The 59,924-nt window shown below is 40.5% G+C and overlaps 3 protein-coding genes and 1 pseudogene across 3 annotated transcripts; all 4 read left to right on the top strand.

Annotated features, from left to right (window-relative positions):
- Positions 1 to 6,317: 6,317 nt before the first annotated feature.
- Positions 6,318 to 12,113, top strand: LOC104426368 (ERBB-3 BINDING PROTEIN 1). The gene is made up of 9 exons (XM_010039389.3): positions 6,318 to 6,478; positions 6,629 to 6,761; positions 6,997 to 7,081; positions 7,211 to 7,360; positions 7,510 to 7,663; positions 10,791 to 11,006; positions 11,102 to 11,238; positions 11,351 to 11,442; positions 11,651 to 12,113. Exons 2-9 carry the CDS (start codon positions 6,671 to 6,673, stop codon positions 11,902 to 11,904), a joined length of 1,179 nt encoding a protein of 392 aa, XP_010037691.1. The 5' UTR covers positions 6,318 to 6,478; positions 6,629 to 6,670; the 3' UTR covers positions 11,905 to 12,113.
- A 5,256-nt stretch (positions 12,114 to 17,369) lies between these two features.
- Positions 17,370 to 19,443, top strand: LOC104427844 (annotated as a pseudogene).
- A 671-nt stretch (positions 19,444 to 20,114) lies between these two features.
- LOC104429238 (pyruvate decarboxylase 1) lies at positions 20,115 to 23,463 on the top strand. The gene is made up of 5 exons (XM_010042122.3): positions 20,115 to 20,830; positions 21,031 to 21,848; positions 21,917 to 22,034; positions 22,775 to 22,963; positions 23,068 to 23,463. The coding sequence occupies exons 1-5, from the start codon at positions 20,192 to 20,194 to the stop codon at positions 23,236 to 23,238; spliced, it is 1,935 nt and encodes a 644-aa protein (XP_010040424.2). The 5' UTR covers positions 20,115 to 20,191; the 3' UTR covers positions 23,239 to 23,463.
- A 20,817-nt stretch (positions 23,464 to 44,280) lies between these two features.
- Positions 44,281 to 47,549, top strand: LOC104426367 (pyruvate decarboxylase 1). The gene is made up of 5 exons (XM_039304444.1): positions 44,281 to 44,977; positions 45,178 to 45,995; positions 46,093 to 46,210; positions 46,946 to 47,134; positions 47,239 to 47,549. Exons 1-5 carry the CDS (start codon positions 44,339 to 44,341, stop codon positions 47,407 to 47,409), a joined length of 1,935 nt encoding a protein of 644 aa, XP_039160378.1. The 5' UTR covers positions 44,281 to 44,338; the 3' UTR covers positions 47,410 to 47,549.
- The last annotated feature ends 12,375 nt before the right edge of the window (positions 47,550 to 59,924 follow it).

The raw sequence follows: 59,924 nt of genomic DNA, 5'->3' as shown, positions 1-59,924 counted from the left end.
TTCTGTACACAATTCGATATAAGGGTGTGCAACTGGACCGGGTATACTCGAGAATTGGACTAGCCCACCCGAAAAATAGGGTTGCGAATTGATTCCCATTGAAACCAGTTCCCAAAATTCAGAATCGATTTGAACTGGTTCCAAGTGATTATCCTCTCGGGAATCGGTTCCTGAATTGGTTTTGGAAGTAGAGGACCAAAACTCTATTTTTTTTTTCTCTTGATTTCTATTCTTATTCATGTAATCGCACAACATTTTTCCTTTTGGCTCTCTTAGACACGCACAGCGCTCCTCCTTCATCGTTCCTTTTCCTCGCTTGCTTCCCTCCCTCACCGGCTCCCTCTTGCATTGTTCGACTGACAGATGGTGTTCGGCTCCATTTGGTTTAGCTTTCCCAATGAGCTTTGGGCTTCCAAAACTTTCTAGGGAAATTTTTTGTGCGTTTAGCAAATATTTTTAAAAGCTCATTGGCCAAATATCAGCTTTCAGTATTTTAGAAATGCAAATTCACTGTTCATCTTCTTCCCCATTCATCTTCTCTTCCCCGGTTGAGAGTCGGGCTTCTTTGGTAGCCGCCATCGCTGCCTGGGGGTTGCGCGTTCCTGGTGACCATCACTTGGGGTGGCGCGATTCGTGACCCAAGCGGCATTGTCGGACCTCAGGTCCCCAAATCTTGGCCTCTGCGACCTTAGATGATGGTGTCGCTTGAGGTCGCGCCTCTAGGCAGTGTCGTATGAGATCGCGACCTCAAGCGGCTAGATCTGGCCGTTCGGCAATTGGCCCGCGGTTAGCCGGCTATCGAATTTGATTTTATATTTTAAAAAAAAGAAAGTAAAAGCTCATTACAAATGTGAGTTTTGCCAAACAGTATTTATACTAAAGTTACATTTCAATGTTATTTGAGATTATAATTTACTAAACGATGTAACATTTTGGAAAATCCCTTTACTTCAAAGGTATTTGAAAGGCATTTCTCCAAAGCCGAACCAAATGGGCCCTTCATCATCGCCAAATTCCTATGTATCATGTGGATTGGCCACCTAATTTCTTTTTTGGAGGAGGAGTTATGCTTGTAGTAGAGATTTGTTAACCGTTTTAAATAAATGAACAACTTCATGTAGTAGTTGTGGGAATGAGACTAATATTGGACCCATGGTTGTTACTAATGTTTATACAATGTTATGATATTTACTTTGCCTTATGATTTTATTTATGATAATTAGGGCTTGTTTGGTAACCATTCAAATAGTGCCAGATTTTGATTTTTGATTATCGGGAGTAGTTTTGGAACAGAATCGTATTTAGTAAAAATTTTGTTCCCGAAAGTAAATTTGAAACGAATCAAGAATAAAAAAATGATTATTGTTCCCGGGAACAAATCTAAGCACCAAGCATTTGCTTCTTCTTCTTCCCTTTTCTTCTTCTTTATCTACTGCTACTGTCGCGGTTGTCATCCGCTGCCCATCACTACCGGTTGCCGACAACCAGTCCAGCGAGCTCGCTGGAGGCTCACCAGGCCTGGGCGAGGTTCAGCGAGCTCGTCGGTGGTCAGGCAGGCCTTGCCCAGCCCTGGCGAGGCCTGCCTACTTGCCTAGCCACCAACGAGACTCGCCGGGGCTGGGCGAGCCTCGCCAGATTGGTTGATGAGGGCCGGCAATGCTCCGGTGAGGTCGCTGGCCCTCGTTTGACCGGTTGCCAGATTGGCGACCAGCCACTTGAAGAAGAAGAATAGGAGAGAGAAAGGAAAAAAAAAAGAAAAGAAAAGTAAAATAGTAAAAAAAATTATGTAAAAGTTAAAAGAAAATTGTTTGGAGTAGAAATTTTGAGCACGGTATCAAATGCAATTCTATTCCGTAATCGAAATTTTGAACAGATTACCAAATGGCTTAAAACGCTTAGAAATTGTTTTTGGGAATAGAATAAAAAAAAATCATTTCTGATCAGAAATTGTTCTTGGGAATAGAATCGTTACCAAACGCGCCCTTAACCTTTTGGATCCTTAATTTTTCATTTAGTCAAAAACTTCATGTATTTATTCAATGCATGTGCTTAATGTTTTAATACAAATTATGAGAATTATGTTATTTTTTCGCGTATTAATGTAAAATTCGAAGTCGTATAGAATATCGGGCGGTTGCAAAACATATTTCAGTAGAAACATGGTAGACCCCGGAATCAAAGCGGAAAAATAAGGTGGATTGGGTATAGGGTCTAATACAAACAGTGTTGGGTACATGGTCCAAAAATAGGGAACCGGTTATAACATGATCAGGTATAGAGTCTAGATTTAGACCCTACTTACCCTAGACCTAATTACCCCTAATTCAGGGAATAATTCATGTATATTGTTGCCAGGGGCAACTATCTCAAGTTGGTAAGAACTAAAAATTCCCCTTATTTTTCTTGTCATTTTCTATGGTCATTGAGGCCATTTAGGGCGCATTTGGTAACACTTTTATTTTGAGGAACAATTTTTACTAAGAAATGATTTTTTTCTATATTTGTTTTTGGGAACAATTTCTGAGCAAAAAATGCGTTTGGTAACTTCCCAAAATTTTTATTCCTAGGATAAAAATACGTTTGGTAAAATTTTTAGATTTATTTTATTTCTTTTCATTTTAAAATTCTTTTATTATTTTTTCCTTTTTTTCTTTTCCTCTTTGGCTGGTCGACGTCCAATGAGCTCGTCGGAAGCTAGCTTGGCCTCGATGAGCCTCGACCTTGGCCTGGCCATGGCAAGGCTCGGCCTCACCTTAGTTAGGTGAGGTCGACCTCGCCTAGCCCGAGCGAGACCGAGCCTCGCGTGGTTTTACCCAACCACGACAAGGCTCGGGCCGACGATCCTCGCCGTGGCTCGACATCTTTAGGGGCCGACGACACTTTGGCAAGGTCGTTGGCCCTCGTCTGGCCGGTCACCGACGCTGGCCATGGCCAAGGCCAGTGACTGATCAAAAGGAAGAGAGAGAAAAATTGATTTTAGAAATTGTTCCCGGAAACAAGAAGTTACTTTTTTCTACTTCTTATTTTTGTTTCAAATCTAATCCCGAAAACAAAAGAATAGATTTTTTGTTCTTGGGAACAAAAGTTTTACCAAACATATTTCTATTCTTTTTTTGTTCCCTGGAACAAAATAATCGAATTTTTTTTTTCCGGGGAATAGAAATTGTTTTTAACAAACAGGCCCTTATTAGGCCCTTTGCCTATTCTATATAAATGGCCTATTCTGTTTATACATATATGGAAGAGGGGCACATTCAAGCCTTCAATTTTTTTATTTTTATCTTTTATTATGCACTTTCTTATCTTCATCACAGGATAGAGTAGCCCAGTAGCTTGCAAGACTCACTAATTTTTTTTTTTTTTGGACCTAATTCAATTCTGTTGGATATTTCATTCACATTTTTCCACCAAGAATGTTTTACAAAACTCTTGTACTCTTGAATGGACCCAATTCAATTCAATCCTCCTTTTATGCCATTTATAAGGTTTAATAGGCAACGATGGTAGTTACTTAAAAAAAATCAAATGTCATTAATTTTCTTTGGGAGTTCACAAAATTATATAAGTAACCTTAAATAAGTAGTAAATGTAAATAAACGTCCTAAATGCTTGTTGGATTAAAATAACTATGTACATTTACTAAATAACTAAAGACCATAAGAGAAATAAAATCTTTTTAGTACCCAAAAAATATCAGTTTGGATGTTGGGTTTCCCAACTATATAATTTCAAAACGATCCTACCTTATAGGGTTCTTGACAGTTGACTTCAATCCATTCTACTACCTGAAACTTGATATCCATTTACATCCCTTTAGGATTTACATGGAGATAATTGTCTAAAAAGACTTTAGCCTATTTTATAATAGCTAATTTAATCACAATCTCTTCAATTTGGTCAATTTAATCTTAATTTTTTTGTTGTAATTTCAGCAAAATGTGTTATATTGCAAGCATGGACATTGGGGTAATGGTGCATGGAATTGAGGTCCCCTACATAAAGGCAGGCAACATCTACTCATGCATCTCACTAACCTTGCATGCCAAGGCATTTTAAAAGCACTTTGACAGGCCAAAAATTATAAATAATATGATTTATTTTAAATGTAAATTTTGAAACAAGAATACACCATGAGGTACTAAATGAAAAGTCAATGTAACAATCACTTATGCATGGTTTGCGATTATCCGTCTTACACATCTAAATCGTGATATTTAAGAGACTGTACACAAATAATACTACATTGGTAAGGTTTTATAAGTTATTAAGAGGGAGGAGAAATGAGAAAGGAATCCTTTTTAACATGAGCAGGGATGCCAAATAGCACTCAATCTAGTGTATATTTAAAGTATGATATGGGAGCCAATGTAGCTCAAGTAGTGTTGTTAGTCAAGACTAGGCACGAACATTTTAACTTAGTTTATTTTTCTGTTGACTTGAAGATTTGTAAAGTGGACCTACCTCAAGAGTTTAGAGAACCTGTCTCTTTTCATGGGTATTGACTCGTCTTTTCCTACGTGTGATGTTAAACACCTCACTTGGACCTCAAGCCAAATCTCAACCAAGCATGGTGGAGGGAGAGACGTGAAAATATACCCATCCAATGCAAGATGGTCTGTTCCATAGAAGGGAAATCTCTTCAAATGTAGCTAGAATTGAGTAGTTGTAATGCACCACGCTATTGATCTACAAATATATCCACTTAGGCTTGTAAGAGTTTTTTCTTCGTGTGCTATATTAATTGATATTATAATTTACCGTTTAATGGGATTGGTCTAATAAAGTGAGATAAAAAGTTTCTTGATTAGTCTAATATGGGGTTGGCAAGTGCGAATTGAGTTGAGCCCGTTTCATAATGAGAAGGTTTGATTAAAAACTCTATAAATAATACTCAAGTCTATTGTCTAACCCTTACACATAATTATTCTCATATAAGGAGCGTTTACTAAACGATAAGGGTTAGAGAACGTCTCAATGAGCTAGTGTATAGATGGCAATAGAGGAGAAGTACTCATGCTTTAGATTGTTGCTTTTCTGTATCAAGAGCAATGGATTTCAAGATAGGTGCATTAATCTTTTTACTTGATTACATGTGTTCTTGTTTCTAACTATGGAGATCAAGGGAATATGCTTTTGCATCTTGCAAGGCCAACTTGAGAAAAGTTGTTCTACAATCTCACACGGAATTGTCAAATCATTAGGAGTAAAACTTCTGTTGAAGACAATTTCCTGATTCACAGGTGATCTGTTGCTATGAGGGAGAGTTGGTATTGCACACAAGTACTATCAATAAGCAAAAAAAAGTTGAGAGCACATGCATGGAATATCGAACATTGCAACAAACATGAAAGCAAAAAAATTGTTAGGTTGATGAAAAATGTGTGTAAACAGTACCCAAGTTGTTGTAACTTTTAAGGCCTTCTCTAATTCTACAAGCTCTCCCATGAATGATTTCCAAAAGGTATTTGTAGTAAGAGCACTATTCAGTTATCAAACAAGATCTTACCACGTGGAAATTCACGTTTAATCAAAATTGACCATTGGTTAATTATATCTTGTCATACCACAGCGTCATGAGGACTTGAGCCAAAAAAGGTTAAGGATATATTGTAACGCCCCGCAACGTTAACCTACTAAATTCTGCTGTGCTGTAATGTGATCCAAACTTGAAACATTCCAAAATAGGAAAAAACCCGAGAGGTCAAAATAGAAATTTAGTAAAACAGCTCGCTTCTCACTCATATGCTAAAGCATATTTTTCTCTCTCTATTTACACATGATGGATTAGGACCATCCTATTAATAAATTTCCTTCTCTACATGCCTTGCAACAAAATAGCCTAAAAGTCAAACGTATCTGAATCTTAATGAACCCAAATTGTGATCCTCCAGTTTGCCTATACAATAAGGATAACCGTTCACATCTCCAAATCGAAATATGACAAGGCACGACACCAACTTAGAAACAAAAACTAGGTACAAGTTCATCATCCGAACAAATGACACGTGCATTTGGAATTATTCTTCTAAAATATTTTTTTTTTTCCAAATTGCCAAATATCCGATGGCAAACACGCACGACATACGGCGAACCCACCGACCGTGAGCCAAATAAAAAAATATCTTCAAATTTTTGAGACTTCATGAACTCGATTGGTCTTAGTACAAGGAACCAAATTTCAAACACCATGACTACTCTTGCTCACGAAAAGGGGAAAAGGGAAAAAAAAACAAAGGCAAACAACAATTGGGTCGGGACGAGCGGCCGGAAGGCGGAGCATTGAAAACAGAACAAAACCCTAAAAACATCACTCCTCTACTGCTCGCGCACCCCCATCCCTCCCTTTCTCGCTCTATATAAGCCCAGCTGATCTCTCCGCCTCCTCTCTCCACTAGCCCCCGCCGAAAACCCTAATCCCCTCTCTCGGCTCCTTCCTTCCTTCCTTCCTTCTGCTTCGCTTCTGCGGAATCTCAATCGGGTGAGCTCGCCGCCCTCCGGTCGCCTCGATCGTCTTCCGTTTCTTTCCTCCGGATTCGGCTTTGTCTGAGACCTCGATTCTCGCGCGCGCTTGCTTGCTTGCTTTCGGTTTTGCTCATCTGCGGAGCTCGCGTTTGCGGTTTCTTTTCAGGAGGCGTTGAGGGGGTTCCCGGGGCCGTCGAGCTGAGCAGCGATGTCGGACGACGAGAGAGAGGAGAAGGAGTTGGATCTCACCTCCCCCGATGTCGTCACCAAGTACAAGAGCGCTGCTGAGATCGTCAACAGTTAGTTCCTCTCTTTCTCACTCTCTCTTTGTCGTTTCGGATTGTGTGTATGTATGCAAAGTGGGTTGAGGACGGCGATGAGATGGCCTGTGTACCCGGGAGGGATTTTTTTTTTTTTTTGATGTGGCTGATGAGAGGAGCCGGTGACGAGGGTCGACGATCGTGTTTGATTTGCTTTCTGTTTTTGATGACTTACCCTTATGGGAATTTCCTATGTTGCGCTCGATGCTTGCAGAGGCCTTGCAGTTAGTCATCTCGGAATGTAAACCAAAGGCTAAGGTCGTGGACGTTTGTGAAAAAGGCGACTCCTTTATCAGAGAGTAAGTCTATCTGCTTGAGGGTTTCGCCGAATTCGCTTGTCATGTATGCCCTTGGTTTCATTTCACTTGCTCTGCCTCCTTTCCGAAAATGTACAAATGGGTTCTCAATGAGCGCTTTCTTCTATACAGGCAAACAGGGAACATGTACAAGAATGTCAAGAAAAAGATCGAGAGGGGTGTTGCGTTTCCAACTTGTATTTCTGTTAACAACACCGTCTGCCATTTTTCTCCCTTGGCAAGTGACGAGACGGTTTTGGAAGAAGGTGATATATTGAAAATGTAAGCTCTATCTAATCTTCTTCAAGCTTTGGTGTTCTTATAATTTTACATTTTTTTTCTAATATATATTGATGAACCCTCGAATTGTTGAATCGAAAAATGGGCTTGAGTTGTTTAACTAATTCGTGTTGGTTTTGATGTTGACTCAGTGATATGGGATGCCATATAGATGGGTTCATTGCTGTAGTGGCACACACACATGTCCTTCAAGAAGGACCAGTAACGGGTAGAGCAGCAGATGTAATTGCTGCAGCAAATACCGCTGCAGAAGTTGCTTTGAGGCTTGTGAGACCGGGAAAAAATGTAAGTCAGCTGCTTTTCATGACATGAGTAATTATCAAGTTGGGTGATTTTTCTATGTGTGCGCGTAGTTATTCCTTGCACTTTGTTATTCAGTTTTGCTTGGTGAATGCTGAATGTAACTGCATCCTGGTTTAGGTCAAAATTACAGTAGGCAATACATGCCTGGCATTTATGCAACTATGTAGTATATTATCTATGTATTTTATTTTACAAGTCTTATATATGGTGGAGTTCATGCGGTGAAAATGGAGGGAAGTGGTCTATGTGATGCTTATACGGCTGTTTTCCCCTCATATATTTTGCCTTCTCTGCTAAGGGCAGGCATGGCGGTTTTTATGATGATTGATTGAGAGTAGGATCTTGGCTCTGTATTATTTGTTTGTCTTGAAAATATAAGTACTAAAAGATTGTCATTGACAAGTATCATTTTTCAATGACCTGGCAGCTTTACAACTCTTGGCTTGGATCTTCACATGTTGATATATTGAAATGTTTCAATATATTAGCATAGGTTTGTTTCCAGGCCAGGTTGAATTAAATTCGATCTTTTTGTTTGCACTTTTAGGATTATTCATACGGTTTTGAAACCTCCTCAATGTCTACCCGGGCTTGTTGTACTTTTTGTAAAAAAAAAAAAGTAGGCTTACGATGCCTCCTGGATGTTTGAATTCTTTGAAATGCAAAATATTTTATGTGATAATTCTTTGCACATTTGGTTTTCTCATATCTCTTCTTTTATTAGAATGAATTATGATTGGATGTCAACTTTTATCTTTCTTTTTCATCAAATGTGTTGCCCCCTAAAGGATGAATCTTTTTAATAAGCTATGGACTAACATCCAGATGAAGCTATTGTCATAGTTACTCTGATAGGGGAATTTCTGTGCACCTCAAGTATGTATTTTCTTGTTCTGGCTTAGCTAGAATGTACTTTTCATTCTTAGTGGAAGTCTATCTGTTGTGAGACTGTTGAATAATCTGTTGACAGCTTACAGGTGTATGAGGAAATTTGTGTGTATAGATAGATAATGTGGACTAAGTAACTTTGTTGATTGAATTTTTATGGCGACTTTGCCGAGGTGATCAATGATTGTTGATTTCCTCTTTTCCCTGTTGCCAATATTATGTTTGGCCATATCTGGGATATTTGAGATTGATCGGAATGATGTAGATTGATCCATAACCCTCTAGGCCAACATTTTTTCATTGATTAATTAGTATGGGTTGCATTCGGATTTTGCTTTTTTTTTTTTTTATCTTTTCTTTTCCAGTTGGGATGACAGTTAGTGGCTGCCATTCTGTTCTCCTTTTTGGTGTGATCATACCTTTAATGGGACACAGGTGTGGCTGAAATGATCTCTACTTGATGATGAGTACAAGGAATCGGAGATCATGAGTACAAGGAATCGGAGATCATGTCCCTAAATTCCCTGCCAGGGTTTTTTTATTTTTTTTGGTAGATAGTTGCCTTTAAAAGAGTTGCTTGCTTTATTCTCTCTCATGTTGTTACGGTGTCCCAACATCGCAATGTATATTTGGCAGCTTTAAATTCTAAATGTTGATGGATGCTGACAATTGGAGCATAGCATTTTTAGCTCTCCCTGTATAGTGGATGCCATTTTTTCTCTCCTAGTTTTTGGTATATGTTCTTTTCATTTTCTGCTAGCCCGTCAAAGTGTCTACTTTTTCGGGAGAAGCATGGAAAATCCTGGGTATGCATTGTGTTGGCGGTGCCACTGCGTGATGAATAATTTCGAAAGCTATGGACCAAATATCCACATGAGGCTTTTGTCATAGTTACTCTGATGGGCAATCTGCAGCAACCCCTGAATGCCTCTCTCCCTCGCAACCAAAATGGGAAGAATGCAAGACAATAGTGTATTTCATGTCATCCTTTAGTTGCTAGTTATTCTCTCTAGTCTGCTCTGCTGCAGCAACTTTCTTTTGTAGGGATACTTATTTCTTAGTTGTTAGTCGTGAACACTGTTCACTAGTCTGCATGTGTCTATTTTATGAAAAGCAGAGTTTTTAGTTATCCAAATTTGTTGGGCACCTGCTCTTTATAATCCATTCTTTGACCAGCCCTTTGCATACTTATATTTTAGGTTTTGGAGTAGTGAGACGCATCTTGTTGTTTCTTTTGCAAGATAATCCCTTTTAATCCTTTTAGCTTGCTTCTTGTGCTGGAATTTTAAATCCCTTGAAAGAGATAAATTTAATGTCAACAGTTTGATGATGATGTAATTTCTAATTCTGGGTTATGGTAGCATAATTGCAGGGCATAATATATTAGTATGGGTGATAATCATGTAGCTATATCTTCTAGAGAAGTAATTAGAAAGAAAGTCATAATGGACATGGGATCTATGTTACCAGTAAAGTTTGTTCTTTCGTGTCTCATTCAGTTCGAGTTGAGGAAATCATCTGTAATGGTCTCCTCCATGCTAGTCTCTCTTAAGCCTGGATTTCATACTGTGAAGCATGTATGTACTAACTTGACACATATTGTAAGAAGCTGTTTGCCTTTAGAATTAGCAAAGAGGCAGATGCATGAGATACATTTTCATTAAGACAGGTTCCATAGATGATAGATAGTGTTGGGTGGACAATTTGATTTTAATAATTACTGCTCAAGAGCCATGATAGTTTGTTTGGAGTTGCTTCTGTAACGATGGATGTTTTTTGCATTTTCTCTAGAATGTTAATAGAGACCGAGATGGGGAAATTTTGTTCAGGGACCTAATTATAAGCTTAGATTTTAATTTATTCAAGTGGAGAGAGGTGTTATGCTGGACCATGGCTTTTATTTGCTCCATGCTTGTGCTGCAGAATATTCTACAATCAGCATCTACTTTTAGATTTGATAAGAAGTACTGCTCTTTCATATTCAACTATTATTAAACTAGAGCACCCAAAATAGTAGGCTTTATGGAGTTTGAACACCAGGAGCTTCATTTGTCATATTATTCTTGAGGAAGTTGCAACAGCATTTATCAAGGAAGCAATCCAAGATTTTTTAATTGAAGCAAAATTTTGTTCCCGTTGTTTTTCTGTATCTATATTTCAGTCTACATTTAGATTCATGTTGGAATTTTTTAGTGAATTCTTTTTTTCTTTCTTATGGCAGAACAAAGATGTAACAGAAGCAATCAATAAAGTTGCAGCTGCATATGACTGCAAAATTGTCGAAGGTGTGCTTAGCCACCAACTGAAGCAGTTTGTGATAGATGGCAACAAGGTTATCATCAGCGTTTCAAATCCAGACACAAAAGTTGATGAGTTTGAATTTGAGGAGAACGAAGTTTATGCAATAGATATTGTCACAAGTACGGGCGAGGGGAAGGTAATTTTGCCATCTGCGATATATGGAAACATGAAAGGTTGCTGTATATAATCTTCTGCTGAGTAGCTTCACCTGATTATATGTCATTTATGCAGCCTAAACTGTTGGATGAGAAGCAGACAACTGTATATAAGAGAGCTGTGGACAAGAATTATCACTTAAAGATGAAGGCCTCTAGGTTTATTTTCAGTGAAATAAACCAGAAATTTCCCATCCTACCATTCAGTGCAAGGTTGTTTATGCTCTAGAACGCATTTTTTGATGTGCCATGAAAGTTTTGTTGGTATTATTATAAATCAGTGCTGGAAGTTTTGCCATAATCAGTGTTCTTCTTAATTCCTCAGGGCACTGGAAGAGAAAAGGGCCCGGCTGGGATTAGTTGAATGTGTAAATCACGAGCTCTTGCAGCCTTATCCTGTACTTCATGAGAAGCCTGGTATGATATACATAATTCCGGAGGCATTCCTGTATTTTACTAGAGATTATTTCCTACTAGCAGATGCCAGGTTGATATAACCTCAAGAGGGAAACGCTAAGCTTGTCTAATAATTTCAGTTCATTGAGAGATTGGCGTAAATCTTAATGGAATGTGTTCCTACCCATTTTACATTGCCCATTCAGTCACTAAATTGTCTGTTTTGCAGGTGATTATGCTGCCCATATCAAGTTCACTGTCTTATTAATGCCAAATGGGTCAGATAGGATTACATCGCATTCGTTGCAGGAGCTTCAGCCGACAAAGACGATAGATGATCCTGAGATCAAGGCTTGGTTGGCTCTGGGGACCAAAACCAAGAAGAAAGGTGGAGGGAAGAAGAAGAAAGGGAAGAAAGGTACTGAATCAGCGGAGACCGAGCCAATGGATGCAACAACAAACGGTGCCGAATCTCAAGAATGATCCCTTTTTTTGGTTATTCCTTTTCTCCAATTTTGATACCCTAAACCATGTTAGCATGATTGTGTATTTGTGACTTATAATAGCATGCGGTCGAGCTGTTTATGGATTGTCGAATTCAACATGTTCATCTTGATACTCTTTTCGACTGTCATCCATCTTTATAAAGGAAGTGACGACGCCTAATGCTATCTAGTCAGTCTTTTCTCAAATCTCATTCTGCCGTTACAAGATGATGCGGCGAAGCTGTACTGTTTCAGTGAGGTTCGAATACTTTGAATGTTGTCTACAATGATGATAATATAACTTTCCCAATCAATGGCATTATGGCATTGTTCAGTATGGAAGAAATCTCAAGCTACTCAGCAACGATTAGAACGTTGCCTACCGGGGGATTATAATTAGCTATTCGTATATATATATTTTTTTAATGAAACAATGACGGGGAATAAGATTGAGAAGGTGTGGCGTAATTTGGCCAAGCAAACTGGATGTGAAAATACAACTAGGTAAATTTTTTTTTTATCGAAAAAAGTACAACTAGGTTCCACCGAATTGGGTGAGGTACGTGCACGACTTCGCTGAGGTGAGATGACATGCTTGTAGTTTGGAAAGGACAATTATGAATTTCGTCATTGGCAGAGAATCGAGGCATTGTTTTGATCGTTGTCCCTTTTCGTCATAATCTAAAGATCAGAGCGTCAGTGACCGGTTACTTGGAGGTCCGTATTACATTATGCAAACTTGATAGACTGGCTAAATTCACGCTTTTGCCTTATGCTGGTGATTCGGTCTAATGGCTATTTACACGGTTTTTTAAAAACTTTTATATAGTCTCAAGTTGGAAATCTTTTGATGTCCCTATCAATTATGTTAAGGGTGCACAATAGCTCGACCAGTTGTAACAACTAATACAGAGGATTCTTTCCTATTTTGTTTGTACAACTAATTATGATAAGCAAAGATAATATAATAAAAAATATAATTAAGGCAATCGATTGCCCTTAAAAAATGTGGTACTGCCGTTTGTGAGGTTGCAAATCAACTTGAGGAATTCTTATCATGCAGAGTGGCTATTAATAGTCAGAATCAAGCTATTTTGGGAATTTGATTATTTTACAAGTAGCACATTATTTTCTTTATTTATCATGTTTATTTTTCCTTTTATTGTCCACACAAATATATTATAAATAAAGCCTATATGCCTACAAGCTTTTTATGAGAAAGTAATAGATGGATGCAATTTCTCAATCTTTAAACTTTCCATATTTTTCTATTTTGTGTTGCGGTATCAAAGTTTATGTTATCTTGTTCAGATTGCCTCCCTTTTTTTTTTTTCCTTCCTCCCCGACTTTGCTGTTGTGGAATCACACCGATTTGCAAGACAAGTTTAGTACTCCGGTGTAGAAATCGGCAATCCAGAAATTCCAAACGGAACTACTTTTCTTTACGTTAGGACTTGTTCCACTTGCTATCCGTGCTCGTGACGCAAGTAGGACATTGCCGATGCGACAGCACAGCGTCACGTGGGTATCTCAGCAATCCAGACGATTTCGGCCCAAGGGCCAAAGAGACCTAAATGAACTTTTGCACGCTAGTGGGATTGGCTTTGGTGGCTTCACGTTTCTTTCTTCGGCCCCCGATTCCGGTCCAATTTAGGTAGACAACACCCACTAGCAAATTTTGGCTTCATTTAATTTCGCCAAAATAATGATGCGACCGGATAAGATCCATCCGACCCAACCAACGCGATCAGCACGTTGGAGGCTTTACATGAATTCGAATTCATAAATGGATCTCTGGATAATTCGAAACTACTAGTTCTTGCAACCGAGGATCGAGTTGAGGAATCTCGCTTCACGAGCTTGGCTCGTGAGAGATAATCCCATGAATTATTAACACTGTTAGCATATATGTATCGAACTAGAATTGAATTCAGCCGGTGCCTATACTTGTAATCCACCGTGTTGAACAACTTCTTTGATTAGGAATGAAGGAAAACTTCCTTCGAGAGGGTAAGCTACTACCAAATTAAAATCTTTCTCAATCATGGTAGCTTGATGTAATTATGCATACCAATCATTGATCCACATCTGCCAATCAACCTAAATGAATTCCACACACTCTTGCAGGTTTCTTGGCAGGAATTGGATTTTAGGAGTTTCACTATCGTTTCTTTAGCCAACCATTTTTGTCATTTACTAAGGGTTTGTTTGGTAACCATTCAAACAGTACTTGATTATGATTCTTTTGTTTTGGGAGTAGTTTTGGAACAGAATTGCGTTTGGTAAAATTTTTGTTCCGAGAATAAATTTCTATTTTTTTGTTCCCAGAAGTAGATTCGGAACAAAATCAAGAATAAAAAAAAAAGTTGATTCTTGTTCCGAGAGCAAATTTAAGAATCAAAACCAACTCTTATTCTTCCATTTTCTCTTCTTCTTCATCAACCGCCATCCCACGATTGCTATCCGCCGTTGCTGATCGCTAGCAATCGGTTTGGTGAGCTCGTCGGATGCAAACCTAGCCATTGGCGGGCCGAGCCTCGGCGGGGCCGGGTGAGCCTCACCGGTGGCCGGGCGGGCCTTGCCCAACCTCGGTGAGGCTTGCCCACCATGCCGGTGGCCGGTAGGCCTTGCCTAGCCCCGGCGAGGCCGACCCGGCCACCGACGAGGCTTGGCCAACGAGGGCTGGCCTTGCCGAGGGCGGCGATGCTCCGGTGAGGTCATCGGCCCTCGTTTGGTCGGTCGACGATCTGGCGACCGGCCACAAGAAGAAGAAGAAAAATAGGAGAAAAAGGAAAAAAAGAAAAGAAAAAAAGAAAAAAGAAAAGAAAAGAAAGTAAAAAGTAAAAAAAAATATTTAAAGATTAAAAGAAATTGATTTGGAATAGAATCAATGAGCATAATATTAAATGCAATTTTATTCCAGAATTAGAAATTTTGGACAGTTACCAAACGGCTTAAAATGTTTAGAAATTGTTCCCGGAATCTATTCTCGGAATAGAATTATTACCAAACACGCCATAAGCAAGCAATCGATTGGACCACTTAGCTAGGAAGTTGCTAAATATGATTTAGTGAAGACAATGATGAGACCTGAAAAAGAAGATAGATTGATCCAATTACGAGACTTCCGTGCCGTCCATACACGAAATTCAAGATAGGACAAAATTTGTTGTGGACCAAAGATGACTAGGGGAATTTAACATAGGAGAATCTAGCGTTTCGAGAGTGACTCGTGAAGAAATAAGGTCCTTAACTATTACCGCCCTATAAATTTAATCAGAATTAAATTCGGCAATGTCTATATTTATGATTTACCGGTCATAGGAATGCCATTCAATCAGAAGTGGCGGAAAAGCTACTCTCATTATATTGTAATTAAGGTGTACGTTCCTTAATCAAAATATCTAGTCATTAATGTAGGACGTTACTATTCCAACCTAATAGGTTTCCGTCCATCTCGTTCTTTCTATCTCCTCCGTAGCCAGAGCCCAATGACATGCAGTTCCTGCTTTTTTCAATGTCACTGTGCTTAAATTAGCATTTTTATTTGGTCCTTTAACTAAATCTAACTACGACGCTAAAAACTAGATTAGCATCATGAGTCGGACGGGGGGTGTTAATGAGCAGGGGGAAAGGCCAAAATTGCGATCCCCACTTCTAGAGATAAACATAGAGGGCTGCCCAAATTGGACTGAACCGACTGATTTTGAGCTATTTCAAGGGGGCGCTGGTCCGTTCCCGTTTCCATGGTGGGACCTTGAGCAGAGTGATTATATATGTGTGTTTAATTTCTTAAAGAGTAATACTGTTAACCTAAATCGGGAGTAAAAATCTTCATTTTTTTCCTTCTCCTCAAAGCCTCGCATTTTCAGCTGATGAATCTTCTGCAAAACCCACCTTTTTTTTTCTCAGATTTTATCTCCATCGTGGTCTAAGGAAGCATTCATTGCGCAAGCCTTTGAACTCTAAGAATGGAGCGCCATCTTCCTCGCGACGCTTGCTTGCTTCAGCACGCTAATCCACCGAGTCGTCAAGCTATCGGCCCATAGATCCCCGAAAAAGCAATGCTCTCGCGGCTCAGCAACCTCTTGTTGCCAAGTTCGACAATAGCGATGACGACAAATGTTCGTTGTCATCGGAAGAAAACATGGCCAGTCAGGCGAGGACGAACTACCCTCCCCGCCAGACGACCACAAGGAAGAGATTTCACAACGAGCATAGTTATTAGTTTCGCTTTTCTTTCTTTGGCCCACGATTTCGGTCCAATTACTGGTAGACAACCCACCGGTCGGTTGTACAAGCTAATTTGCTTGATTTGATCTCGCGAAATTAATGATGCGAACGGACAAAAACCCATTGACACGGCCAGTATAGTTAGTACATTGAAGGTTTTACATGGATTTGAATCTGTAAATGGACCTCAGGATACCTTGGAACTATTAGCTTAAGGAATTCTAGATCAAATTAAATTTATTGTGAAAGCCGAGGATCAAATTGAGAAATTTCGCTTTACATGCACGACCCATGAGAGATGATTGCATGAAGTATTGACGTCTAGCATATGCATTGAGTTAGGACTGAGTTTTGGTGATATTTATACCTATCACTCGCCGAGGAGATTGAGGAAAACTTCCTTCAAGAGGGTAAGTTGATACAAATTAAATCTTTCTCAATCGTGGTACCCTTGAGTCAATATGCATACCAATCACTCACAGAAATTTGTCTGACAACTTAAATGAATTCCATGTGCTCTGGCGGATTTCTCTAGAGGGATTGGACTCCAACGGTTTCACTTATCTTTCTTCCGTCAACAATTCTATCCAATTATTAAGCAAGCAACTCGCTTTGCCAATCGTGCTAGCAATTTGCTTCATTTGATTTAAGTGATGAAAATGATGAGACCTGAAAAGGAAAGATCGATCCAATCGGCATAGTTATTGGTTTCACTTTTCTTTCTTTGGCCCGCGATTTTGGTCCAATTATTGGTAGACAACCCACCGGTCGGGTGTACAAGCTAATTTGCTTGATTTGATCTCGTGAAAATAATGATGCGGACGGACAAATGATGAGACCTAAAAAAGATAGATGGATCCAATCAACATATTTAGTAAGATGAATATTTCACATAAATTAAATTTGTAAACGTATGGTAGGATTGTCGATTCGTGAAATTCAAGATTGAACGAAATTCGTCGTGGACAAAGGATGAAAACGGGAATCTAGCGTTTTGGCGACAACCTCCAGGCAAAGGGTGTGGAGAGAGAGGGAGAGAGATATGACCTCAAGATAGAGAGACATGATGTTTTGATCGGGGTGTGCATGAATCCGATTTTATGGGAACTAGTTCCTATACATATATATATATATATACATGAGTTCCTAGTTCCTTTTAAAGAGAACCGGGCATCCCTTTTACAAACTTGCGCAACGATCTTTCCATTGGTTGCAATAGCTGCCACTGAGATGGCAATGGCGTCGTTGAGCGCGCCTTGTTTACTCTCTATCGCCCACTCATTCCCCTACTACCGGAGGAAGACCCCCCACCGGATTGCCAAGTCAGCCAAAATTCGTAGTGCAATAAACCATGACGCCACTGTTGGCTCGCTGGAGACGAGCGTGCTCCCATGCAACGTGGCCGGGCCCCCCAATGGCGTCGCCTCCATCATCCAGTCCTCCTCCCGCTGCACGGCGGCCCTTGCCCCCTCGGAGTCTACCCTTGGCCGCCACCTGGCTCGACGGCTCCTTCAGATCGGCGTGGGCGACATATTCTCCGTCCCGGGGGACTTCAACCTGACACTCCTCGATCACCTCCTTGCCGAGCCAGGCCTCAACCTCGTCGGCTGCTGCAATGAGCTGAATGCCGGGTATGCTGCCGATGGCTACGCGCGGTCCCGGGGTGTGGGCGCATGCGTGGTGACGTTCACCGTCGGCGGTCTCAGCGTTGTGAACGCGATAGCCGGCGCGTACAGTGAGAACCTGCCGCTCATCTGCATCGTCGGTGGGCCTAATTCCAACGACTACGGCAGCAACCGGGTCCTCCATCACACCATCGGCTTGCCCAATTTCACCCAAGAACTGCGATGTTTTCAGACTGTCACTTGCCATCAGGTTCGTTCGTTGGAATCAAGCACTCGGGCACTCGCATTGCCCATTCTCTTGTTTTCTTTCCTTACAAATCGTTGCACTCAATTTCAGATTATAGTGGGTCCATTATCGTCAGGAGTGCAGATTATAATATTTCCAGTTATATTTCTTTCAATCTATAGGCGGTGGTGAATAACCTTGAAGATGCACAAGAGCAAATCGACACTGCAATCTTTACGGCTCTGAAAGAGAGCAAGCCCGTGTACGTCAGCATCAGCTGTAACTTAGCTGCGATCCCTCACCCTACTTTCAGCCGCAAGCCCATCCCCTTTTCAATCTCTCCCAGGTCGAGCGATCAAATGGTTTTGGAGGCTGCAGTGCAGGCGGCCGCGGAGTTCCTGAACAAGGCGGTGAAGCCCGTCATGGTCGCTGGGCCCAATCTCCGCACCGCGACGGCTTGGGACACCTTTGTCGAATTGGCCAATGTCTGCGGTTATGCCCTCGCAGAGATGCCCTCGGCCAAAGGTCCTCGTCCCCGAGCAACACCCCCACTTCATCGGGACGTACTGGGGTACAGTGAGTACCGCATTCTGCGCTGAGATCGTGGAGTCTGCCGATGCGTACTTGTTCGCAGGGCCCATCTTTAATGACGTTAGCTCCGTTGGTTACTCCCTCCTTATCAAGAAGGAGAAGGCGATCATAGTGCAGCCCGATCGGGTCGTGATCGGGAACGGCCCCACGTTCGGGTTTGTCCGGATGAATGATTTCCTCAAGGCACTTGCCAAGCGACTTAATCGCAACACAACGGCTTATGAGAACTACCACCGAATATACGTTCCTGACGGGCGTCCTCTCAAGCATGACCCTAAGGAGCCACTAAGGGTCAATGTTCTGTTCCAACATATTCAGAACATGCTGTCGAGCAAAACTACTGCGATCGTCGAGGCAGGAGATATTTGGTTCAATTGCCAGAAACTTAAATTGCCCAGCGGTTGTGGGTAAGCAAAGCAAGGATTCTTTTCTCTATGATTCTCCCAAGTCTTCATTGTGTTACACTACTATGCAGTTACGAGCACCAAATGCAGTATGCATCGATTGGTTGGTCCGTATGAAACCCATCACACATTCAATTTATGAGCACGAGCCGAACCCTAGTTGTTTGTGGAATTCGCGGTCTGGGGTTTCTGGAGTTACATGTATGGCTCTGGGGCTTGAGGTGATGACAGAACGAGGGAGAAGCTGGGGTGTGGAGAGAGCAAAGTCTACGTGAGGACTTAAAAAAGGATGCCGCTGTGAGCAATACTGGAATGGCTTGGACGAAGAAGAAGATAGCAGGAGGAAAGAAAAAGAAGGAAAAAAAGAAGAAAAGAAATGTTTATGACACAAACACCTCTATTTTGGGTGCGGAAAATCAAGTGGTTGCAAGTCAGTGAAGATTTGACCGGCCAGCAAACTCAGCCCTTATATAAAACAAAGTGGCCATTTTGGTTCTTAATTCAGACAAAATTCACTTGAGGCCATTTCCCTAATAAAAGAAAAGAAAAAACTAGAACTAGCCTAGAATCAACTGACTGAGGAGTGCGATATTGGCTTAGAAACCTAAAACTCATAGGTGATATGTTGGGATCTTGATATAAGCCACGAATTAAACCCACTAAGGAACTTGATTACCCTAAAATAGCTGTTAGGACAATTAGGTAAACCTGTAGTGAAGTTGAAGGCTACTTCAGGTTCATCGATTAGGTGCGCCCAATGCTTTTATTGCTATTAGCCATTAGGCAGTGCGTGAGGGGGATCAGATCCTTTACCCTATCGGTGTGTTTGTTTGGTGTCCATTCCATCCAAATCACATACATACATAATGTATGTATATTAATTAGAACGGTGAATTTTTCTGCTAATGTACGAAGGCTGGTTTTACTGATTTGGAAATCAAGTAGGGTAGAGGATCCTTGTCCATGTAACGACTACTTAGATCCAAGGTCTGTAGATCCATTGGGTGCAGCACTCTATCGACACACGTGAAAATTTCTCAGGGCACTATGCTAATTGTTTATGTATAGGTCGGCTGGAGTTTAGATTACCTCCCCACCCGCGAGTATAGTTAACAGGAGATCTTGTTCATTTTTAAGGGAAGCAGGCATTCCCTTCTTCTAACTTGGGGGACGATCTTTCCACTGGCAGCAGTAGTTGCTACTGAGATGGCAACGTCGTTGTTAAGCGCGCCTTTTTCCCATTGGATCACGGACTCAAGCCGACCCTATCGGAAAACCAACCACCTGATCACGAAGTCAGCGAAGATTCATAGTGCAATAAACCGGGACGCCCGTGTTGGCTCGCTGGAGACGAGCACGCTCCCGTCCAAGGTGGCCCGGCCCCAAAATGGCGTCGCCTCCATCGTCCAGCCCTCCTACTCCATCGCGGCCCTTGGCCCCTCAGAGGCCACCCTCGGCTGCCATCTGGCTCGCCGGCTCGTTGAGATTGGCGTGGGTGACGTGTTCTCTGTCCCGGGGGACTTCAACCTATCGCTTCTCGATCACTTTGTCACCGAGCCGGGCCTCAACCTCATCGGCTGCTGCAATGAGCTGAACGCCGGGTACGCTGCTGACGGCTATGCCCGGTCCCGAGGTGTGGGCGCCTGTGTGGTGACGTTCACCGTGGGCGGGCTCAGCGTCATAAATGCGATAGCGGGCGCATACAGCGAGAACCTGCCGCTTATCTGCATCGTCGGTGGGCCTAACTCCAACGACTACGGTAGAAACCAGGTCCTCCATCACACCATCGGCTTGCCCGATTTCACCCAAGAACTGCGGTGTTTTCAGACTGTCACTTGCCATCAGGTTCGTTCGTTGGAATCAAGCACTCGGCCACTCGCATTGCCCATGCTCTTTTTTTCTTACAAATCACTGCACTCAATTGCAGATTTTAGTGCGTCCATTATCGTTTTGAAGGGTCAGTGCAGATTGCATTGTTCACAGGGTTGAATACGTTCTTCGTCAACGTGAATAATATGTTAGGTTCTTTTCCTTTGAATCTATAGGCGGTGGTGAATAACCTTGAAGATGCACAAGAGCAAATCGACACTGCAATCTTTACGGCACTGAAAGAGAGCAAGCCTGTGTACATCAGCATCAGCTGTAACTTAACTTCGATCCCTCACCCTACTTTCAGCCGCAAGCCCATCACCTTTTCGCTCTCTCCCAGGTTGAGCGATCAAATGGTTTTGGAGGCTGCGGTGGAGGCAGCTGCCGAGTTCCTGAACAAGGCGGTGAAGCCCGTCATGGTTGCCGGGCCCAATCTCCGCATCGCAAAGGCATGCGATACCTTTGCCGAATTGGCCGATGCCTCTGGTTATGCCCACGCAGTGATGGCCTCTGCCAAAGGTCTTGTCTCCACCGAGCACCACGCCCACTTCATCGGGACGTACTGGGGTACAGTGAGCACCGCATTCTGCGCTGAGATCGTGGAGTCTGCCGATGCGTACTTGTTCGCAGGGCCCATCTTCAATGACCTTAGCTCCGTTGGTTACTCCCTCCTTATCAAGAAGGAGAAGGCGATCATAGTGCAGCCCGATCGGGTCGTGATCGGGAACGGCCCCACCTTTGGGTTTGTCGAGATGAATGATTTCCTCAAGGCACTTGCCAAGCGACTTAACCGCAACACAACGGCTTATGAGAACTACCACCGAATATACGTTCCTGACGGGCGTCCTCTCAAGCGTGACCCTAAGGAGCCACTAAGGGTCAATGTTCTGTTCCAACATATTCAGAACATGCTGTCGAGCAAAACTACTGCGATCGTCGAGGCAGGAGATATTTGGTTCAATTGCCAGAAACTTAAATTGCCCAGCGGTTGTGGGTAAGCAAAGCAAGGATTCTTTTCTCTATGATTCTCCCAAGTCTACATTGTGTTACACTACTATGCAGTTACGAGCACCAAATGCAGTATGCATCGATTGGTTGGTCCGTCGGAGCGACTCTTGGATACGCAGCGGGTGCACCTAATAAGCGAGTAATTGCTTGCATTGGCGATGGGAGCTTCCAGGTATAATATCTCATAGGGGTTAGCGATTTCAGGTTTCAAGCGAAACTTGGAACCTACTTTGTTGCAGGTTATAAGATTGGCTCCAAAGTCTATCCAAGTTCTACTTATATTATTAATTAAATGATTGTAGTAAATCATCACTTCTAATAATCACCATTTGTTACAATCGACTTATTACAACTCATATTTAAATATACGAAAATTATGAAATATTAATAAAGTAAAAGTTTTAGTCATGAATATCCTCGAAAAGGAAACTCGATTAGTAGTTTCAAATTACACACTTTCATGGAATGCCATAGGATCGCGCTAAGACATAGAACAAGAAAAACACAAAGAAATATTCTAGGACCCATCGGAATAGGTTTCGCGATTTTTGGAACCTAGAACCTGATTGGTGGAAACCAGTCTAATTTTTAGGTTCCGATTCTACCATAAAATCATGCTCACCCCTAATACACCTTTCCTTAGTCGGTGTGGTGTAGGTTCATATTCAGCCAAGGCTTGAGATATCATCTCTCCAGAAGTTATTGATTGAAAGCTTTATCTAATTCAAATTTTGAAGACATTCTTCATATGATCATCATCCACTAATGAATCAATATTCCTTTTCTGTGTTTTTATAACCATCGATCCACGGCAATCACGTAGTTAATAGAAAAATGGGGTCAGGGACCATTCGTACAACCCTCAGTATCATTATTCAATACGCTGATGTTCGTTATTTAAATGTCAAATAGATGACTGCTCAGGATGTCTCGACAATGCTGCGATGCGGACAGAACAGCATCATCTTCCTGATAAACAACGGCGGATACACAACTGAGGCCGGGATTCACAACGGACCCTACAACGTAATCAAGAACTGGAGCTACACCGGTTTGGTGGATGCCATCCACAACGGGGAGGGCAAGTGCTGGACAGCGAAGGTGATGAGCCTGTTATTACACCACTCGACTCCATTTCCCATACCACATCGGCCTGTCAGGAGATCATGGAAAGAACAAAGAACCTCATTGCTCTTGTCTTGCAGGTCTGTTGCGAGGAGGAACTCGCTAAGGCGATCGAGACTGCGACCGGGCCCCAGAAAGATTGCTTGTGCTTCATCGAGGTGATTGTGAACAGGGAGGACGGGAGCAAAGAGTTGCTCCCATTTAGCTCCAGATTAGCAGCTGCCAATAGCCGTGCGCCCGTTCCTCGCTGAACCATTGGATCTCCTTCTATGCTTGCACTGGAAAATTGCCCTGTTATTTATTATCATGGATTTTCACATTTTCCAGTTGGTAATGTTATCTTCGTGATCCAAGTTGGTTCTTCAGATTATCTTTTATCCTCTCTTGGCATTAATTCCCAAAAAAATCAGTAGTGCTGTTTCAGCCTCTGAAATTTTGGGATGCATTGATAGAAAGTTCATCAGTATTTGGCGTCATTTCCTCGTTGTACTCCCTCCTCCTTCCTCCCCCTTGCCCCCCCGGGCCGCCCCCGGGGGGCTACTCACACTTCCATCAAACTTGGGATCTATTCCACATAAAATAACAAATGTAATGTCCACATGTGTCGGAGATTTTCAGCCCGTTTGATTCTGGTAATGAAATATCACCATATTGAAGTGAGTTCTTAATCAGTATAGAATTTAAAAAAGAAAAGAAAAGAAAAGGAAAGTACTCTTGATACTAGGAGAAGGAAATGGTGTGGGACCCGCATAAATTAATATGTACGATATGAGGCATGCTTTCCATACTTTTCATCACAACTAAAAGTATAAGATCGAGAGAATATGAGACTAGCCAAATTTGGATTACCCCTAGGAAATCATTAAACAAATCCAGAATGATAGCTTTATCGAAAATCTAGAGAACCTCATATGGCAATGCCACATGAATTTATTCAAACTTTATGGAGGCTCAATTCTTTATCCTTTTGGATTAAACTCCAAGTATTCATTCATACATTCTTTAATCTGGAAGGAATATGATTTTCCTAATAAACTCTGATGGTTATTATGGTATTTAATTAATAAATACTTAATAGTTATTGAGTTTTCGATTAGAAAGTTTATCGCCAACTTAACTAGGACATTTGCATTAGGTCATAACATTAAAAATGAAAGTGATAGGAACTCTTGACTATGCTCAATTGGTTCTATCCTCCCATTCATTGGAAGCTTTTCTTCCAACAAGAATTGAGAACTATCTAGCCCGAACCAAAAATATATACTGTTGTGTTTCTTCGACGTCCATGAGCTTTTGTACAAAATAATGGCATTATTGCCAATGCACCAGAAGGTATAAGAACCACATCCTACAAATCTCAATCACACCTTACGGAAGCCTGTATTTACAAATCCTTCCCCGATTGTGTTGGATCTGTTGAATACAATTACAGAGAACTCTAGAGAGCTTTATGCCAGGATTACAAGATCATCCTTGAATAAGTATGGAATCATTATAGTATCGCACTAGAAGCCAAAGAAGCACTTGAGGAATTCAAGCAAGCACAAGACCAAGTAAGGACAACTTCATCACAAAAATAGGAAATGACAGACATAGACGATCTTGCACAATCATCTCAAGACCCCTACGAGGCATCCTATGCCCGATGGGGCCCTCTCTCTCAAGACCCCTACAATCAAGGACCTTTATCCTTATCCCTTGGACTAGACACATCTTGCTATGCTCAACTAGTAAATTGGCCCTAACCAAACATGCCTACCAACACTCTAGGATCCTCTAGGACTCATGAAGAAGCATCCTCCTCAAGTAGAATAAGCATGTGGAATGCCCAGATAGCACAAAGAGAAGTCACCCCCTTTGACATCAAACTTGTAGAACTTAAACAAAGATGCAAAAAACAGCTCGCAATACATAACTCTGATGACTTAGACTATGATTACATTTCCCGCGACAGAAGATAAGCCTGTGGCTAGGTCACTATAGAAATAGGCTAGGAAAATCACTGTTCATAGTCATTGTTCATTTTGCCCAAAATAATTCCCAATAGAATTTTCCAGAGCCTCTATTTGTTTCAAACCTGTGAGCATGGTCTATATTTATTTGTGATCTCTTAATGCCTGTAATAGGTATAAATGATGTAATGTGTTGGACAGAGTCCCTTGAAGTAAAGTGTGTGTTTGTGAAAAATTCTCAATGCCTCTCTAAACATCTCTTCTTCTCCGGCTAGGTAGAATTCTCTAAGAAATACAGCCCAACTAATTAGAAAAGTTACCATTCTGGCACCCTTGAGTGTCTCTATGTTCTAAACTAAAAGTCTAGGTAGTTTGCTGATAAAAATCTATCCTTGAAAGGCTTGAATAAGAGGTTCGCCCATTGTGGGAAGGCATACCTGCAGCAACTGACTCTATTCCCTGGTTTTAAGTATAAGTCCCCCCATTACTAGAGATGGAGAACAATGTGAATGGTCAGATAAAATTACGACATAAACCACATTCTTTCTATGCTAAAAGATTGCCTGTGGCATGTACAAAGTATAATATGTCAAAATAAGCAACGTTGTATTAGCTATTTTCAATAATGAAGAATTTCACTAAGAGCAAAATAAGAAAAGCATGGATATGCTGAGAGAAGTCGTATTGTACTTTTCTAGTTGCAAGAAGTCTCCAAGACTTCAATAACCTTCCAATCGAGTTGTGTTAACAGCGGCTGCACCATGATCGGTGGAATATGATGTGACGATGCCCATGTCCTAGCATGCCCGCTTTAAACATCTTTTAGGCGAAATTCCCCAAGTAACCAAGCCCTTGAAGGCCGTATTTTTATAATTTTTAGATTGGGCCCCTATAATCAAAAAGGCCACATGGGCCCAATAATTGGATTCAGCCTGAAGGGTTGAATTCCATAAAGAAATTGGGCCAGTGCCCATGCTTGGCATGGCTCCATGTTCAGGGCCTGGCATGGCTGGCATTAGTATTCTCGCACATAAGATTGGCGAAGATGAATTTAATCTATAAACTCCTTTAAAGGATCAATGTAGTAAACTCAAAAAAAGAGATATGAATATATATATAATATATATATATATATATATATATATATATATAGGAAGATAACTATTGGATGTGATGAAAGATGTCAATTAGAAATCAAGAGGAAAACATTCAAAAAAATCAAACTCAATAAATGAGTCATGGTCAAATTTGGCTATGGACTTGGCCCTATTGGGTCTACTTGGTCAAAATGGGCAAAACACTTTGATTCCGGCTTGGGTCAACTATATCTACCACATGATTTTAAGCTCTATTTATTTCACAGAAAAATGAATAATTTGAAAAATATTTTTTTAAATAATCACTCATATTGTTTACTAAAATGAATATACTTAAATTTTTTTCATTATCCACGAAAATGTTTAGACACAAATTATTGTTGATAAGGAGTCTTAGATTTAGTCTTAGATTTAGTCTTAGGAAAAGAACTAGAAAAATCCATGAGCCATGGATACCCCGAACTCTTCTAGGTTTCTCTCAAAATGGTGGATTCATTTGTTAGATGAGTGTGAAATCTATTCTCTAGTCGTACAAGCAAAGTTATAACAGTGAAGAATTCTTAACATACAAAGTGGCTATCAATAGTCAGAATCAAGCTATGTAGAGAATTAGATTATTGTATATATATAGCACAATATTTTCTTTATTTGTTCAGTACATTTTTCCTTTTATTATCCATACAATTGTATTATAAAAAAAGCCTACGTGCATGCAAGCATTTTATGAGAAAGTAAAATATAGATACAATTTCTTAATCTTTTAGCTTTCCATTCTTTTCTATTTTGGGTCATGGTGTCCAAGTTTGCATTTTCTTGGCCTAGCTTGGCAACCTTGTTTTGATTGCCTCCCTTTTTTCTTCTTCAACTTTGCTGTTGTAGAATCACACTGATTTGCTAAACAAAGTTAGCACTTTGGTGTAGGAATTGGCAACCAAGAAATTTCAAACAGAACTACTTGCTTCTTTTCCTTATCAATATCAAGTCGAACACTTAGATTTCCACATTTGAAAAAAGTCAGGATCCAGATACACCAATTGTGGAAGAAGTGTCCAACTCGCCTTTGAGTTTGGGTTCAGAGCATGCTAACTTGACCTGAAAAAACCTAACTCTAATTCATCTGCCTTACCCAGCTTAGACCACTTTCGAGCAATTTGTTATGCCCTGGCTTATTGAGTGGCCGTCTGTCTTGCTCTAGCCCATCTAGTGGTTGTTTGTCTAGGCCTAATCTAACCATGGGTAACCCATTCTAGCCTAGCCCATCTAGTGATTGTTTGTTTAGGCCTAGTCCAAGGTAGCCTATTTAGGCTTAACCCACTCAGTGGTTGTCTGGCTAGCCTGACCCAGCCCAACTTTTGGCAGGCCATCCAAGCTGACTAGCTAGGCCCAACCTAGCCAAGCCTAGAATGTTCAAGACTCAGTGGATTAAGCCCATATGAAGCTCACACAATCAAATGGAGACCCATTTCCTATTTTTGGATTCAACCCAAGCCCTAGGTCAGGTTGAGCTTTTTCGAGCCACATGCCCAAGCCAAGCACGTTGGGTTTGGGAGCAAATCCCTACCTAATTTTTCCAGATGACTATGTTCCTTACTTAGCTATCATTAGTAGTCGCCCGAAGCCTAGTGACCCTCTATACACTTCAATGGTTGATGGATCCAAGCTACGCCTTGTCACATATTAGCTCTTTACATCGAAGAATTATGTGATCTGGTCTTAAGAGTTTTGATGAGCCCTTATAACCAACGATAAAGATGGTTCCCTTGACGGAACTGTCTTGTTTTTTTACCAACGAGTGACTTGCAAGATACTGGGGAAGTGTAACCCACATGTCAAAACCTAGATCAAAAACTATATCACTCCTGGAGGCCAATGTTGGACTTTCTCCAACAAAAGACACAAATTTTAGATGGGAAAATATCAAAGAAATATATGGGAAACTCAATCAGTTAAAGATATTTTTCCTCACCCAAAGCATGTCCAAACTTAAGCAAGGCAATGTCGTGATCGTCATTTGCTTCAATTGGCTCTCAATTTGGTGAAAATCCGAACAATTGAATATATGAATCAAATATAATTTGAGCAATTTCATAGATTAGAACTCAGACAAAAAATGGGTGATCGATGGTGACAAGGTGCGGTGATTTACAAGGGATCATCCGGTGACTAGTAGTGGGAGGAGCCATCTCGTTTTTTACCAACAAGTGACTTGCAAGATGCTGAGGAAGTGTAACCAACTTGTCAAAACCTGGATTGAAAACTATATCACCCGTGGAGGTCACTGTTGGACTTTCTCCAACAAAAGACGTAAATGTTATATGGGAAAATATCAAAGAAATGTATGGGAAACTCAATTAGGCAAAGATATTTTCCCTCACCCAAACCATGTCCCAACTTAAGTAAGGCAACCTCATGATTGTCGTTTGCTTCAATTGGCTCTCTACTCAGTGAAAATCTGAACAATTGAATATACGAATCAAATATAATTTGAGCAATTTCCTAGATTAGAACTTGAACAAAAAATGGGCGATTGGCAGTGAAGGGGTGCGGTGACCAGCAAGGGATTGTCCAGTGACTGGTAGGAGGAGGAATCATCCCGTTTTTTTTTTTACCAATGAGTGACCTACAAGATACTAGAGAAGTGTAACCAACTTGTTGAAACCTAGATCAAAAACTATATCATCCCGGAAGGTCACTATTGGACTTTCTCCAACAAAAGACAGCAAATGTTCTGTGGGAAAAAAATCAAAGAAATGTATGGGAAACTCAATTGGGCAAATATATTTTCCTTCACCCAAACCATGTCCAAACTTAAGCAAGGCAATCTCGTGATCATCATTTGCTTCAATTGGCTCTTGACTTAGTGAAAATTTGAACAATTGAATATACGAATCGAATATAATTTGGGCAATTTCCTATATTAGAATTCAGACAAAAAATGAGTGATCGACGGTGAGGAGGCGCGGTGATCGACAAGCGATCGTTCGATGACTAGTAGTGGGAAATTCACAATGACCAACAGGACTTGGTCGATAGTTGGAGTGTTTATAGACTGGACAAGATTGGCAAATGAGCCACAAGCGAGACAAAGGTTGCTGGGTATGTCAAGATCTCATCGAGATAGCTCGTTGATTGTTCGAGACTTGTTAGAATTGCTGGTATTGGGAGAATCTCTAGAAAAACCTGCAAGGTCCTTAAGAGTTTGTGAGAGTTAGATCAATGGCTTTGTCGTTTATATTGTGAACAAATACGTTCTCAAAACACCTATAAAAAAAAAAATAGATACAATCTTCCAAACATTAAGAGCGCCTAATAACCATAAAAAAATAAAATAAAATCAAAATAAAATAATAAAATAACTATAGCTTCTTTTTTAATAGTCGCACTATTCCTATAGGACAAAATAGTTATTTTATAATAATAAATAATAAATTTTGATTAGTATCAAATCTCGTTCACATACACACTTACATCTTTTCGATGTGGGATAAGACATCTTTTAATTTATTTTACAAATAAAGTACCAACAATCCCTCATTTTGTTTGTAAAATAAAATTTTCTAAATTATTTTTTTAAATATACAACCAAAATTTTCATAAGATTAATATGCATATATAAAAGTCTCTTTAGAGTTAAACCTTAACTTAATGCAAGCTTAAAATTCTATAAAAGTTTCACGTAGTTATGCTTTAGACTTGCAGCTTTTTTTAATAAAATCAGATAGATTGCACATATACTAATCTCTTGCTTCAACAAGAAATTCTATAATTTATTTAGTATTATTATGGCCTTGTGCTTGTACCTATTTCATGAGCTTTACAGAAAGTAACCCTAATTTTCATAAATAAAAAAAATCACTTCTAAGCTCATATAAGCGAAGTATCTATCTTGTGTTTTCATTACTGGTAATATATTACTAATTTGTATTATACTTTATTTAGGATTTAATTCAATTGACAAATATAACAGACAACATTGACTTGTTATGTTTGGACTAATGTTAGTATCAAACAATCATTTTTGATATTTTTTTTTTACCCATTAAACCTTATAACTAGTGATTCACTGGTATCAAGTCAAATTACTATTACTAGTGATTGTAATCAAAGGGTTTTAGCCTGATTTCTTTTGAGGTCATCTTTATCATGTCTCTTAGTAAAGCCTTTATAAAGGGATCAGCCAGATTCTTACTTGACCTAACGTAGATAATTTTTATGGTACCATCCCGAATCAATTATTTTATGCACTCATCTGTTAGATTGATATGTCTAGACGTACTATTATACACTCTTGTTAAAGTAGCCTAACTATCACATTGATAAAAATACGAAGCATATGACTAGGCAATAATTTGATATCCAATAATAAAATTCTAATCCATTTAGTGTCTTTCCCAATTGTTACTAAAGTAATGAATTCAGATTTCATTGTTGAGTGGGTTATGCGCGCTTGTTTTTTGCTTGCTCAAGATATAGCGTATCCACTTAATATGGAAACCAAAAATTGCAATATTAGCTTTCCAATGTTTTATACTTGGATTATTAATGTATCAACTCAACTTACATACAGAAAAAGCAATATTAGGTCTCGTACAATGCATTGCATATATTAAAGACTTATAACACTTGCATATTCAAGTTGTAATATTGCTTTACCAACATTATAATGTAACTTATATTGGAATTGAATGGAGTACTTATTTCTTTGCAACCAAGATATTTAAATTTATTTAACATTTTTTCAACATATTTACTTAGGCTAAAATATAACCTCCATTATGTTTTTTTCTTTTTTTACTTTAATGTCCAAGATAGTATCTTCTTCACCCAAATATTTTATTTTAAATAAGTGTGGATTGGGAAAGAGGGGAAAAAAATCAGCAGAGTCCATAATCTTCATTCGAGTGAGAGAGCTCAACTAGGACTTAGAATTATATGAGAACTTCTGTAAGATATAACCCTCAGATCAAGCTTCATTGCGACCACGTGTCACTGCATTCAATGCAAATGCACGACATATATGATTATGCCATTTGGTGTGTAAAAAGCATTATACCATTAAAAGAAAAACAACTTGCACATGCATTCCTTCTGTTCCAAGGCCTTGGTTCCTACAATCATCATCATCTTCTACGCTGCTCATCCCAAGTAACTGTTCGAATTTCTCATACAAAACTTCCCAGTTTAAATCAAAGCAGGCAACCCCCCTTGTTTCTTCATGATATTAAATTTCTGGAAGCTCTCGTATCATCCTTCTCAGGACACCCGCCGTCAGTGCCCTTTTGGTACAAATGAGACTGGGGCCCCGTTTGGTTCTGCATTCCCAAGGGGCTTTCAGTTCCGAAAGCCCATTGGGAAAATTTTTAGGTGTTTGGTTCAGCATTTGAAGGTGTCATTGACCAAATGCTAGCATTTGGAATGCTGTGAAATGCTGATACAAGGTTTAATGAGTTTTTTTTCTTTCCAATATTGCCCTCATTATAATTGTGTTTTCCTCTTTTGCCCTCATAAGATACTATTCATCGTCTTCTTTGGCCTTGGTACTCCACCGCGAAGCTCGGCCAATGGGTGCGCTGGGTGGCGCTCAGCCACGAGCGGCCGGATCTGGCCGTTGGGAAGCCTCGCTTGAGGTCACGCCACCTCGGGTGAGGTGGCTTGAGGTCGGGGGACCTCGTGCGTCGCTTGGATCGCCCGGGTCGCTCGACCTTGGGCGGCAGAGCCTAGGTCGCGCGACCTAGGCGACACCCGAGGTTGCCCGACCTCAAGCCACCTTGCTTGAGGTCGTGGCGGTGTCGCCCGGGCTAGTCGACCTCGGGCGGTGTTGCTTGGGTCACGCAACCCAAGCTCACTTAAGGTCGTGCGACCCCCCCCCCAACCACCGTCGCCACCGCTGCCACCAGCCGCCTCACCACCACCATCAGCACCACTATAGAGCCACCTCCCCCCATGAATTTCCCCTCTCCACCCAGCTGATCTCCTCCCTTTTTTCTTTTCTTCTCTCTTTTTTTTTTTTTTCTTTTCAACCTAAAGCTACTTTGCAAAATATACACATTTTTGAGTGTCCAAATACACTAGCATTCACAAAATGTCCATTCAATAAAAGATACTTGGGAAAATGCAAAATGTCCATTCAATAAAAAATACTTGGGAAAATGCAAAGCCATTTCCCCGAATTTGAATCAAACGGCCCTAGAACAACTTTGAGTGGAGCACCTTCAAGTGGCTACCTTTCGCTAACACCGCTGGGATCGAGTGAACCAGAACACCTCATGGTTGATATTTTGCAACTTCCTGAATGTAAAAGTGGCATGAAAAAGTGATCACATGCACTGTAGCTCTCAAGTGTAGTCAGGAGTACATCATCCGTGAAGAGCAGTATAAAATGCCATAATTTCCACGTCCTGCAGAAGCCGTACCTGGAGTCCTCCTGAAAGTGGCGTACAAAATACGACGTCCTTACGATCCTGGAACAAGGAGAGCTACGTTGCGAAGAAGGATGACGTCCTTATGTTTGTCGTACAAAGAGATATTGATCGCATATTAATTTTGTATTTTGAATTTACATCCAAATATTTTGAATTTAAACTTACATTTGATGTGAAAATAGTCGGACTTACAAATGATTATAATTCCAATTCTCCCAATTATATTAAATTATTTGTAATTGGCTTTTTTCGTTGATATAGATATCGATACTCAAAGTAAATCATATTCCTTGTTTATTTTTATTTTTTTTATATTTTCACTTGATTTAATTTTTAAGATTCTATCATTTCCTCATTAATATTGCAACAATCACAAACTGAGAATCAACGGATTAATAATGATCACTATGCCACTTGAGCCCAACTCTTTCCAGGCTGCCTACGACTATTTACTTCTTTCGGCCTTCCCCTAAATTCTGCAACATCTTCCCACAGCGAAGCCGATGCATAGATGTTAGATAACAGAAGATAGTTTAAGGCTCTAATTTGCTTAACCTCAGGGCAATTTTACTTGCTGTTTCAACGTTCCCTTGTTTACTTCAGTTGTTCAATAGTGCCTTCCACAGAAGAGATCTCAAAATTGATGGAACTTAATTTATGATATTATCTGCCTCATCCAACAGTTCAGCTCAACCCAGGAGATCAACCATGCAGGCATAGTGACTTACCGTTTTCTCTGCATTATATTCATTGAGGGACTGAAAAACAAGCCAACCTTCTTTCACAAGCCCAGCATGACAACATGCATTCAACACTTCCGGCAAAGTGGGTCGCATCTGGTTGTAACCCTGCTTCCTTCATCTTATTACGCACAAAGGCCTCTCTACCCTGGCCATGTCGCACATATCCAGATGCCATAGAGAGAATAAAACCTCATCATATTGTTCTGTAAGAACACTTCCTGATCCAACCCTGCTCTTATGATGACTGAGTGAAGTGACCTGCCGTGGTTCAACGCTCTGGTGTCGCCAAGATGTTGCAAGAGGGAGACACATGAACGTTGAGCTTCCCGACTTTTTTTTTTTTTTTTTTTCATTCCGTATAGTATTATGAAATAATCTAAAGAAAGTCTCAATCTTCGTTACTGGGACAAACTTGCAAATGGAAGGATGAATCCATCACTTTGAAACCGTTCTCATCTGTGGTCAAATTGAACAAACCAACCATGATGGGAGTGAAGACAATCCTGCAGTTGCTGGGATCAACCCCAAAGTCCAAAACTACCCCCTGAAACGTAGGAACTATTCCCTGTCTTGCCATTCAAGGTTAGACTGGGCTGAAACGGCTCGCTTCATTTTGACGAGTTTACTGATGAGGAAATTATCTGATGAATTGTAGATATTACTGCCATATAAATTTAACTAGAAATAAATTCAGCGATACCTATGTTTGTAACTTGCCCATCATTGGAACGCCATTCAATCAGGAACGCAGGAAAAGCTACTCTCATTATATTGTTATTAGGGTGTACACACTATCTTGTTATTAATGTAAAGACGTTACTGTGCCAACCAAATCGGTCTCCGTCCATCTTGTGCTTTTTATTTCTTCCGTAGCCAGAGCCCAATGACAATGCAGTTCCTGCTTTTTTCACTGTCACTGTGCTTAAGTAGCATATCCATTTGGTCTATTAACTAAAACCTGATTAACTAGATTCGCATCATGAGTCAGACCGGGATGTTAATGAGTAGGTGAAAAGTTCAAAATTGCGATCCTCACTTCATGTAGTGATCGACTTGGTTTAGATTCAAATAAAAGTAAACATGGAGTACACGTGTCAGCTCCGTTGTATTCATGATCTTTAACCTCGCTCGTATCAGTCATATTGCCCATCAACCTTTGAGAAATTACTGCATAGTTGGAGTATACGTACTAAATTGAATAAGCGATGGATTTCATGTGGGTCAAACCTTGTATTTCACTTCATTTGGCAGACCAAATTAATCTTTCCCTAACAATTTAACGTCGAGATTAGGTTCAGCGTAAGGTTGTTCGTTAGATTGTCATCTAGTAGAGCAATTGGGGGCTAGGAATCGGTTTAGTCTAGTAGGATCTGACTTTGATCGACATTTACATTTATTTTTTATATTAAAAAAATTTAATCCTTATCAGTATCATGCCGAAAAATCAGGTTTTCACATCTGGAAATAGTTTAGAGCTGGATGCACCAATTCCAAAAGCCATTTTTCTCCAATCTAACTTGTTATTTTCAGTTTATGGAAAAACATTTTTTGTTATCTAAATACTGAAAAGGTAGAAAATATTTTTCAATTTTTTTTTATTAATAGGACTCTAACGACAACGTTAGGAGTGTCATCTCCAATGGCATGTGCATTAATCAAATTCAAACTTAGTTTTTTTCCTGATAGTCATTCGCTAAGAATGAAAAACCTACTTATGCCTCGGGTTTCTCATTCTCAATGTTTAAATTCGAGGGGCATTTCTACGGTACTCTAAATGTATCCTACAACGTTACAACAAATCATCTTAATTGAGTACAAAAATATCAGAGGAAATTTCTTATCAAACTAGAATCGCGAACAACGTGGTCACTAAAGAGGGTGCGACACTTAGAGCTAGGAGAGCGGGGGTAGAAATAAACTTACAAGAGCCATTAAAGACAGGCTAACGGATTCGTATTGATAGAAAAACCATGTGGCTAGACTTTAGCTATGAACGGCTATCCCATTTCTGCTATTCTTGTGGCAAGCTAGGACATTATGCAATGTATTGTAAGGACTTTCCTTTTGAAGAGGCAAAAATAGAAGGTAAAGACAAGATGGCCTATGGCCAATGGCTGCGTGTGGAGGTCAGAGAACATAGTCCTTATTGGCTGACTTTTTATAATCCGCACGAAAAACAAGAGCAAACCGAAGAAACTCTACCTAAAACCCCTCCCTCTTCAAATCTGAGTGTTCCTTTACTGCCTCCAACAACTAATGTTGAAGCAGGGCCCCTAACGAAATCAATAATTCCCATCAGTCCAATAGTTGTAGCCCCTCATCAACAACGCCATCAGGATGAATTGCTGCAAGGGACCTCTCTCACCACTATGCCGATACCTGCAACAGCCAAAATGAAAGGGATTCAAACCCAATCTATGGAGCTACCGCAACCAAAAAATCTGAAAAGTACCAGATTTACACCTAAAGTGGGTGTTGCCAAAAAGCTTAAAAGGTATAATCCTTATATGATGAGGAGTTTGGCACAAGAGAACCTCGATGAAGCACACCTAATGGATACACCAGTCTATGCAACAGAGGAAGTAGGACAGTGGGCTATGGTGGCTAGCCCTCAACAGCCACCCACCTACAAATGAAGTTGACTAGCTGGAACTGTCAGGGTTTGAGCAATCCCCTAACAGTTCAAGCTCTTAAGGCCATCACGACCAAGGAAAAGCCTGACATTGTATTCTTGATGGAAACAAAGAACCACGAGCTAGTGCTTCAATGTATTCAGCGTTGTTTACATTTCCCCAGCTCTTATGTAAGTAACCTAGTTGGGCTGGCTAGAGGAATGTTAGTTTTTTGGAATGACTAGATCTCCTTAAGTATGGTTCGGTCTACGCAGGACTTTTTTGATATGATTTGCAGGGATGTGATGGATGGCAGAATTATGCGCATTACTTGTATTCATGCCCTTGCCGCCTATCAAATTCGTTAACTTTTATGGGATGAGCTACGACAGATAAGCAATTCTAATACTTTACCTTGGGTCTTTGTCGGTGATTTTAATGAAATTATCTATCCATGGGAAAAGGTAGGAAAGAGGTTAGCAGACCCTTATAGACTACTTTTGTTTCGAGTCGTCCTAAATGACTGCTCTCTTATGGAAATATATAGCAAGGGCTACACGTTTACTTGGATGAACAATTGTGTAGGGGATGACTTAGTGAAAGAACAATTGGATCGGATGATGTGTACTTTGGATTGGCACCTAATGTTTCATGAAGCTGAAGTTTTTGCATTGCCGGCTTTGGGATCTGACCATAGTCCCTTACTATTAAACACTTCAGCAACATATATAAAACGATGCAAGCCTTTCATTTTCGAAGCCTTTTGGAACCAATATCATGAATGCCATGAGATCATTTCCACATCATGGAATTCAATACAAGTACAAGATTATGCTCTGATGCCTAAATTAAAGGCTGTTTTTGAAGCTTTGGCTAAATGGAGTCGATCAAAGTTTTCAAAGGGCCATCTTAAGGTGACCGCCTTGCAACAACAACTTCAGAATCTCATAAACCAACCACATTGCAACTTTGATAAAGTAGTGGCATCTAGATTACTAGAGGAAATCAGACGGATATGGCAACAAGAAGAACAATATTGGGCTATGCGTTCCAAGATTAATTGGTTGAGATGGGGGGATAAGAACACAAAAATTTTCCATGCAACTACCATTCAACGGAGGCAAAGGAATAGAATTAGCATGTTACAAGATGACCACCAAAACTGGGTGCGTGACCCTCAAACTCTACAAGAAATGACATCCACCTTTTTTTCAAGATTATATACAACCATGGGTTATTGTGACTATGGACCTATCCTGGATCAATGCCCACAAGTTGTTACAACATAAATGAATGACCAGTTAACAGCTTTGGTCACTATTGAGGAGGTTCGCAAGGCAACCTTCCAGCTAGGGACTACAAAGGCTCCAGGCCTCGATGGCTTGAATGGCCATTTTTATTAGACTCACTGGGATGTCATTCAAGATGATCTTCTTCTTTCAGTGCAAAATTTCTTTAGGTTAGGGGTGATGCCTAGTGCTCTAAATCGGACCACTATTGCTTTGATCCCCGAGATACCTCACCCGAAAAGACTAGATCAGTACTGCCCAATTAGCCTATGCAATTATGCATATAAAATCATTTCTAAGGTAATTGCAAATCGTCTGAAAGCTTGGCTACCTAATCTGATTTCTATGGAACAGTTTGCCTTTGTGAGTGGTCGCTAAATTCAATATAACATTTTAATCGTTCAAGAAGTAATTCACCATATTAAGATCAGGAAGTGGAAGCGAAAATTCAATGCAATCCTCAAGACGGATATGCAAAAGGCGTATGATAGAGTTGAATGGGATTTCCTTCAAGATTATCTACTCAAGTTGGGATTCCATCCAAGATGGGTACGGTGGGTGATGCAATGCATAACAACATCTTTCAGTGTAAAATTTAACGGCGAGCAACTAGGTTATTTCCATCCGACACGGGGCCTTCGGCAGGGTGATCCTCTCTCTCCATATATATTCATCTTACTAGCGAATGTCTTATCAATTCTTATTAACCAAGCCGTCAATATAGGACACATCAAGGGTATCAAGTTAAATAGGTGGTGTCCTACCCTCTCCCATCTATTTTTCGCTGATGATGCAATTTTCTTCCTAGATAGTAACATTCACGAATGCCAGAACCTTGCTAATATCTTGAATCAGTATTGTGTGGCTATGGGACAGGTTGTAAATTGTAACAAATTTGGAATGTTTTTCAGTAAACATTGTCCTTCAAGACTACAGGAAAATTTGGTGCGGGAGTTTAGAATACCAGTGCTGCAACAGTATGGTAAATATTTGGGTATACCATCTAACTGGGGGCGTTTAAAACGAGAGATGTTTTCTTGGATTTTGGGGAGAGTAAATGCAAAATTGGAGGGATGGAAAGAAAAATTAATCTCAAAGGGTGGTAGGGAAATTCTATTAAAGTCTGTTGTACAGGCATGCCTACAGTATGCCATGTCTATCTTTAAACTTCCCCTGTCTCTTTGCAAATCAATTGAACAAAGCATTGCTAGATTTTGGTGGCAGAACGATAATAGCAAATTAGGAATTCATTGGCAGAAATGGGATGTACTTAAGAGCATCAAGGACAATGGTGGCCTAGGCTTTCGTGATCTTATAGAATTTAACAGGGCTATGCTTGGGAAGCAAGCCTAACATTTATTCCAATAGCCTCTATCTTTATGGGGTAAAATCTTTAAAGGGCTGTATTTTCATTCAAAGGACTTCCGGTTAGCGGATAGAGGAACTTGGCCATCCTGGGGTTGGTAGAGCCTTCTGATTGGTAGGGATTCAATTTTACCTAATATTAGATAGTCAGTTGGTGATGGGAAAATGGTCAGCATCTGTGAAGATAGGTAATTACCTATAGGGATTCTAGGTGGACTAGCTACAAGAGAAGAACCTATGATGGTGGTTGATCTTATTGATCCAATCCACCACACTTGGAACATCCCCCTTCTCCACCAGTTTTTCAATGATCGGGTCATAGCAGAAATCCTTACCATTCCAGTAAGACCTCTCTATGCCAACAATCAATTAATCTGAACAAACACAACACATGGTCGTTACACTATGAAAAGCAATTACCATGCTCTCACCAACACAGCTAGCAACCAAAGTAGCAACAAGGCCTTAACTTCTTATTAGAACCCTAGGATATTATGGTGAAGAGTTTGGACTATGAAAACAGCCCCAAAAATTTATACCTTCCTATGGTCTGTTTGACATAATGCACTAGCAACAAAAGCAAATCTATCTCAACGACACATTATCACAGATCCAATTTGCAACCTCTGTCATCAACACACTCCAGAAACCCTAGAGCATCTATTCCTATTCTGTTCATGGACTCAAGGTGTCTGGTCTCACCCTCAACTCAATATCAAGCCATCGCCTCACACAGTGCAAAGATCAGATGCATGGCTCACAGAAAGGGTTACAACACCGAAACTCTTACCTAATCTGGAGACCATCGCAAACGTCTTATGGCAGATCTGGAGGACGTGAAACAACTTCATTTTCCACCGTCAGTAGCCGAATCCAACCTTTACAGTGGAGGCTGCTTTAGCATAGACCCGTATATCTCAACTCTCTGCTCCAAACCAAACGCGAATAGGGAGGTTTGTTTTGAATCCTGCACAGCCATGGAGGCCACCAAATCCAGGAACCTTGAAAATTAATATCGACGGTGCTTATTAGCCCGGTAGAACAGAAGGATCTATGGCCTGCGTATGTTGAGATCACCATGGTCAACTTGCAGATGTTTTCTTTAGATGATTCCCAGCCGCTTCGACTCTGCAAGCAGAGATCTAGGCGCTCACCTTCACTCTTCACCATCTACTGCAGCAAGGCTTCAACCACGCACATCTATTGATCGAATCGGACTGCCTTACCTTGGTCAAAACTATGCGAGATGGTAGATCACCACCGTGGGAAGATCGAGCTTTGTTTGCAAAAATAGCTGATTTGTTTTCCCGTTTCCCTAATCTACGACTTCGACACTGCAAGCATGAGGCAAATATGGTAACGGACTAGGCTGTTAAGGCCCACAGTAGTGCAGCCTTGACCTATAATTGGACTGTTTCCCCTCCTTTTCTTCTGCTAGACCTTGTATACGCTAATGATATAGCCTCGGGTTGTAAGATTTCTATCATCTGAATACAACATTCCTTTTTAACCAAAAAATATAACAAATAAAAAAAACCACCTCGCCGGTCGTACAAGTGATTTGTTTCATTTGATTTAGTGAAAATAATGATGAGACCAGTCGATCGATCAACGTGGTTAATAAAATGAAAATTTCACATAAATCAAATTTGTAAATGGGTCTTAGGATAATTTTGCATTACCCATTCACGACATTCAAGATTGAACGAAATTTGTTGTGGCCCAATGATGAATAGGGAAATTTGGCATTTCAAGGGCGACTTGTAAGTAGAGGTGAGCATGGTTCCAAGATAAAATTGAAAGCCTGAGAATCACTCTTATTCTAGGTCCTCGAATATGCAGTATGTTCTAGATTCTAAAAAGTGGGGAACATGTTCCAACGGATATGTTTCAAATTCTAGTTAAAACCGAGAACTTGGAATTTGGAACTGATCTTTATATTTTTCTTGGTTTATGTCTTTGCACAATCCTATGGCATTTTAAAAATCCAATGATGAGTATATAATCTAAAACCATGAGTTTGAGCTTCCATATCTGGCGATATAGGTGACTAAGAATTTTATTTTGTTAATAAATTATAATCAATGGATTGTAGCATATTATGATTATTGGGTCAATTCCATAAAAAAACACGAACTTTAGGTGTTGTCCCAAATCTGGCCCGAACTTTATTTTGTCTAAAAAAAAAAAGCACGAACTTTAGGGGTTGGCCCAAATCTGGCCCAAACTTTATTTGAGGCAAAATAAATTAATTCTATTACAAATAGGCTTCACATCTCTATTTAACTACAAGATGCACACGCTTTTAATATCTCGCTTTAAGGTAATGTAATCTTCTACTTTCAACCCAGCTTCTGACATTGCAAACAGTTTGCCAATTGTTAATTAATCTAATGGCCCTAGCTATGTGCCTCGTCCCCTGGAACTGAAGTCGCTGAATTATTTTTCTCATGAGAATCATCTGTAAAGTTCACCCCATTGGAAGGCAAACTTAAATTTAACATTTCATCCAAACACTCGAATGCAGCATCGTTTTGCTGTGTTGTATATTATTGCTAACGTGGAAATGCCATGTCGGATAACTGTGGAATGAGGGTTAACGGATGGCCAGATTTGGGACACAAGTGAAAATTTGTGCATTTTTTTAGACAAAATAATTTTCGGGCTAGATTTGGGACAATACTTAAAGTTCGTGCTTTTTTTTTTTTTGAGACAAAATAAAGTTCGGGCTAGATTTGGGATAACACCTAAAGTTCGTGCTTTTTTTTATAGATAAAATAAAGTTCAGGCCAAATTTGGGACAACACCTAAAGTTCGTGTTTTTTTATGGAATTAGCCGTATGATTATTAAAGATGATGATTTACTGTAATCAGTCAATTAATAGTACATATGTAAATTGGGTAGACCTGGAACTTATGACATTGTAAGTTCCATATTCCTAAGAATGCATGATAGATTTCAGATTTCAAGGGGAACCTAAAATCATGGTCATCCCTGTGAGGAAATCACCTCATGAATAGTAGATATCGCTGCCATATAAATTTAACTAGAACTAAATTTGGCAATGTCTATATTTGTAGCTTACCCATCACAGGAACGCCATTCAATCAGGAATGCTGGAAAAACTACTCTCATTATATTGTTATTAAGGTGTAGACTGTACAGTGCTTAATCAAAATATCTAGTTACTAATGTAAGACGTGACTATTCTCTATTCCAATCAAATAGGTCTCCGTCCATCTTGTTATTTTTTATTTCCTCTGTAACCAAAGCCCAACGACAATGCAGTTCCTGCCCTTTTTCTTAGAGTAGCATTTCCATTTGGTCGATGAGCTTTAACCTAAATACGAGGTTCAAAACTAGATTAGCATCGCGAGTCGAACAGAGATATTAATGAGTAGGTGCAAAGGCGTGAAAATTGCGAAACCCACTTCATGCAGTGATCGACTTGGTCTGGATCCAAACTAAACCAAACATGGAGTACTCGGTTGATGTGTCGGCCCTATCGTAGTGATATTCCTTATCAACTTTGAGAAATTACTACATGGGTGGATGGGTTTTATGCGGGTCAAATCTTATATCTCACTACGTTAGACGGACCATATTTAATCTTTATCGAAAAATTTATCATCAAGTTTAGATTCAAGCGTAAGGTCATTAGATAATTTGTCATCTAGTAGTTGGTGTTTAAAGGAGCAATCAGGGGCTAGGAATCAGTTTAGTCTAGCAAGATTTGTGTTTGATCGAAATTAAATTTATATTTTATATAAAAATGAGAAAATTCCAAATAATAACCTGAAATGAGGTCATTTTCTCAAATGAATGTCCGAAGCAGATTTTGTTTCAAATAATAACCTAAAGTGGTTATTTTGTCTCAAATAAGGATTTGAGCTCGCCGACTGACAAAATCTTCATTGGCTGGCAAGCACTTGATTTTTTCAGAGACTGAAGTGTCGGGGCATTTCTATCCATAACAAAATTTGGATAAAGATTAAAAGGAAAAAGGATTAAAAGAAATCTGAGATGGGCACCATCTCCAGCACACTCTCAAATTGCTTCGTTTTTAGGTCCTTCCTTCAATGCCACGTAGGTCCAATTAATCAAATTCACAAAATAAGTTGTTGATATTGGTAGGCTTCTCTTGCTTCTTTCTCTCTCTCTCTTTTTTTTTTTTTTTTTTTTTTTTTTTTTATGTATTCATCTTACATGGGATTACTTCTTGAATTTCTAGAGAAGCATGCCCGAATTTTAAAAAGTTCATGCATAATCCTCTAAAACCATTCAAATTCAGCTCGGGCAAAAGTGAATAGAGAAACCCAGCTCTGTTTTTGGCATCATCCCATCCATTATTTCCTCTGCACCTTGACTAAAATCAACGTAAGGACGCACGCATTCTCATGGACATAAATGAAGAAGGATGTAGAGCAGAGAGAAAAACGCAAGCTCAAGTTCCTAGACCTCTTGCTTTTGCTCCCCACAACTACCCACGGGTATCTACCAACCCAGTCATCTCCACATGAACACGGGTAATCGCCGGCGTCATTTCCGGCGGACCCAAACTGTGAATTCCCTAGTTTGCAGCCATCCCCATGACTGCAGATCAGGAACTGAAATTTGCGCTTCATCTTCACTTCGATTGAGCCGAAACATCGATTGAGAAATAAAGAACGGTCGAGAAAAAAAGAACAGGCGAGAGAGAGAGAGAGAGAGAGAGAGAGAGAGAGAGAGTCGAAGATCCGATCAAAGCTGAAGCGAGGCAGCGATTTCGTAGCGTTAATTCGTTTGTTGGCATGGTTTTTTGGGTAAGTCCCAATTGTCTCTGTTTCTTCGATTTATGAGCGCGAGCCGAACCCTAGTTGTTTGTGGAATTCGCGGTTTGGGGTTTCTGGAGTTACATGTATGGCTCTGGGGCTTGAGGTGATGACAGAACGAGGGAGAAGCTGGGGTATGAAGAGAGCAAAGTCCACGTGAGTAGTTAAAAAAGGATGCCGCTGTGAGCAATACTGGAATGGCTTGGACGAAGAAGAAGATGAGCAGGAGGAAAGAAAAAGAACGAAAAAAAGAAGAAAATAAATGTTTATGACACAAACACCTCTATTTTGGGTGCGGAAAATCAAGTGGTTGCAAGTCAGTGAAGATTTGACCGGCCAGCAAACTCAGCCCTTATTTAAAACAAAGCGACTTGAGGCCATTTCCCTAATAAAAGAAAAGAAAAAAAACTAGAACTAGCCTAGAATCAACTGAGGAGTACGATATTGGCTTAGAAACCTAAAACTCATAGGTGATTTGTTGGGATCTTGATATTAGCCACGAATTAAACCCACTAAGGAACTTGATTACCCTAAAATAGCTGCTAGGACAATTAGGTAAACCTATAGTGAAGTTGAAGGCTACTTCAGGTTAATTGATTAAGTGCACCTAATGCTTTTATTGCTATTAGCCATTAGGCAGTGCGTGAGAGGGATGAGATCCTTTACCCTATCGGTGTATTTGTTTGGTGTCCATTCCATCCAAACCACATACATACATAATGTATATATATTAATTAGAACGGTGAATTCTACTGCTAATGTACAATGGTTGGTTTTACTGATTCGGAAATCAAGTAGGGTAGAGGATCCTTGTCCATGTAAGGGCTACTTAGATCCAAGGTCTGTAGATCCACTGGGTGCAGCACTCTATCGACGCACGTAAAAATTTCTCAGGGCACTATGCTAATTGTTTATGTATAGGTCGGCTGGAGTTTAGATTACCTCCCCACTCACGAGTATAGTTAACAGGAGATCTTGTTCATTTTTAAGGGAAGCAAGCATTCCCTTTTTCTAACTTGCGCGACGATCTTTCCACTGGCAGCGGTAGTTGCTACTGAGATGGCAACGTCGTCGTTAAGCGCGCCCTTTTCCCATTGGATCACGGACTCAAGCCGACCCTATCGGAAAACCAACCACCTGATCGCGAAGTCAGCGAAGATTCATAGTGCAATAAACCTGGACGCCCATGTTGGCTCGCTGGAGACGAGCACGCTCCCGTCCGAGGTGGCCCGGCCCCACAATGGCGTCGCCTCCATCGTCCAGCCCTCCTACTCCATCGCGGCCCTTGGCCCCTCAGAGGCCACCCTCGGCTACCATCTGGCTCGCCGGCTCGTTGAGATTGGCGTGGGTGACGTGTTCTCTGTCCCGGGGGACTTCAACCTATCGCTTCTCGATCACCTCGTCACCGAGCCGGGCCTCAACCTCATCGGCTGCTGCAATGAGCTGAACGCTGGGTACGCTGCTGACGGCTATGCCCGGTCCCGAGGTGTGGGCGCCTGTGTGGTGACGTTCACCGTGGGCGGGCTCAGCGTCATAAATGCGATAGCGGGCGCATACAGCGAGAACCTGCCCCTTATCTGCATCGTCGGTGGGCCTAACTCCAACGACTACGGTAGAAACCAGGTCCTCCATCATACCATCGGCTTGCCTGATTTCACCCAAGAACTGCGGTGTTTTCAGACTGTCACTTGCCATCAGGTTCGTTCGTTGGAATCAAGCACTCGGCCACTCGCATTGCCCATACTCTTTTTTTCTTACAAATCACTGCACTCAATTTCAGATTTTAGTGCGTCCATTATCGTTTTGAAGGGTCAGTGCAGATTGCATTGTTCACAGGGTTGAATAAGTTCTTCGTCAACGTGAATAATATGTTAAGTTCTTTTCCTTTGAATCCATAGGCGGTGGTGAATAACCTTGAAGATGCACAAGAGCAAATCGACACTGCAATCTTTACTGCACTGAGAGAGAGCAAGCCTGTGTACATCAGCATCAGCTGTAACTTAACTTCGATCCCTCACCCTACTTTCAGCCGCAAGCCCATCACCTTTTCGCTCTCTCCCAGGTTGAGCGATCAAATGGTTTTGGAGGCTGCGGTGGAGGCAGCTGCCGAGTTCCTGAACAAGGCAGTGAAGCCCGTCATGGTTGCCGGGCCCAATCTCCGCATCGCAAAGGCATGCGATACCTTTGTCGAATTGGCCGATGTGTCAGGTTATGCCCACGCAGTGATGGCCTCTGCCAAAGGTCTTGTCTCCACCGAGCACCACGCCCACTTCCTCGGGACGTACTGGGGTACAGTGAGCACCGCATTCTGCGCAGAGATCGTGGAGTCTGCCGATGCGTACTTGTTCGCAGGGCCCATCTTCAATGACGTTAGCTCCGTTGGTTACTCCCTCCTTATCAAGAAGGAGAAGGCGATCATAGTGCAGCCCGATCGGGTCGTGATCGGGAATGGCCCCACCTTTGGGTTTGTCGAGATGAATGATTTCCTCAAGGCACTGGCCAAGCGACTTAACCGCAACACAACGGCTTATGAGAACTACCACCGAATATACATTCCTGAGGGGCGTCCTCTCAAGCGTGACCCTAAGGAGCCACTGAGGGTCAATGTTCTGGTCCAACACATTCAGAACATGCTGTCGAGCAAAACTACTGTGATCGCCGAGACAGGAGATATGTGGTTCAATTGCCAGAAACTTAAATTGCCCAGCGGTTGTGGGTAAGCAAAGCAAGCATTCTGTTCGCTATGATTCTTCCAAGTCTTCATTGTGTTACATTACTAGTTCAATGGCTTTTATTGTGTTTGCATTTTGCAGTTACGAGCACCAAATGCATTATGCATCGATTGGTTGGTCCGTCGGAGCAACTCTTGGATACGCAGCGGGTGCACCTAATAAGCGAGTAATTGCTTGCATCGGCGATGGGAGCTTTCAGGTAGAATATCTCATAGGGATGAGTGGTTTCAAATTTTAAGCGAAACTTAGAACCTATTTTGTCACAAGTTCTAAAATTAGTTCTAGGATCTATCCAGGTTCCACTTATATTCTCAATTGAATGATTGCAATAAATTATCACTTCTAATGACTGTCATTTGTTAAAATTCACTTATCGCAACTCATATTTAGACATACGAAAATTATGAAATGTTAATATAGTAAAAGTTTTAGTCATAGATTTCCTTGAAAATGAAAGCTCATATTAGTGGTTTTAAATTACACACTCTCATTGAATGCCGTAAGATCACACTAAGACATAGAATAAGAAAAACACAAATAATTATTTCAGGACCCATCAGAACAGGTTTTGCAATTTTTGGAACCTAAAACCTGATTGGTGGAAACTAGTCTGATTCTTGGGTTTTCGATTCTACCCTAAAATTATGCTCATTCCTAATACCCCTTTCCTTAGTCGTTGTGGTGTAGGTTCATGTTCAGCCAAGGCTTGAGTTATCATCTCTTCAAAAAGTTATTGATTGAAAGCTTTATCTAATACAAGTTTTGAAGACATTCTTCATATGTCATCATCTACTAATGAATCAATACTCCTTTTGTTTTTCCATCGATCCTCGGCAATCGTGATGTTAATAGCCTAATCGGGTCAGGGACCATTTGTACAACCTTCAATATCATTATTCAATACGCTGATGTTCGTTTTTTTTATGTCGAATAGATGACTGCTCAGGATGTCTCGACAATGCTGCGATGCGGACAGAACAGCATCATCTTCCTAATAAACAACGGTGGATACACCGTTGAGGCTGAGATTCACGACGGACCTTACAACCTAATCAAGAACTGGAATTACGCCGGCTTGGTGGACGCTATCCACAACGGGGAGGGCAAGTGCTGGACAACGAAGGTGATGAGCTTGTTATTACACCACTCGACTCCATTTTCGTTACCACATCGGCCCATCAAGAGATCATTGATAGAACGAAGAACCTCATTGCTCTCGTCTTGCAGGTTTGTTGCGAGGAGGAACTTGTGGAGGCGATCGAGACTGCGACTGGGCCCAAGAAAGATTGCTTGTGCTTCATCGAGGTGATCGTGCACAAGGACGACACGTGCAAAGAGTTGCTCCCATTTGGCTGTAGACTTGCAGCCGTCAATAGCCGCGCACCCGTTCCTCGCTAAACCATTTGATCTCCTATGTTCGCACTGGAAAACTGCCCTATTATTTATTATCATTGATTTGCACATTTTCCATATAGCAATGTTATCTTCGTGGTGCAAGTTGGTTCTTCAGATTATCTTTTATCCTCTCTTGGCATTAATTCCTGAAAAAGTCGTGCGGTTTCAGCCTAGGAGATTTTGGGATGCAATGATAGATAGGTTATTAGAACTTCGTGTACGAAGATGATGACCATTCCTATATGACCAACAACAACAAAAAAAAAAAAAACATTCAGACGAAGTTAATCATCATTTTCTCTTCAAAGATTCCAAGAAATTATAGAACTCTTCATGTCCTCGTCATACTTCCAACCCCCAACCCAACACCACCCCCCCAACCCAAAAACACCCCACCTTCATAAAACTTGGGATCTACTCCACATAAAAGAACAAATGCAATGTCCACATGTCCCGGAGATTTTCAGCCCGTTTGATTCGGTAATGAAATATCACTGTACTGAAAAGAGTTCTTAATCAGTATAGAATCAAAGACAGAAAGGACACTTGATACTAGGAGTAGGAAATGGTGTGGGACCCAGTTTAAAAAAAAAAAAAAAATGTATCAATGCTAAAAAATACTTTAAAATTATAATAACTGTGATACAAATATCTCTTTTTTTTTTTTTGTATAGCTAAAAACCCTAAACTTTTTTTGTTTCGCTAAAAACCCTAAATTTGGTCATTGTGACACAAATGTCTTGAATTTTTTTTGTATAATAAAATAACTCTAAATGTATACTTGTGTATACAGATATGCCATAGATGGAACTATGATAAATCATTTAAATTTTTTAACAATACAAAAAAAATTAGAGGTATTTTACTATTTGTGTCATGTCAGGCACAACTTGGGTTTTTGGTAGCATTTGCCAAAAATAAAATGTGAAGAGATGGGGAAAAATGTGGGTAGCCAGATAAAATTACGACATGAACCACATTCTTTCTATGCTAAAAGACTTGGTAAAATATGTTGAAATAAGCAACGTTGTATCAGCTATTTCATTAAGGAAGAATATCCAGTAACCGATGCGCTAAGAGAAGTCATATGGGACTTTTCTAGTTTCAAGAAGTCCATCAAGACTTCAATAACCTTCCAATCGAGTTGTGTTAACGGTAGCCGCGCCATGTTCAGCGGAATATGACGTGACGATGCCCATGTCCTAGCATGCTCTCTTTAAAAATCTTCTGGGTGGAATTCCTTAAGTAGCCAAGCCCTTGGAGACCCCATTTTATTTATTTATTTTTGAGATTGGGCCCCTATGGTCCAAAAGGCCACATGGGCCTCAAGGGTTGAATTAGATAAAGAAATTGGCCCAGTGCTCATAGGCAGCCCACCATCTTAACTTGAGCGTACAGAGGAAAATAAAGAGTACACTATAGTGTTGTCGAGAGAGTGGCGTGTGCAGTGTGTAACATCTCGGGCCCCACTGTGTAATATTGTCCGCTTTGAGTCACCCGCCCTGACGTGGACGAACCGCCATCCTAGCCACAGTCTTTTCCCTCACGGCTTTAAAACGTGTTATACAGATTAGAGGGACCAAAGCCTTATAAGCTAACAAAGACCTCCCTCCCTAGGTGATGTGGGACAAGAGAGGAGACTGTCACACTCTCCACCTCTTAACAGAATAGTGTCCTCGCTGAGGCCCCACGGGCGTCAGAACAGCATTTGAGCTGTGGTCCCACACGCGGTCGGGAGTCGACTCTGATACCACTATTAACATCCTGGGCCCCACTGTGTAATATTGTCCGCCACCCGCCCTGGCGCGGATGAACCGCCATCCCAGCCACGGTCTTTTTCCTCACGGCTTTAAAACGCGTTACACAGATTAGAGGGACCCAAGCCTTATAAGCTAACCAAGACCTCCCTCTCTAGGCAATGTGGGACAAGAGAGGAGGCTGTCACATAGTGAGTGCAGTGTGTGCCGTGAGAGGGTGGTGTGTTGAACAAAGAAAGAAGTGAAGCAGTGTACTTGTACGAGCGCGTTAAGTGTCTCTTGCTTGTAATAGCAAGAGTGCTACTATGAGTTGTTTCCACTTGATCCTCCACGGGGTACAACATTTTATTTGTTGTACTACATTTTGATTGAATATCCTATTTTGACGAGTTGCTTAACCTTTTAGTTTCATACTTCACTGATTTACTAAATTTGAGATAATTCACCTCCTCCCTAAAATTCACGGCTTCTTAACTCATTGCATTAGTCGGCATAAGGATGAACTGCTGATGTATATTAAATATATTTTCATATATATTGCACTGACTATAGGGTAAAATGGCATGACGAGGGATACTTTCACAAAGTAGACCTCAGCCCTCTCTCTTCTTCACCAGTAGCTGCAGAGAAAGAGCTAAAACAATTCGCGAGATGAGTGAAGCAGCAGCAGCAACGGTAGTGAAAAGAGCTAGATAAACGGCGATGAGAGCGCAAGGCGGATGCTCGGCCGAGCCTAGGCGTCGCGGCCTCCGGTCTCACTCCCCGCTTCGCTCCACCGGATCCCTCTCCGCGCCAGCAACGTTGTTGAGATCGCCGGCCCCTCTCCCTCCTCCAAGACCCAGCTCCTCATCCAGGTCATTCCTCTCGCTTCTCCTCCTCCTTCTCCTCTTTTTCCGCGACATTCCCCAGCGTCGAAATCCGTGCTCCAAAGCAAGGACAACATCGCCGGCGCCATCAAATTGCTCGAGCTCACAAACGGGGAATAGCGACCATTTCTGCCTATTAGTAGAAAGCACTACTTGATTATTATTAGTCCATTGTAGAGAAAGTTATAGCATAATTAAGTTTTAAGCTCAAGTGTTGCGTTACGAACGGCTTGAATAATTATTTTGAGTAAGCAATTTATTAGTGCATAGGAATTGTTTTGTTAACACTTAGGCATAATATAGTCGTTTCGTGGTTGAAATAGCATGTTACTTAAATTTAATGTTGATTCTTGCTTATTTGATAGGATCGCGAGATCGAAGGATCAAATAACACACATTATTTGATTTTGGGGCATCTCCAGGTGAGTAATACTAATGTCTTCTTTTGTTTTGTGAAACTCATGTACTAAGGTAAGAGTAATTGACATATACTTGTGGAAAGAAGTGAAGACCTATTTGTTGTATGAAGATGGATATAGTGCTCAGTAATTTTGAGTTATTGTGAGATGATTGTTTTGCATGCTATCTTGGTACAATTGATTTATGTGATTATGTGATGACTATTGAAAGATGATATGTGTTATGTTGAGGAAATCAAATGTGTTGTGAACAGGTAAATGACTAAATGCTACACAACAACAAGACTTCGTGTGAGTGTGAACACGTAAATGATTAAGTACTATACGACAATGAAACTTTGTGTGAGTGTGAACAGGTAAAGGATTAAGTGCTACATGGCGACTCGAGTCACATGGGAGCCATCTCTAGGACCTTGCACTATTGACATGCATAGTAAAGGGCTAAGTGTTACATAATAACGTAATTTCGTGGGAGCCACCTCTAGGGCCTTGTACTATTGCTATATATGGTCAAGGGCTAAGTGCTGCACGATAACGTAATTTTGTGGGAGTCACTTCTAAGGCCTTAAGTTTGGATTTTGAGCGTAGAATAAACTTTCGATATGAGATAGGATGAGTTCGATTATTGAACAAAACCGGTTGTGCTTGTTCTGTTATTATGGACAAATGAGAAATTTTGCTATTTGATATAGCTAGGTTGAGGTAACATATAACGCATTTTGTTCATGCAAGTTATTCTATTTTGTTTGGCAATAATGAGCCATGTCTTGAGTTTTAAATATGTAATGTGGAAGTTTGATATGCTTTTATGATAAATACTACTCACTGAGCTGTAGTTGCTCATTCCATTCATCTTCCATGTTTTCAGGTCCTAGGGTTAGCAATTAGTAGGATGAGAGCACTACTGAGAAACTTTTGGGAGTTTTATTTTTCGGTATGGTTTAAGTGGTGCACATAATCCTTACTAGTGGTTGGACTGGTTGAGTTCTAAATGCATATTTCTTTTTGGTGGATTATAGAAACTCTGATATTGCAACCAATCTGTTAGTTTATCTAATATGTATGTATATATGGTTTGAGATATATAAGTTGATATCAGGTTATTGGTTGTGTTTGAGTCTGCGTCCTTCGCATGAAAGGATGGCCATGTCATCCCCATTCTTTATAGTTTTAGAGTGTGACATATTTTGGTATCAGAGCCTAAGTTTTGATCTTTCTAGGTAGAGATATAGGACGTTGAGAGATTGTGTGATAGGTTTTAATGTGCTAACCTTTTTGATACTAAGGTGTAATTCTATTCTTGAGTTCAGGTGATCATGCATACTGATTCAGAAACACTTGTCTCGCTTCGAAAGAATAGTAAAGGCAAGCGAGTTGCTACTCCTAATACTAGAGATGTGCCTCAAGCTTCTCGAGGGGCAGCTTTAAGGAGGAGACTAGAGGACCGATTTGATAGGAGTCCTGATTTGGATGAAGTTGGGGAAGAGCCCCAAGAGCCAGTTCCTCCAACTAAGTTCACGCAGGTGATGATTCACTGGTATCGTCAAGCGAAAGAATTAAGTGAAGGTGGAGTAGCTGGCTCATGCACCTTTGCCCAATTCAGAATGACAGATCCACCTAAGTTTGATGGGAAGTTGGATCCTCTCAAGGCCGATGATTGGATTAGAAACATGGAGGGGATTTTCAGAGCTAAGAATGTTCGTGATGACCAAAAGGTCAACTTCGCCACTCGATGCTTAGAAGGCAAAGCTATTAGTTGGTGGGAAGGAACTATACTAGCTCTCAGAGATAATGATGCGATCATTTCATGGAAGGACTTCACAGAGACTTTTAATACCCAATTCTTTCTAGAATCTTTCCAAGCGAAGATGAGAATCAACTTTGTCAATATATCTCAAGGTAACTTGACAGTTATGGAGTATGTAACCCGCTTTAATCGGTTAAGTAAATTTGAGGATGGTTTTGCGGGCAATGAAAGGTGTAGGGGTGAACACTTTCAGCGCGGGCTCCGACCAGATATTCATACTACACTCATACCGTTTGAGCTAACAACATACAAAGATGTTTTGAATCAAGCAATTAGGGTTGAGCAAGACATTTTGGAGCGTGGCACATAAGGAGCGCCTCAACACAAGAGATTTAAGCCCACCGATTATCAAGACAATCGTACTAGTGATAGTGGAAAGCGAAGAGATTTCAATCAGTTAGGTAGGAATCGAAATCAAAGTGATCAAAGTCCTTGTGCTACTTGTGGAAAACTTCATGGCGGTCGTTGTTATCATAAATTAGGAGCATGTTTTCTTTGCGGAAAAATAGAACACATGGCACATGATTGCCCCACAAAGAGGAATATTCCTACGGATAGTAGGGTATGTTATATGTGTGGACAATCGGGACACATCGCACGCAATTGTTCTATGCGGAGGAATGCTCCTTCCATTGGTAGGCCCCAAGGGAACCCACAAAAACAAAATGCAAGTGGGAAAGTTTTTACGATGACGAAGGAGGATGTAGAGGCGTCTAACGCAGTTGTTGCAAGTAATATTTCTATTACCTCACAACATGCTTATGCGTTATTTAATTCTGGTGCTACGTATTTATTCATTTCAATTGAATATGCAAAGAAGCTTGATGTGTTACCCGAATCTCTTGAGTGTGAATTGCGTGTTGATACTCTCATCATGTGTTCAAAAGATGTGTGCTTCGGATTAATAATGTTGAAATGCTTGTGGATCTAGTTGAGTTAAATATTCGAGATTTTGATGTTATTATAGAGATGGATTGGTTATCGACATATCATGCTACTATTGACTATTTTTCAAATAAAGTGATCTTTAGACTTCCAAATGTGGAGTTAAATATTCAAGATTTTGATGTTACTATAAGGATGGATTGGTTATGTACATATCGTGCTACTGTTAACTGTTTTTCAAAGAAAGTGATTTTTAGACTTCCAAATCTACCCAAATTCTCTTTTTTGGGAGGTTGTCAAGACACTTTTCCATTGTTGATCTCGGCTTTACAAGCAAAGAAAAAACTTTTGAGAAAATGTTGTTATGGTTAGTTAGCTTGTGTAAAAGACACAAGTAATGTTATAGGGAAGTTGGAGAATATTCTTGTTGTTAGAGACTTTCCAAATGTGTTTTTTTGAAGATTTACCAAGTTTGCCTCCTGATAGAGAAATGGAGTTTTATATTGAATTGATGCCTGGTACAACACCAATCTTTAAGGCACCATATCGGATGACATCCGCCGAATTGAAAGAATTGAAAACACAACTGCAAGAGCTTTTGGATAAGGGTTTCATTAGAAACATTGTTTGCCTTGTGGAGCTCCCTGTTCTATTTGTGAAAAAGAAGGATGGTAGTATGCAGCTTTGCATAGATTACCGAGAGCTAAGGTAACGGTCAAAAACAAATATCATTTGCCTCGGATTGATGATTTATTTGATCAACTTCAGCGAGCTCAGGTATTCTCTAAGATTGACCTTTGTTTTGGGTATCCTGGGTATCATCGGTTGAATATAAAAATAGATGATGTGCCTAAAATTGCTTTTAGAACAAGGTATGGCCATTATGAATTTCTTGTCATGCTTTTTGGATTAATAAATGCGCCCACTGCCTTCATGGACTTGATGAAGAGGGTGTTCAAGGAATATCTAGACAAATTTATTGTGGTGTTCATTGATGATGTATTCAAAGAGTTTAGAGGAACACGAACAACACTTGAGAGGTTTGTCTTGTAGACTTTACATGAAAAGAAGTTGTATGCTAAATATTACAGTAGCAAAACCAGCGAGTCATCGTTGTAGGTTGGATCAGCTTCATCAAGGCAACATCCGCGTCGGTAAAGGGTGCAGGAACTTGAAGCTGCTCGTCGTTGATTCAGGGCAGCAACCACGCGTCGCAGAGTTAGACCCGACAGCAGCAACGTCTTCGTGGATTGACGCTAACTCAGCTAGGTGGAGCAGTTCAGGCGCTCATTGGAGTACGTGGTCGCAGCTGACTTTGCTGGTGGCTTCGCCAAGAGACGTGTCTCTCTCTACTGGTTATGTCGACCTCCGAGCGGTGCTGGTCAGATCATGGGATAACCATACGACCACCCATGACCATGAGGAATAGTAATATGGTGGAGAGAAAGAAAGAAAAAGGCAGAAGCCCGAATGTGGTTATGGGAGGAGAGAAATAACTAAAAAATTCTGAATTGAGGCCGTGCTTCTCTCTCGGTCTCTCACTTTCCAATGGCTGCCCTCATGAAACCTCACCAGCAGATTGCCAATTTTTCCCTTTGAGTTGATTTTTTTTCAGCTCCCCTCAATGTGGCCGTTTGTATCAATCGTGTGGCCCCCAAGAACTGTAGTGTAGTAACCTTTTTATAGGTGAGTGGACTAGGGCTTTTTCTTCAAATCAACGTCCACGAAGATCACCCCCGAATTCAATATTCCTTTTTATTTTCGACATCTCTTCTAGATTTCCTTTGCAAAAAAAAAATTATTATCTACTGATTCTATCACATATTGCTAAATATTCAAGATTGCAATGAGATTTTTTTTTAAATTCCAAATCTTGCAAAGACGAGCTTGTCATACTCTTCGAGGATACGAGCTTAAGCCGATTTGCTCTTTTCATGGACTTAGGCTCCGTTCCTTTCGTGGAAAATATCATGTTTCCGAAAAATATTTTCCTGGAAGTCATTTTCTAGGAAAATGACTCTATTTTCCGGTGTTCGGCCAAAATCTAAAATTTCAATGGAAAATATTTTCCACCGTTCGTTAGCTCATTTAATTATTTGGGAAAATTTATCAAAAATTGAATTTTAATATTTTTAAATGACCAAAAAAATTATTTTATTTATTTATATGTTTTTAAAATGATTTTTTAATTATTTATATTTTTAAAATCGAAATTTTTATTTTTAGTTTTTTTTCTTTTCCTTCCTCCTTCCTCCTTCCTCCTCCTCCTTCTTCCTCCTTCCTCTCGCCGTCGCCTCCTTCCTCCTCCTTCTTCCTCCTCCTTTCGCCGCCGCCACCTCCTTCCCCGCTGATGATGGCCGGGCCCGCCGGCCGACCAAGACCCGGTGGCTAGATCCGCGAGCTCGAGGCTCGGCCGATCTCACCCGAGCTCGCCAGATCCGGCGAGCCGCGAGCTCCACCGCTAGATCCGCGACCTCTGCATCACCCGAGCCGCGAGCTCTGCCGCAGATCTGGCGAGCCGCGAGCCGCAAGCTCCGCCGCCGCGGTGCTCCCTCTTGAGCCGGATCCTCCCGAGCGGCTTCGAACCGCCAGGGAAGCGGAGCGCCGGGGCGACAGCGGCGTCGCGGCCGGAGCAGGTGGGCAGGAGCGGTCGAGGAGGGCGGAGAATGAGGATGCTTCGCCCATCGTCGGCGTCGAAGGAGGAGGAGGAGATCGAAACCCTAAGCGAGAGTGCAAAAATGAGAAGAAAAAAAAGGAGCGCGAGGGCGAGCGTGAGAGGCCGGGAAAATGTTTTCCTCTTTTCAAAAGAGGAAAAAGAGGAAAACATTTTCCTAAAAGAGGAAAACATTTTCCTCAAAGTCAAGAGAGAATTTTCCGTTGACCGGAAAATGTTTTCCTTGACCATGAATTTTCCGTCCACCGAACACCGGAAATCCAGGAAAATATTTTCCTGGAAGTTATTTTCCATGAAACGAACGGAGCATTAGTTCAACTTGTCAAATTAAAGTTCAGAACTATCAATTCAAACCCATCCATCACCAGCCAAATGCAAATGCAATAATAATAAATAAATGCACCTAAAATTATATACTATGTAATCTATTTTTTTGAGGGGTTAAAAATTAATTCATAATTCTTATGCAATAAGTAAATGATTGTATCACCAAAATTTAGGTGTCAACAAACGTTGAGCTTCCCTACTTTTTTTTTTTTTTTTTTTTTGTTCCGCTTAGTATCATGAAATAATCTAAAGAAAGTCTCAATCTTCGTTAATGGGACAAACTTGGAAATGGAGGGATGAACCCACCACTTTGAAACTGTTCTCGTCGGTGGTCACATTGAACAAACCAACAATGATGGGAGTGAAGACAATCCTGCAGTTGCTGGGATCAACCCCAAAGTCCAAAACTTCCCCCTGAAACGTAGGAACTATTCCCTGTCTTGCCACTCAAGGTGAGGCTGGGCTGAAACGGCTCGCTTCATTTTGATGAGTTTACTTATGAGGAAATTATCTGATGAATTGTAAATATTACCGCCATATAAATTTAACTAGAAATAAATTCAGCTATATCTATGTTTGTAACTTGCCCATCATTGGAACGCCATTCAATCAGGAACGCAAAAAAAAAGCTACTCTCATCATATTGTTATTAGGGTGTACACAGTACAGTGTTAATTGCTTAATCAGACTATCTTGTTATTAATGTAAAGACGTTACCGTGCCAACTAAATCGGTCTCTGTCCATCTTGTGCTTTTTATTTCTTCTGTAGCCAGAGCCCAATGACAACGCAGTTCCTGCCTTTTTCACTGTCACTGTGCTTAAGTAGCATATCCATTTGATCCATTAACTAAAACCTGATTAACTTGATTAGCATCATGAGTCGGACCGGGATGTTAATGAGTAGGTAAAAGTTCAAAATTGCGATCCTCACTTCATGTAGTGATCAACTTGGTTTAGATTCAAATAAAAGTAAACATGGAGTACACGTGTCAGCTCCGTCGTATTTGTGATATTTAACCTCGCTCATATCGGTGATATTGCCCATCAACCTTTGAGAAATTACTGCATAGATGGAGTATACGTACTAAATTGAATAAGTGATGGATTTCATGTGGGTCAAACCTTGTATCTCACTACATTTGGCGGACCAAATTTAATCTTTCCCTAACAATTTGACGTCAAGATTAGGTTCAAGCGTAAGGTTGTTCGTTAGATAGTTTGTCATCTAGTAGAGCAATTGGGGGCTAGGAATCGGTTTAGTCTAGTAGGATCTGTCTTTGATCGACATTTACTTTTATTTTTTATATTAAAAAAATTTAATCCTTAACGGCATCATGCTGAAAAATCAGATTTTCATATCTGGAAATAGTTTAGATCTGGATGCACTGATTTCGAACGCCATCTTTCTCCAGTCTAATTTGTTATTTTTAGTCTACGGAAAAACATTTTTCGTTATCTAAATACCGAAAAAAGTAGAAAACATTTTTCTAAAATAAAGTTTTTTTTGTTAATAAGACTCTAACGACAACATTAGGATTGTCATCTCCAATGGCAGGTGCATCAATCGAGTTCAAACATGTTTTTTCCCTTGACAGTCCTACACTAAGAAAGAAGATCCTACTTATGCTTCGGGTTTCTCACTCTCAATATTTAAATTTGAGGGGCATCTCTATGGTACTCTAAATGTATCGTACAACATTACGACAAATCATCTTAATTGAGTACAAAAATATCATAGCAAATTTCTTATCAAACTAGAATCACGAACCATGTGGTATGCAGTCACACATGCAAAACGTGTTGCACTCGCAAGTCCGTGCTCGTGGCACGAATAGTACTGCCGATGCGACAGCGTCACGTTGCATCTCCGCAATCCAAGGTCAATTTAGTTCGACAACCTAAATTCTTCAGCTAAGCATTCCGTCCACTAGGCGAGCAAGAACAATTTTTGGTACTGCTGATGCAAAAATAATTTTGCGTTACGGAAAACGTGTTCCACTCACAAGTGTTTCGTCAGCTAACCATTCTGTCCAATTATTAGGTGAGCAACCACCTCGCCGGTCGTAGAAGCGATTTGCTTCATTTGATTTAGTGAAAATAATGATAAGGACAGTCGATCGATCAACGTGATTAGTAAAATGAAAATTTTACATAAATCGAATTTATAAATGAGTCTCAAGATAATTTTGCATTACCCATTCACGAAATTCAAGATTGAACAAAATTTGTTGTGGACTAACAATGAATAGAGATATTTCGTGTTGTAAGGGCGACTTGTAAATAGAGATGATCATGGTTCCAAGATAAAATTGAAAGCTTGAGAATTGCTCTTATTATAGGTCCTCGGACATGCAGTACCTTCTAGATTCTAAAAATTGGGGAACATGTTCCAATGAATAGGTTTCAAATTCTAATTAAAACCGGGAACTGGAACTTGGAACCGGTCTTTATATCTAAAACCACGAGTTTGAGCTTCCATGTCTGGTGATATACGTGACTAAAATTTTTACTTTGTTAATAAGTTATAATCAATGGAGTGTAGCAAATGATGGTTTTTAACGATGATAATTTATTATAATCGGTCAATTAATAGTATAGGTGGAAATTGGGTAGACCTAAAACTTATGACATTGTAAGTTCTATATTCCTAAGAATGCATGGTAAATTTCAGGTTTCAAGTGGAACTTAGAATCATGGTCAACCCTACGAGGAAATCACCTCTTGAATAGTAGATATTACCACTGTATAAATTTAACTAGAACTAAATTTGGCAATGTCTATATTTGTAACTTACCCATCACAGGAACGCCACTCAATCAGGAACGCTGGAAAATCTACTCTCATTATATTGTTATTAGGGTGTACACTGTACAGTGCTTAATCAAAATATCAAATTACTAATGTAAGACGTTACTATTCTCTCTTCCAACCACTTGTAACTTACCCATCACAGAAACGCCATTCAATCAGGAACGCTGGAAAAGCTACTCTCATTATATTGTCATTAGGGTGTATACTGTACAGTGCTTAATCAAAGTATCTAGTTACTAATGTAAGACGTTACTATTCTCTATCCCAACCAAATAGGTCTCCGTCCATCTTGTTATTTTTTATTTCCTTTGTAACCAAAGCCCATCGACAATGCAGTTCCTGCCCTTTTTCTTAGAGTAGCATTTCCATTCGGTCGATGAACTTAAACCTAAATAGGAGGTTAAAAACTAGATTAGCATCGCGAGTCGAACCGGGATGTTAATGAGTAGGTGCAAAGGTGTTAAAATTGTGATCCCCACTTCATGCAGTGATCGCCTTGGTCTGGATCCAAACTAAACCAAACATGGAGTACACGAGTGACGTGTCAGCCCTGTCGTAGTGATATTCCTTATCAAGCTTTAAGAAATTACTACATGGGTGGATGGAGTAGACGTCGCACTAAATTGAACGTGTGATGGGTTTCATGCAGGTCGAATCTTGTATCTCACTATGTTAGACGGACCAAATTTAATCTTTATCGAAAAATTTACCATCAAGTTTAGATTCAAGCATAAGGCCATCCGTTAGATAATTTGTCATCTAGTAGTCGTGTTTAAAGGAGCAATTAGGGGCTAGGAATCCGTTTAGTCTAGCAGGATTTGTGTGTGATCGAAATTAATTTTTATATTTTATATAAAAATGGAAAAATTCTAAACAATGGCCTGAAGTGAGGTCATTTTCTCAAATGAGGGTCCAAAACGGATTTTGTCTCAAATAAGAATTTGAAGTGGTTACTTTGTCTCAAATAAGGG

The sequence above is a fragment of the Eucalyptus grandis genome, chromosome 11, assembly GCF_016545825.1.
Source record: "Eucalyptus grandis isolate ANBG69807.140 chromosome 11, ASM1654582v1, whole genome shotgun sequence".
Taxonomy (NCBI): Eukaryota; Viridiplantae; Streptophyta; class Magnoliopsida; order Myrtales; family Myrtaceae; genus Eucalyptus; species Eucalyptus grandis.
Note: the sequence above shows the minus strand (reverse complement) of the source record. Positions and strands in the feature narration are given on the sequence as shown.

Bases quoted from the DNA above. Each gene is read 5' to 3' on its own strand.
- LOC104426368 (XM_010039389.3), top strand. From the start codon at position 6,671: ATGTCGGACGACGAGAGAGAGGAGAAGGAGTTGGATCTCACCTCCCCC. The intron at 7,082-7,210 runs GTAAGTCTATCT...TCTTCTATACAG, and splicing joins GGCGACTCCTTTATCAGAGA to GCAAACAGGGAACATGTACA. The intron at 11,443-11,650 runs GTATGATATACA...TCTGTTTTGCAG, and splicing joins TGTACTTCATGAGAAGCCTG to GTGATTATGCTGCCCATATC.
- LOC104429238 (XM_010042122.3), top strand. From the start codon at position 20,192: ATGGCAACGTCGTTGTTAAGCGCGCCTTTTTCCCATTGGATCACGGAC. The intron at 22,035-22,774 runs GTATAATATCTC...AATGTCAAATAG, and splicing joins TTGGCGATGGGAGCTTCCAG to ATGACTGCTCAGGATGTCTC. The intron at 22,964-23,067 runs GTGATGAGCCTG...CTTGTCTTGCAG, and splicing joins GCAAGTGCTGGACAGCGAAG to GTCTGTTGCGAGGAGGAACT.
- LOC104426367 (XM_039304444.1), top strand. From the start codon at position 44,339: ATGGCAACGTCGTCGTTAAGCGCGCCCTTTTCCCATTGGATCACGGAC. The intron at 45,996-46,092 runs GTAAGCAAAGCA...TGCATTTTGCAG, and splicing joins AAATTGCCCAGCGGTTGTGG to TTACGAGCACCAAATGCATT. The intron at 46,211-46,945 runs GTAGAATATCTC...TATGTCGAATAG, and splicing joins TCGGCGATGGGAGCTTTCAG to ATGACTGCTCAGGATGTCTC.